This window comes from Zerene cesonia, chromosome 18 (genome assembly GCF_012273895.1).
Source record: "Zerene cesonia ecotype Mississippi chromosome 18, Zerene_cesonia_1.1, whole genome shotgun sequence".
Lineage (NCBI taxonomy): Eukaryota > Metazoa > Arthropoda > Insecta > Lepidoptera > Pieridae > Zerene > Zerene cesonia.
In genome coordinates, this window is record NC_052119.1 from 7,095,867 (window position 1) to 7,167,955 (window position 72,089).

At 31.9% G+C, this 72,089-nt stretch overlaps 1 protein-coding gene across 1 annotated transcript; it reads right to left on the minus strand.

The window, feature by feature from the left end:
- Positions 1-35,019: 35,019 nt before the first annotated feature.
- Positions 35,020-39,983, minus strand: LOC119833907 (toll-like receptor 6). Its single transcript, XM_038358128.1, has one exon. It carries the CDS (start codon positions 39,795-39,797, stop codon positions 35,766-35,768), a length of 4,032 nt encoding a protein of 1,343 aa, XP_038214056.1. The 5' UTR covers positions 39,798-39,983; the 3' UTR covers positions 35,020-35,765.
- Positions 39,984-72,089: the final 32,106 nt, after the last annotated feature.

Genomic DNA, 72,089 nt, shown 5'->3' on the forward strand with positions numbered 1-72,089 from the left:
CATCATCACATGATGTTACTCTTTATTTAATTAAAAAAAGTTTTTAGTGTGTAAAAATAAATTGTCACAACATTCTTGTAGGAAAGTAATAAATATATCGCTGCTATCCTTAAATGCCGTATAATTTGAACCTTACTTTATTTATATTAGATTTCATACATATTCTGCCTGTATATTAAGTAACTGCGGGTACACATTCCATAGTTTTTGTTCAGCACAATTGAAATACAACACAATAACTCTACTAAGAAAGGTTTCTAAGAAGATCGAGTGTCACGAGCTTATGGTAATAATAATTAAAACTTGTTTTGCAAGTGTTGGTTGATTAAACACGTCTTACTAAATAAAACATTAGCTATTAGAATAATAACATTTCCATCGCTAGCATAGTCTCATAACAGTAGTATACGTTGTCTATTTTTATATAAAAAACATGTATTGAAGTGAAATAAGAGCTTTTTTATAACTTTCGCTTATATTATAGGATCAGGTGTCTGCTCCGTTTTGGCTTTTAGGATCACCTAGATATCTAACGGAGAAACAATTTGAAAAATCGGTCCACTTGTTCCTAAGATAGGCGCCTTCAAATAAGCAAACTGTTTAGAGGTATATTATACGTTTTATATGGTGTTATAGTGTATTTTTTCAATGATAATTATACATCAAAATCGAATCACATTATTTACCATCCATTATTATCTAATTCAAAAATAGAATGTCAGATGTTAACAAAATAATAAAATTTAAAAAGAACAATCCACTACAAACAAACGTTACAACATACAAGTGTCCCGTGACACCACTTATAATATAATAGTTCCCTTTTCATCCACACTAGTGGGTGTAATATATTATTTCAAGTCTATCTTGTATACATCGGTGTAAACTTCGAGGCGTCCTCAGCGGTCCATTGAGCCAGCAATTCATTTATTCCTAATGTAAATGTTATAGAAAATATATGTAAATTGAGTTTATTACATTACGTCTTATAGCAATTTACTGCTACATGCATATGGATGCCGCATACTGAGCAGCGCTCACGTGTGAATAGGAGTTTATTTTTCATTATCGTCGAGTTTGGTAATACCATATTAAAAATAATGTTGCCTCTTTTGAAATTTGTATTGGGTGTTTGTCACAATATTTCAGACACATTATGTGATATTAATTTTATCATATTAACGTTGTATGCGTGTCGAATCAATTTACTTTATGGCCGAGCGCTTCTGTGAGTTTGATTAGGAATGCGAGATTTTGGAGAAATCGTTTTGTAAGTTGCATTCAACAAATAAATATTTCTGGGAGATTTATTTCAGCTACTATGTGATAACTTGGACTTTCTTGGCTATGTTTTTTCGTATTTTTGTTTCTTTTTTGCTGTCAGCGTTTTAAAGGTATTCGCATTGAGATTGCGACAATTGATTTTCGAATAAAATCTTTATCAACACTTCGCAAATGGCATAAATAAGTAGTGCTTTTTATCAGTGATCAAGTCTCTCATTATTAAAATATTTTAATTCGAAGATTGAAGATAACCAACTAGAAAACGAATGTTATCTTTATGAATTGAACGAAAATTTTGTGTGTTTAAAAGCTTAAAAAGTCAAACTTGTTTCTATTTGTGCACAATGGATTTTCTAAATATATGTTTAAGTTTTAATCATATAAAAAGGCAGATTTGTTGAAAACATGCTCCATCGCAATACGTGCTCAAGAAGACAGGCTGTCCAATTTTAATCATTGGATGGTTTTACTGATCAGGTGGCAGGTCCAATCCGTGGACTATATCATGAAGAGGCCATTTCAGACCTATTCCTATTCGATAAGCATTGAGCATTTGAATACTAAAACCGCTCCTATACTTAACACTATATGACGATTGACCTTCAAAAATAACTGGTATTTGAATTAAAGAATTGACATATGTCTCCTCTACTTCGTACATTTTAAATTAATCCTTAATTATCCTAAAATAAAATCAAATTTCCATTGATTACAATCATGGTAAATGGATAACATGATAGCAATATAATAATCCTTGTATCTTATACAAATTATGTCATGTTTTTATATAAATTGACACACCGTTCCATACTATTATTTACTGCTTGTATCTCTCTTATACGCAATACTTACACTTGCTAGTCTAACAAGTGAAAGATAATAATTGTTATTACACATCATAAGTAGGCCATGTTGTTAGCTTCTAATTCCAGGAACGATAATGTTGTGATTAAATAGTCTCGAATATTTTATAAACATTGATAGACAAGTGATATTTAAACATTGACTTTGAACCTGCTTAAATTAGTTCAAGATATATTTCCTACCCATTGTTAAACTAAGTCACAAAGGGAATTTTTATTTTACACACAATACAATGAATAAGACCGGTATATTAAATGATTTTACTTTTAGTACTAAAATGCAATATGAAAATTTTACGAGATTATGTATTGTTGTCTTCTTTTAATAAAAGTGCTTGCAATAAGTTTATTGTTAAATTAGCGGTCCTCACCGGCTTAGAATCATCATAAGAACCTTTCTTATGCCTTAACAAAAACATAAAAACAAATAATTTAAAAAAATATGTTTCAATCTAATGTATTAGTCTATATTAGTCGAGATATATTTTTAATTAACAATAAATTTTCGGAAAGCACTTTTTAAAGACTATCGCAAATTTTAATGACTTCTACCCGATTAAAACAATTTCTATGATATCAATGATCACTCTTATGTGTTTCCAAATGAAACCCTTTCAATAATAGAATCATACATGCATTAACGGAGTATCACGTTTACCAATAAATCCAGATGGTCATGGTATACGAATAAATGTACTGATAAACATTAATAAACACTTAGATTCCATCACTATTATTATTACTGATAAATTTTCAATATGATATTAAACACATTGTTACGTACATGAAATACACATCGAAAATATGCCCCAATTTTTGAAAGCTTTATTAAAACTCGTTCAATACTTCATATGTCCATTTTTCAAGCGTTTTCTGGCATTCGATTGACTTGAAATGGACACGAAGCGCTTGAAATAAAGATGAAATGTTGAATAAAATATTTCCTTTTTATCTTGTAGCTATTGTTGACGCTTAAGTTTTAAAAATACTTTTCTTTTTTTATGTATGAGCGTGCAAATGACCTGGTGGTCTTAATGGTAAAGCATCACCACAACCCATGAACATGTGCAGACGCAGGTCCTCTGCTATTAGCAGAAATGCATTAGCATTGCCCACAAGTAAAAGATGGATGACAGTAAAGGAATGAGAAGAGTGAAGAAAAGAAAACGGGCCTCAGGCTTCCCCACCGATCGCACGAAAACAGAAGCACTCGCATGATATTTAATGTCGGTCTTCTGTGAGTGGTTAGTATCAACCCCGTTGCGATCTGACCCAATTCGGCACAACTGCTCTTTTTTATGTATTCGTTGGCAATGGAGCTGGTGGGTCGCCTGAAGGTAAACGCTATCACAACTCATCCCTTTCCTATTTAAATTCGGCTCCAAATTCCATTATAAAAATCCATTTGTTGAGGCGTAAGGCAATTGAATGCAGACCTTGAATCTGTCGTCACAGGTATAAAGGAAAGAACTGGTAAGGGTCAGGAAAAGGATATGGGCCACCGTCTCCCCCGAACGAAACCCAGCAGTATGCTATTTCACGCTGATCTTCTGTGGGGATGAGGTACTGCCCGGTGTGAGCTGAGCAATTCGTGCCGAAGCGTGTTCGACTACCACATACAAGACACTCGTCTCCTCTATTCAAAAAAGTTTTCATAAGATTTCAATCTTACAATTTATAAACAATTCAAAGGTATATATGTTTTCTAACTAAATGTACACTAATACTGTAGTATTTATAGTGTGTAGACTAGTTCTCTCACTAAATATCACATGCATACATAATATATTAGTTTTAAATGCAACCCACACTTTCTCAGAGAGAACTCACACTTTTTCATTAAACTAAATCGAATCTATAATTGTATTTACCACCACTGATCTCATTTAAACGGCCACACAAGAACAGCCAATGCAAATAAAAGGCAAATACTAATCTCATTGGATCTAACAGGGCACAGTAAATTAAAATCAAACAAATCTATTCTATTTATAAAGTAAACCTACCCGTATGCATTGAACGCTTTAATAAAATCCCCCTAAGCATTGTCTCTGATAAAGTAATTTAGTTAATTAGCCACTATACCACATATTGAGATAACCTACAGTTATAAAGATGTTAGTTTTAGCGTTAAGGCCGGCAACACGCCACGAACAAATGCGACAGTGCATAAACTATTCATAAAGTAACATAATACATTTGCTTGAGTGTGTTATATGTGTCTGAAACACATTGATAATATAAACATTTTGAAGATACAATGCGTTACGTAGTTATATTATCGTGTTATAATATATTTAAACATCCTTTGACATCTTTTTCAATCGAATTCAAACAGTCGGCGGTTCCCAATTTGTATCCATTTTTGTGTTTATTACTTCAGAACTATACACTGGATGATTTATAAAGATTTTTATCTTTTATAAATATTAAAAGCTAGTGCCTTCTATGTGCGATTTAAATTTGTTCCGTTTTTCACAATTGGAAGGCGTTTATTTTGTATGTTATAATTTCTTAATTATAGTTTTATAATCATTCGTAATTATCAAAAATAAACTTAATAAATAAATAATTTATCTCATTAATAACAGGAAGGAGGAATATGGGCATAATTTTAAAGGGCCAACAATAAGTCGCTAGTTAGAAATGAACCTAAGGGACAGATGATAGTGATATGAAACGCGATTTTGTAACATTAAGTGGAGATAAAAACTTTATGGTTTTCACTATGTTCACGACTTTAAACCCTATCCGTTTATTATAAAGTCTATTTTAGTGCGTACTTTAATGTTATTAGGTAAGTAAGAATAAATTTGGTTAGTATAAAAGCATAAACAGTAATTTTTGTGGTAATAAAAAGCGCACGACACTGTGATTTTGATAACAATTTATGTTTGGCATAAAATGTGTTTTATTTTAATTGAGTTAAATTTGGATTTATGTCAACTTATATGTTTGTATAACTTATCTATTGGGTTGATTTTTGGGTTAAAATTACTTCCAACCATACTATAAAATACTTATAAGTTTTTATTTCAAAAATTTCTGTATAAGCTGGTTTTATTTTTAGCTACAAAAATACTTCAATCAAACAAATCCACCCTGCTTCATGTATATGGTTTTATAAATCGATAATGACGCATCGCCCTGTTTAAATAATTAATTATTTATAAACGATCGTGGTTTCTATGAAGCCGTGGCAAAACATGAATTTGAATACTCCTGAATGATGTTATTCCAATATTGAGCGTACATCAATAAATTATATTATTTAACATACTTGTATTAAAAGAGACACTTTCATACTAAAGAAGAAGCTGCTTTCATAGAAGTTTTGCCAAAACCCGATTATACGTGGAACACAGATAGAATAAACAAACTCATCCAAAATCATAAACCTCATTATTTCTAGCAATGAACATTTATAATATCACTAATATATAAATACATAGATTTTGTATGTGTGTGTTTTGTTTTGTATGTGGTAGTCGAGCCCGTACGGGGGCAGCTCGCACCAGGGAAGTACCGTACCAAAGAAAACCGACGTGAATTAGTAACATGCTACTGTGTACGGCTCTACGAATGGTCATGGGCGGTGGTGAACGCTTACCATCAGGCGAACCACCAGCTCAGCTGTCCGCTATAACATAAAAAGAATATCAGATTATATGAAAATACTAGCATACCCGGCCACGCGTTGCTGTGGCTGAGAAATGATTAAAAATATTAAGAATATATATTATTGGGATGATTAATCGAAATAAAAAATATCCTATATCTTTAGTTGGTGTAATTTACACATGCCAAATTTCATCAACATCGGTTGAGTTGGTGAAGAGTTAATTTGGAACATACATCATGACACTGGAATTTTATATATGAAGATTATAAAGAAATGCATCAAATATGAGAATCGTAAGAGGTTATCCTTTACATCGCTTCTTTAATCAAATGTAAATAACATACAGCCATTAATCAAGTAATCTAGCATTACGACGAGCGACGGATAAAAACAGTAATTCTATACATTAATCTTTATTTAAAATAGTATGCGTATAGTAATATGCGTTTTTGTTATTACGCAGTTGCTTGCAATCGGTGAGAATAATAAGGAATTTTGTTTACTAATTGCGCAGCCCGTCTTTGCCCGGATATTCGGTGCCCGCTTTCCGCCCGTTTTCGCTCGCATAGTCAAAGGAAAACTCGCATAGTTCCCGTGGAATTTCCAGGAGGACGAGAAAACCTACCCTTATCATTCCTCCGGTCATAAACTATCTCTGCATCAAATTTCGTTTAAATCGGAGCAGTGCTTATGGTCTGAGAAAGGGACAGGCAGAGATAGCTGCTTTTGCATTTATAATGTTAGTAGAAATTTTAATATACTTCAGATATTTTTAAATATATTGTTAACACACGATTTGCCTCCGAAATAGCCAGATATTATTGAGCTTTAAAACATCAAACAAAGGTCTAATGCGATATACATTGATAGAAGTGGTAAGATATACCTATAGGTATCCGTTATTACCTATATGTTGCAATTAAACATGAGATTGCATGATAACAATACGTATTTGTACTTCAGCTTGAATACTCACTATGGTGATGAGGCGTATTGATAGTCTGAAATTAGTTCACGCATATACAAGCATTTGTGTATTATGTAGCATTCTCACCCGTAATTAAATAGAAATAAGGTCTAAATTGCCTATATCATTTGTCTTATAATTTTTTAATGGCACTATATTCACTTAATATTCCAAACCATTATATTTTTTTAGGAGCAATTCCGTATAAAAGTTATAGTTCTAAAAATACTTTTTAGACGAACCTTTACATTATTCATTATATTTAATTCTGCAACTAAGTTACTAAAAATGGGAGGTCTCGAAGACGCTTTATTTGTTGTAGGATCAACATCGCTAATAGTCAATAAAATTTAATCATATGTAATTTAGATGTTGACTGTACCGATTGGCCTATTACGTTGTAAACCGTACTTCGCAAGCAATATAGATCGAGCGCTATATAATTAAGCATAATAAAGGTAAATATATATGCACTGTCAGGTATATCTCTAATGATTAGTACTATGTAAGGTGAATTTAAATATTAAGTTTGTATACCATTAAGGCAAAGAACCCAAGTTAACCAGATTTTACGAAAAGTAGTTTATTTGTGCAGGGTAGAAAATGAAACGTTTTTAAAATAACATAAGAAATCTGTGAACAAGTGGGATTTGAAACCGATGTCTTTAAAATCAAACACTATTGAACTAAAAAGTAAAATAGTGTTGGATTAAATACGTATACAGCTTAGCTTTAGCTCACTTAATAACTACATAATTATTCACAATCTTTCGAGTGACAGATTTATTTAACGAAACGTTACTTTTATATGCTTGCAGTTAGGCCCGCGTATTTAATAGAATAGACCGGTACTCGATTTCTGGGATCAAAACTATCCTATACCATTTCTCGGGGCTCAAACTCTTCCTGTTCCAAATGATCCAAATAGGTTCAGTGGTTTTCGTGTAAACGAGACACAAAGAGTGTCACATCACACATCCCATTTATTATAATGTGGTAGGGATAGATTTATGCAAAGAGAATAAATCTATTTACTATTTGGTAGGAAAATATAGCTCGTAGTTGTATGGGAAAGGAAATAGACTACGTTAGAGGGAAATTGGAGTAAAACTCTTGACGCGGATGTTGGGTACACCTAAATACAATTTACATAATATTTATATTATAAGTCAATATTAAAATGACTGCCTATAGTTGTCAGTTGTTGTGAGCAGGAATATCGGAGTATTGTATAATAAATTCAAGAAAAAAATAAACCGCAAATGAATTTATTATTATTTATTTAATTTTTAAACTGGCCAAGTGCGGGTTGGCAGATATTGAACGTAGTCGTGGATAAAATTTTGATTAAAAATAGATTCATTACATATTTCATAAAAACAAATTTTACAACATGTTACAGTAATAAAAAAGAAATTAAGAAACATTAATTCGGCTTCACAAAATTACACAAACAACAAAATAAGACAATTATGACAATACAATACAACAATTAAAAAAAAACAATGTGTAAATAATAATGCTATTTTAACTATCCTACCTATCTTTTGAAAACTTTTTGCAAACCAATCGGATGGGATAAAAAAGATGCAATAAATGCAATGTTTCAATTAAATAATTATAGTTTTTTAAGACACAATTCTCTCACAGCAATAAACCAACACTTACAGCGCTTACAGCGTTTCACTGCACATTGATTTTAATTGCCATCGTTTATAAAATGACTTCATTCCAGCTTTGGTGAAAGGCTATCGATTTTAATGTCCTATAAAGATTATTGGGATATCCTATCTCAAGTAGGTAGTTTGTGTACTACTTAATTAACTCAGAACTCATGGAAAGTAATCGGTTTGTATGTAGATTAAAGCGGGTTTCATGATTGGTTTTAACTTTTAAGCTAACGGAGTCTGATAATAATCATATTTAAAATTGCTTATTAACTTTCGGATTTTTTGGAAGCCGACAAATTATTATCAATTGTTTTGTTGACTATATATATTTGAATAGTTTCAGTTTAAAAAATACCATGATGATTATATTTTGTTAGTTGGTTTTTCTTTGTATTTAGTTTTTCTTCATTCATTGAAACAAAAAAATAATCGCATATTATTATATAGTGGGCACTAGTTTCCGTGAACACAATAAAATACGTGTACCTAAGTAATATTCGACACGTAATTTTTCAAAAACGCTCAATACAACGTTTTAAAAATAGGAACTATTATCTACGAACGAACCAATTAAGACAGAAAACATCTACTTATACTGTAAACAAATTAGTGACGGTATGTGACCATACAAATATAAATCTACAATACAATTAACAAGAATCGGCTTTCTAAATTTAAACAATAACCTAATTCCTCCGGTGGTCAGGGAGTCATAAATTAAGGGCCACTCAAACAGAAACAGTCCACATGTCAACTGTTAGAAGCGCTTTGATGTAAAATAAACAATATTTTGCTACCGTTTTCAATAATTGAAGGTGAGCAGATGGTAACAATAGAGTCTTAGCTAACCCTATTATGTGCTGAAGAAAACAAATGTTGTAACTAGACGTGCGTACAATAAATTTGCTTGTTACTTCGTCAGCCGAGTGAAATAATGACAAGACTACTGTGGGCTTTTGTTATTTGTGCCCCATGGGCTCTTAAGTAAAATCGATTGCCCGCAGAGATTTTAAACTTCCCGGAATCAAAATAATATGAACAATTTGTGCGAAGCTTTTATGGCCTTTTCGGATACGGAGGAGTTTCGTTGTATTTGTTTTAAGCATTCTCTACGGTTTGTCGAAATGTATTGCGTAGAAAATCTGTTGTTTTAAATAATTGATTAGAAAGAGTACAGGCACACTAAAGTGCGTTAAAGGAGCCAAGTAAATGTTATAAGAAACCTCGCGACTTGAACACGCATATGTCTTTTTTTATTTTTGTTTTTCGTGTATTGTCAGTTTCATTATAACTCGTGAATTTGTAGTGTCGAAATTATCACATATATAAGCAAAATATTATACTTAAAATACGTCACAAGATTATATATATTTTATACATCTTAAAAATGAAACATTTACTGTTTTTAAAACGTAAAACCAGTGATTACTTCACTGGTTTTACGTTTTAAAAATGGCGTTCTCTATAACATATTATGAAGGTTATTTAATGTTTTATCGCATACAGTTACATATTATGTGCAACTAGAAATCATACGGACAGGTGCATTAAAAATCGCAGCGTCTGACGTTTCATATATCTGAGACGCCGCTGTCGTTCTTATGAATTATAAAAAAATATAAGCAAACGTGGGAGCAAAATCAATGTTAAGATTAAAGTGTAACAGAGGTATAAATGTTAAATATTCAAAACTTGATATAAACAAATTAAAGTTGTATGTATGATAAATTAATAAAGTATATTTAGGACTCGGATGTGCTAAATAAAATAAATATAATTCATCTTTAACAGGTCAAACAACAGACTGATTCGACGTCTATTTCCAAACAGCTATTTCACAAATATATATATATACATCTTAAAATAATAAACACGGTTCCTATTTCTTATATTTCCTATGTCTACACTAGTGTGAAACAATATTACGAATAGATGATACTCGTTACATAACACATTGTTCCACTTGCGTCATATTATTTCCACGTCTGTCACGTAATCAGAAACCTAAAACTTTTGTATTCCATAACATTCAAGGAAATAATAGAAAAATACAAGTATATCGAATGTCAATACACGATTTATCTTTTGTGACTGTATCTGTTACTGTTACTGCGACTTAAACGCAATCGAATATTTAATTCTATTGTGTACGCTGGACAAAAAATTGCGCACAATTGGCCGTAACGTGAATACAGATCATTATCGTAGCTTCGAACAAACCTATCTGTGTCACACAGAGACCGATCGCTTCAACCGCTCAGCTGCTTATTTTACTCTCAATTAAATGTAAGGCAAATCGATTGAATCGATTAGGCAAATAGGACTTTTATTGTCGGTATTGGCAATCAAGACAACACTTGTATAGGGACCATAATTACGTCTGTAAGAAGGGGTCTTGTACCTATTGATAATGAGTAGTACTTTTATGATGCATTGTGTAGCTATAAAAGTACATAAGGACTATACAATGTAACTTTATAAAGGCTTCGTTTAATTATTTTTACTTTATTATAAGTTTTCTTGTCGTTTGTTTTTACAATATTCGTTAACCATTATTTTCTATTTCATCTAATCGTCATCAAAATTATACATGGAACGACTTTATAAATAATTGGTTTTTTATATAGATATAAATTAAATTTTATACTATCAGTCCGTTAGTACAAGCAATGTAAATTAATCGAATGAACTTATTATTATGAATAAACCGTCAAAAATAACACATCGTTCTCAAATATTATATTAAATGAAACTCAGGGAACATCAGAATGGCAATCAAAATACTTTAAACTACAAATAAAATGACATTGATTGATAGAGCGCAGATGGTTGCACAATAAAATTGGAATTAGGATTTTTATTAAATGTCGGAAGCTTGAGATCCTAAGAAAATAATTTTGAGCGTTCTTATATCACTCAATTTCAGTGTTAATGAAAACGATTTATGAATCGACTTTTAATGCTACGTTCAGGCATTCGTGAAATTAAATATAAGTATGGCCTTTTTGAATTTATTATGCCAATGGGTGTGATAAATGAAGTGGAACCGTCCAAATTGTAGATCTATTAAAACCTCTTGTGAACGGACCTAATCTATTCAGCAAATATAAGATATCGCCGATAATACAAAGACACTATTGACCGCACATCCAAGAGGTGTGGCCAGCTTTGTTCACGGTGGTTATATTCAAAGGAGATTTAAATGAAATCCGAATAGTTGAAACTAACGGACTTTTTGTCGGTTCGCGTGCAAGTTTTACGGTAGGTTAGAATCGCTGGCTCGGAAACTCGGCAGCTGTCAACGTCTCTCGGACCGCGACAGCCTTTGTTCTCGCATAGATACGACTTCATATAAATGTAGTTTATGTGAATTCTTCAAAAAAGAATACACTCAAGAAAATAATGTCTCACAGAAAAACATTCCCCATTGAGCGCGGTAACAATAGTTCGTCGTATCGTTGGCGCATTAAAAAGTATTCATGCGGTATTCTTGGGTCCATCCATAGTGCATAATCGCAGGGATCTTGACACTTTTATATTTGTCATATTTTTTTTTATGAAAACCTTAAATGTTACCAAAATAATCGGTATGTTACGCTACATTTGTGGCTGCTTCGACTGCTAAGTTTCGTAATTCGAAACGGCTATCTGTGACAAAGGCGTAAAAACAATCGCAGAAACATTAATGAACTCAGCTTTTGAATGGTGGAATTTTCTATAGAAGGTAATGGTTGGTACGGAGGAAATAAAATCATGTAATCGTTTGCTCCGTGACGAGCCATGGCATTGTTTCTATCAAACGGCAATGAGCATTGGGTACGATGACCGCAATCGCTAAATGATGGGGAACTATTTGGATTTATGTGATTGGTTTGCTTATATTTTTTATTTAGAAGGAATTCATGATTTAAAACTTAGTTTACAGTTAAATGTATTGAGAAGATTTTTGCTTAATTAAAAAGTAGAAGATATTTATTAATATTAATTAATGGGAAGTATGTATATCAAATTTGGTAATTTAGGAAATAAGTTGATATTTTATTTATGATTTTTAAATACTCAAGTATCACCTGAAACATACATAATTATGATTCTGCCATAAACAATTATCCCTTATTCACCAAAATGCTTAACAAATAGCAACTACAATTTAAAATGCCAATGAAAGTGCAAAATAATTATTCATTTTGTACGTACATATAGCACTAAAAAAAGAACGAATTCTTCTCCATATCGAATAGGAATGCCACAAAGGAATTTCTGAGAATTGTCATCAGTTTCCTCAGCTCAAAGTTTGCACGTGACAAAACGCTTAAAAGCGTATAGTGTTGGCAGCGTGTTACGAATTTAAATATAGTTTGAGTGACGTATATAGTTGTTATTCTTACGTTTGACCAATTAGTTTTTGGTATTTCAAGTGAAGAAGTCTCTTTGATCAAGAGCAAAGCTAACAAGGCCTATGACAGATTTATTATTGAAGGTGAATTCTCTGAGAACGTATTTTTAGTGCTGTCACGTTTTAAGTCCAAAACTTAGTATTGATTATAAGATACTTTTTGGATTGTTATTTGCCAGGAATTATTTTTTTGTTGTAAATATATATTTTTATACATGTTTGCAGATACTTAAATATGGTTATGACTATCGCAATAATAGACAAATAATTCAATAAGATTTTGCAAGGAATTGAACGTGCATTTACAGCTAGAAATATATTATTTTTCTTTATGTTATTATTCAATTTTATTTGTTTATAAGTGGCTAGACAAACCATTAATAGTATCTTAAATATCATCAATTGATCGCTAAATGTTGCAGAATAAAGATTTATTGCAATATAGTTAAGTCACCATAGAAATTTGATATATTGTGTGAAGGTACTGCTGGGTCACTGTGTAGGTGGGTAAATCTTCAGTCAACTGCGTGCATCAGTTCACATGACTGGCCAATTAAGGCCTCTACTTTGTATGTGAGCGACGAGGGTGAGAAAAGAATTTAGATGTGACTACAGCTCTACATGGAACTGACGTACGTTTGCATTCTCTATGTAGAGCCGTATTAATATGAAATTTTGTATTCTGTATATGTATTGAAATATATGCTTGTTGAAATGTAACTCTACATTTGTATTAAACTCTTATTATGTAGAGATACTTTTAATATATAGATATGTTCTTACACACGTTGTTATTTTACTAATTATTAAGTTAAATGTTTTATTTTATGATGAACAATGGAATCAAAACGTGATAATTACAGAAAATATTACAATATACTGGGTGTGAAAAACAAAAAAACCAATTGCAAATATATTTTATGCAATTCGAGTGTTATCAAATAAATAGTGAATATATTATCATTAAAGGAAATACTACTCATACAAGTAATAAATTTGTGGGACGTAATTAATTACTGCTAAAGTAAATATTATTGAGAACAGTAAAGTATTCATAGTTTTGAGATAAGCAATACAAATGTTTCTTCTATACAATGTGATTCATTCTCTGCTTATTTGATATAGTTTATCTCGTATACTTAATACTGAGATAGTCCGTTATTTATATTACAAACTGGGTTACATGGAAAAATAATATTTCTGGCAATTATGAGCAATGAAACCGACCTTTTATAGGACTATTAGCTGACGGCGATGGCTTCGATCACATGGACATGGTTTTTTTATAATACGTGGTAAAATATAAGGTACTCTTCTCTTTATGCAAAATGCTTAAGCTATACTTTACACTTAATGTGATTTATGTGACAGTAAAAGTCCAGTTATATTAGGTTCAGCAATTTCAGAAGTTTTAGTGGTGGTGCTATGAGTGAAGGTTTTATTTATCTATATATGATCGCAAACAATTAAAAAAAAAAATTATATTATTATTTCTGTCAATTTTTAAAGCATACTTTTATAATCTTTTAAATGATATTTCATGAAAATAAAGATTTACTCTTTTTCTTTCGTGTACAGTTTCTTTCATTTAGCAAGAGAGAATGAAGCAACAGACGGATTGTGAAATGCCGCAAAATTAGGTGGCCAAAGAAATGTCACTAGCGATGCATGGCAGTGTGTTGATAATTATTGCAAAATGCTATTATCTTTGGTTTTTAAATGAGCAGAACATAAACAAGTATTCAGACTTAAGCTGAATAAAGAATGATATTTTTAATGCAACTTTGCACGTCCATTTATATATTTACATAAATAAAATCATTATAATAATATTTTAACCCATACAAAACCTAAGTACCAAAGTTTTTCTTTGAACTCGCCCATAAATAAACAAATTGTCGTTCACATTTGCATAATAATTCAATTAAATAATTTCATGCTAATACGTTTCATAAGAATCGCATTTAATGCATACACTACATTGTCCGAATTGTTAAAGTCGTCGAGATTTATTATTTACATAAAATTAATAGCATTCCGCGATCTTATATAATGTTTACTATATAAGGCGACTTCACACGCGGACCGCAGAAGTAGCATCAGGTCAGTCCACTTGCTTTTTGCCGCCCATAAAAACAAATTACAGTTCATTTATCGATCGGAATGACCGCGTGCACCTAAATGATAAAAACACGACGTATTCTCGCTGATTATATAATAACCGAGGGAATGAATGTTACGTAATAATTGTGCGTTTTTAATTTTATAGGATTCTTTCGTAATTATGATCTGAGTGCGTTTTGTAGCGTGGGACAAATATTTTAAACGCAGACCTTTTTGCTATTACTGGTGCTGGTTACGTGGTGTGGTCAATGTGTAAGTAATGTAAATAAAAGTACCCATCTCTAGATACATATCCTAATTGAACTGTGCAATATGTCGTAGAATTTTAAAATTTGGACATTTCTAGATAAAATAAGACTTACAAAAGATTTCACACTTTATTAAAATAAAAGTTAAATGTTTGACAACATCATGGCAAATATTTCAGGCAAAATATCAGTTCTTGAAATTCAATCAACACAGAATAAATAGAGGAGTCTGTTTTGCCTATTTTCCATTTTAACCTTAACATAGCCTATTTTAGCGACGGTAATATAAAACATTGTATTACTGTTTCATTTAATTGACTTCAACGATAGTTGTTCCCCTATGCGTCAAAATGAAAACTAAGATTATCTAAATCTGATTCTTCATAACGATCAAAGCATTGCCCAGTTAAACCTGCAACTAATCAAACTAAGTCAATCGGTGAATCTTTTCCCCTGCAGCGGACACCGCATCTTTATTTCAACCACGTACGGTCACAATGCAACCTGTCTCATTACTCCCGCTTCTCCACCACCGAGAAGTCCCATGACAGATAATAATTCTGCAAATGTTCCATCATTTACGGTAGCGTGTCGTCGGTCATCGGCTTGCTCCCATTTAAATGTGCATAGCATCGATATGGTACAATGGAACTGGCCTTTAAAAACCAACGGCAATCCAGGTATAAATGTCTCTATGCAGAACATTCGACCGTATCCCTTAGGGAATAAGGATCCGTTTTACTCGCAACTGGATGTTTTAAGCTATGTACGGTACTGGACTATAATAGTGATACGTACTTGAATGCAAAACGGTGTTGTCAGCGATTTACCATAGAAACATTAGGAAGTGTATGCAAATTGTGTCCTTTACTCGGTCTATAAACATGCGATTGAAATAATTATTCTGATGATATAGGTAAATACATTGGTAAAAAAATAAATGCTTACTAATATCATCATTGCGATAGTGTTTGTTTGACATTATTCACTTCTCAATGGAGCGATTTGATTGTTTGATTTGTTTGCCAGGACATAATTAGGTATTTTCTTTAACTACGTGGATGAATCCAAAGCTAAGGGAAGCTAGTTATCTATAATTTGAACAACGCCAAAATTCTAGGAGAACTTAAAACTTCCAGCTGTAAATTGTAAACTGTTTAAAACAATTAACATACACCAATAGTAAAAAGCCACATTTATCCACAAACTAATGTAAAAATTACCCACCAAATTAAACATTACAACGAGAGAGATGTTTTAACAGATAGAGCGTACTTAATTTATGCGTTTTACCCGCATTGTTATTCCGACAAGCTCTCAGACTTCCATTAAAGTAGCTATTAGAGAAACAAACAAGGAACTCCAGCGATAAAATAATTATCGCTTCTATCTGCGCCCGAACCTTTGTGAACCCGACAGCAAACATAATATTAAAGAATTTCACGATCCCCGAAAACGATCTTCACAAAAAATATTAATTTAAAATGAGCTCTAATGACGTAAGCTAAACTCTCAAACAACGGACCCTTTGTAATTTATATAAATGTTACCAAACGGACACCGTAACGAAGGTAAAACAAACTTTGGGGAAAATTGACGATGATCCTAAGAATATCGTTTAAAAATGCCCTTTAACTCCTGTCTGAGGCACCTGCTTTACTGACCCACAAAATGATAATACGTAAACGCTCTCGAAGTGGTTACAAAGAAGAAAAAAACGCGTAATTTATGCAACGTTCGTTGTTGTTTGCAGGTAAGGTATTTTGCAATTAGTAAAGTTTATTTGCGCTTGTAAAAATTATGATGCAGTGAGTTTGTGTGTGTGAGTGTATGAATGTTTACAATAATTGCGCTACATAAACAACAGCTATACCATCAATGAATTCTGTCAATACAGAACTCTAATAAATATATACACAGAAAATGTTCCTTTAATTAACTAGTAATAATAATTAAAAACCTCTTTTTTATCTTACCCTCATTATAATTATTACTAAATATTTATGATAGGAAACATATAGTTTATGGGCTAAATAATTTAGTATAGAGATCATTAAACCAACATAAGTAGCGGACGGTTAATTAAGGCGCATTGAGATCGGATACACCCCGAGGTATCATTTGCTATTGTGATGGACCCTTCGGTTCCTTCGGGGATCGTATTGTATACAATTTTAATAGCAAAAATGATAAATGCCCGAGCATAACAGACAAAACTAAATTTATCTTCAACATTCCGTTTTTTCATCGCGTCCAATCGAAATTGATGTTCGTTAAGATTTTTAAACTTCGAACAAATTCTGTACTGGCCAGTAAATATAGCAGAAAGCCACTAATTAAAGAGTCGAGCAATGAAACAAAACAAAGGTCGAACTATAGAAGGCTTTTAGAACCCCCACGTCGTACGCGAGTAAAACAAGCGATATAAAAAACCCTTACCCACGTAATATCACAACGCCGTGCGATCGGCTTCAAGGCGTTTAAACGTGATTTCACAAAAAGCGCAACCCTTTTAAAGTCATGGTTAAATCGTCTTACACCCGACACACTTTCTATAAACTTAAGTAAGCTCTTAGCGGAGATGATACGGCTACCTCCTCGTTTAATCCTCTTTGGAAACGCCGCAGCACTATTTTGCCGTACAACGGGGTGGAAGTAATCTCCCCTTGGACTTTTATAAACAATTGCCGCAAAGAAATTTGTTTTGTTAGCGCTGTTGAAGACATAATTTGCTTGAAATAACAAAGCCCGGCTTCTGTGTTTAGTTATTGCTCAATGACTGGAAACTTTCTTATATCCATGATACACCCTTGAAATTATGTTCAGTGTTTGCGGGATTCCGTTTTAACTTCTTTGTTTTCTTCCTGAGATACATTCCTCTTATCATAGCCGACGTAGAACATCTTATAAATACTTTTTTGTGATGGTTTTTGTCGTCTGTTACTTGTCAACTATTATACTTGTTTACACCCGACTATTCAACTCACGATCGGTTATTATTTAAATAAAAATAATTATCAAGAATTATTATTTTAGTTCTGCAATAAATTATTTTTGGCGCCCTAATTGTACATTTTTATTTTTAATTTTATATCAATCACTTGAGTAAGACCAATCTATTGACACCACTCACATAAAAATACAACAAAGCGAAAGAAAAATACATACAAACATACATTAGAAAAACATAACCTTCCTTCTATCGAAGTCGGGTAAGAAGTAATAATGAAGCATTTGATTGAAATAAACAATTGAGAATCATATCCAAATATCCTTACAAAAGTTATGCAAATGTCCTTCAGATGCGATCAAGGTTCAATTTTTGTTCTATTTACTTGAATCTACGATAAGGCTAGACAGGAAGGGTTAAAATAGTAATCAGTGCTGTCAATCTTAATGAAATTTATTAAAATGCATTATTGTTCAACCAAAAACTCGATAGATGTACCCTTCCTTTAACATTACACAATGGGTCCGAACTAACACCACATGTCGTTTTTTGTCAAGTGTACAAGATTTGAACGTCCGACAAGGAAAGGGTTGGTTGACTTTTTTAAGTTTATCTTCGAGAAAAATATCAACTCATCAGTATTTATTCAAATTTTTTACGCCACACTAACTCATAATTTCGACATAATAGCACCCGAGAAATCTTTATTAATGTCATGATCCATTCCCAAGCTGTACTCAGTTTAAACACCATAACAAATTTTTAAACCTCACAAATAGCGGCAAAAACCTAACAGTCCCATGCAAAACTGTTTATAATTATGATATTCCCAGCGAATCGGAGTCCATACAGCTTTGAACAAACCGGAGGGATATCACTTTACAAGTTTTTCTGAGTCGCGAGCTAAACGATAGCGATCGTCGTCCACACGAATTATATCAAAAAGCAATCGTTCATTCAGGTATTGAATAGTCGTTATGAGCAATGGCGTGGGCCACAATGGGCCGAGAGCTCGACAATTTCAGATCACTAGCATACGAAAATGCATGTAATATAAATCTTTCCGGTGCGCCACAAACAACGCAGCCACTCCCACTCAATCCAGACTCAAATACGAATATTAAATTTCCTTTCGAAGTCTTTATTTAAATTGGCATGGCCGACAATTTTGACCTATATTGCGAGACGCAATAAGCCCATTTCAGAACCAAGGGTGGACATTACAGAGCCGTCGGCGATCGTTTGAATGGATATTAATTTTTATTACAGGTTCATTGCATCGTGCGCTGCAGATGAATGCGTCTCAGACGTTTTTTCGCGACGACCATCCGTAATATTTCGGACAGTTGAATGTGGGATTGTTTTAACGGCTATTGATCGCTTCAAAATTAAGCATAATCGCAATTGCGGGACACTTTCAATGTGCAATTTATTGACAAGTTGTACTGCAACATTTTGCTTTATTTTATCTTTTTGGTTATGAACGTTCATGCTCAATTATGTGTCTTTAATAGTAACTGATAAGCGTAAGATAATAAAATATAACATAATAATTGTACATTGTTAGACTTTATATAAGATTATAAAATTGAACAATCAACTTCAGTAAGTTTGTAGCTTGAGATAATACATAAAATATTCATTTTGAAAACTATGTTTACATATTACCTAATATCTAGGGAATTATAGGTCACATATACTAAAACTATATACCAAATTCTTTATGTACAATATAACATCGCTCAAACTCCCACTTACACGATGCCCGAGATTTAATTAAATCTCCAATACTTCGATGTGAAAATGATATTGACGGAACGAATCCATTATATGAGTTAATAAGAGTTAACAAAGGATGCGGCGCGTCGCATGTGACGTGTGTCAAATCGCGCTGACATTTAAGTTCAAACAGTATCTTGGTTAACGTGACCTCGGACCTCGAGGTCCATCGAAATAGATCGTGCAAAACGACGCGATTTTCTTAATAAAATTAGTAAAAACTTTCATGTTTTGATAACAACTATACGTGCCTACGTGGTCGTTGTGTTGTCGCTAACGTTCATGGACGATGTCAAAAGAATTACAGGGTACATGTTACTACGGAAAGGATTTCCCACTTTTGTAAAAATAGGATATGTATACACGTTATCAATATAAAAGTTTCATATATAATAATAATATTCGAGACCCCGCTTGTCAACATAGTTTTGCTTTCTATAGTAAAAAGGCAAGTGCTATAATAGTTCCTTATACCGTTCCATTTAACATCCCATTCCATAGCCCAGATTTTAAATGTCCATGCTTGGCAACATCGGCCGAGGACTGCCTAGGGCTGTAACTCTATAGTGCAGCCAGGGGCAGGCTGCGGCTGATGTCACACTACACATTAAAATCTCAAAAGGGCCTCTGCGTGTTGGATCTGTGTCCCCACGTAAGCCTTCCAAAAGACCGGGTGCTTTCCTTCTGGTGGTTCCCGAGTATTATGGAAATGAGAAACATAATAACATTTATTTTGGGCCAAATAGCCAATATAGCGTTCGTTAATTCATATTCTAATGTTATAATAGATCGATTAGACCTATAAATATGTTAAAAAAACAGATTGAAAATAAAATAAATATTGCTCTTCTAATCTCCAATCACTAAATTTACTCTATGGCATATATATTTCTAAGGCACGATCATGGCCCAATACATGTCCACGCTTGCGACTCCCACTGGGTATGAATACTAGTATGTTATATCAAAAACGCACATTGAATTTTAATATCGCATGCAATGATATTGGCATAGATTCCTAGCATATTTTTTTAAAGTATGCATTTACTTTAAAATCTGAAAATCAACCAATACAGTTATAAAAAAACAGAATTTTCACATTTCTTCTACAGAACCTTGAGCCAACTAAAAATTAAACATACACCACATACATTCATTACATATAAACAGCAATAAAATGATTCAGAATTATCAACTTCAACACATACGTGAAAATAATATATTCCCAAAATCCTAAACTCAATAAAACTTGCGGATGTTGAAAATTACTTCGAAAATTGAGAGGGTTGCGTTGAAAGTGAGATAAGTTCTAGCCGTAACTATTAATAACGCCCCATTTGTGTTAAATTGCTTGAGGTTAATTAAAAACTTATCCTTTTCATTACTCTTCATACAGTGGGATGGCTTACGTTTGAGTTTCAGCTCGAGTATTAACTGGTGAATTAGTATTGTTTTGAAGCTATTGTGAAATGCTTAAGAATTAAACAATAAAATGTCCTATTTTAATGATAATATTGTTACATAAAAGCATGTTTATTAGAACGTTCGAAAGATGTAAAAAATATATTATAAAATAGAAGGTGGTCAAAGTAAAGATGTTAACTATTTAATTTATCTAAAAGTATATTTGACATAACAGCCTAGTACTTTAATGGTTCAGAGTTTAATGTATTTCCTATAATAATTATTTCATAAAAAGTAAATGAAATGCACGGTAAAATTTTTAATCTACACTTATATTAACTGAACTCGCAGTGATTTTAACTACATATGATGAAGGCCGAGTTCAATGTACGAACCATAAAGTATAGAAGAGTATGAGTTCGTGACGAGACTCCGATAAGTTTATTACTATTTGTCGAAATCCTTGGTAGGTGCATTAACTTCAAGTGGACAATGTTCTCACGAATTGTTCATGGATTTTATCAAGCTCTTATAGGATCGCTTGAGGTTCCATTATGATATTTAGTTTTATTCTATTGTGGGCAATGGCTAGGTTGTGTGTGTGGTTTCAGTATTGTCGAGGAGTATGGCTATATAAACAATGTATCAGATCATATACATCATATTATTAATGTATGTCTATGTGCCTATCTGTATCTTCTTCACGCCTGAATTGATGAATCGATGTATATTAAAATTGGTGCAGATATTTTGAAACCCGAGGAAAAATATAAGTATTTATACGTTTTTAGCGGAAGCAATCCTACTTAAAAAATAAAAAAATAGGTTGTAGTAAAATAGTTAAAGCTAAAATCTACTTAAAGAAAGAGTAAAAGCCAGTCTTAGCAAGAATTCCGCAACAAACAGACCAGAAAGACCGAATATATCGCTATATTAATCCAAAGAATATACAAGCAATTTAATTACTACTAGGCATATAAAAACTCAAGACGAATGTACTGATTATATACTTACTACAGCGTAGTGTGTGGCCCTGCTTCCTCACTATTTACTTAATCGCTATCCGTAGTCCTGTAATAATAGTCTAATTAAGGATAAAACATTGATTAAACAATAAGTGAAGTTCACTATACATAAACTCACATTGAACTTTATACCATATTGCCATCAAGTATGGTTCATTTTGCTATGGCTCTTAAGGACATTTAAAATGATTTCAGTTCACGCAGGGAGATTGCAACGTGCAAGGCATGGCCCACTTGATTGACAAGTTAAATCCACCCACAGCAGTGTTGGTGGTCGTTTCAACCTTAACTTTAAACTTATCAGACAATAAATATTTTTAAATATTTCTTCTAGTGTTTTGTTTGCTGAAACCTGACCCACTTGAATCAAATAAATAGAATGTATCATCTTCGATAGCATCTCTTTATTTCTTTCTTCGATAATATAAGCATTAAAAAGATTAATGCCAAATATTCCTACTTCATAAAAATCATTAATGTTAAAATCCGCTCTCAAAATACATGGTTCAGTATAACTCCACTCCGCAATAAAAATATTCTTTACATCAGCTATTTCTTTGGACTAATAGGTCGATTATTCGTAAATACTTCGAAAAGGCTCTTTGTCGTAATTCCTTTACCAAATAAGTGCTTACTACGCACATATATGCATGACTTATAACCAATACGATGTAAGTTTAATCGTACTGATAACACATAAAAGGTTTTTAAGCCCTTGAAGAAAAGTAAATAAAAAAATTCTTATGAAATGCACCTCCCACATAGATTACTAAAACAACTCTAATAAAAACCTAGATCAGCCCGTACTTGATAAAGCAAATTTACAAAACAAAATGGTTCAATTCAAACACAAAACAAATACAGTTATTGCACTGCTATTGGTTAAACTGGGCATAAAACGAGATCATTACATCAATGGACGAATTTAGCCGGCGGCTTTCAATGTTGAGTGATATTTGAGTAATTTTTAAAACACCGGCTTGAACCACTTTCCAATCGATTAAATTATCTTGTACCAGAATCTGACGAGGCAATTATCGAATAATTTGAACAGCAAATGCTTTGAAGTATTTGATTAGACATTGGAACAAATATTATAACGCTACATTTGTTATAACACACTCTCTAAATAACTTATCAAAAGATATAAACTATAATCCAAATGTAAGTTTTTATTTGCTACATAAATTAACAATAAGATATTTGTGTTTTAGATTTGGTCACAAGGAGGGATTCTTAGTATTGCGATATATGACTAGTATTTATCACTTCTATAATTTATCTTGCAAAAATAATAGATATACTTTTAATTTTGGGATGCCTGGTACTTAGTTCACATATAGCTAATAAGTTTATCAAATTGTTTTCAATACCGTGTGCAACACAGAATTCTTCATTCGTTTTTTAATAAATAGAACATAAAATAGTTTTTTTATTTCGTAAGTGTACGGTTTAGTAATTTCATTAGATTGTAGAATAAACAAACTGTACGAGATTTCATTGATTTTAAAGAAACTTTTGTATGTGTATTTTTGTAACGTTTTCACGCAAAAACTGCTTGACCGATTTCAAAAAATCTTTCAGCATTGGAAAGCTGCAACTGAGTGACTTAGGCTATATATGTACCACGGGCGAAGCCGGGGCGAAAAGCCTTAGCCTAGTAATGTATCAATATTGATGTAATTTATCGAAACAAAAACTGCACGTAGAGAAATCTTACACTACTATGAAAATACTTTAGTTATTCTAATATTATAAGCCACGTACATAAAATACGAAGTGTCCGGTCGAACCCTTTACGGACTTTATTGGGTGTCCGTTAGTTGACACTACTTGCATTTCAAAGCGCCATAAAAGTAAAAGTATAATATTTGAAGATGCGATGGTTAAGATAAAGCCGATACGATGCCGTTCGATGCCACCTGCACTTATTTGTTGGGGATTGCATCCACGCAATATACAACCTTATTTTCTACATGATAAATCTTCTTATCCAGCAGACGTATGTATCAAAGGGAATTCCTAATGTGGTAATCTGGTATGCCAAAGCCATACCGTTGCTGCCTGCATTACCCCGTGACTATTAAATATAAATATTTTATAAGCAACTTATTATTGATAGTTATCTGTAGTATTAACACCTTGTCTATATCAGCCTGGGACTTTTTTATTAAAAGTTTTTTGATCATCGCAGCATCTGCCCCTTTGATATCATAAACCAATTGTCCTAGTGTGATTGATAGATTTAAATTTTAGATACTTTTTTAGTTAACGAAGCATTGACTTCATAAATAATATACAATAATTTTTTATATGTAGATAAAACATGTGTAAATATATAAATTTACGCGATATTTTAAATTATTTTTAACCGACGTTTCCTAAACCAAAGGTAGTTGTCAATGTACTGATTATTTTATTTTTGGTTTTGAAACTTGATAATTCCGTGGGCCTTTAACTGATTGGCGTGATTATATTTATATTTGATCGGAAATTGTTGCCATTCGGTGCCATTTTAGAATCTGGAGACTTACAATAGATATTATTCTTTTAACTTATTATTTTTCATGAACTCAATAGTTTGTTATGTTTCATAATGGCATATATATTGATATATGCCATTATGAAACATAGAAACAACCTACTTTTTTTAATTATGTTTCAGCACATTCCATTACATATAGCATTTTAATTATAAAAGAGGAAAAATGCTAAACTCCAGATAATACAGATAATACAAGCACTTAAAAGATAACGTCGCTCCAAATTGTGCCAAGTAATACGCTATCAAAGGATGCTGAAATGAGTCGATTTGTTGTATTATATTTGCATCCATTATCACGTCAATATGCAAGTACATTATTGGCTCCATTCTATTTATCGCGAACATCAATAGCATGATCGAGGTACCATCTGATAGCCGCGACCTGCACACAAACATGGGGTCAGGCTGAATCGTGAAATAAGAAAAGTGAATGTTTATTGAACAATAGTTACACGAAAGTGATTCTATTGAGTATGAGTATTATTGGACGTTGGTATCCTGAACTATTTTTGCAGGGTGAGTCTGCTATATTAAATACTATCTTTCCGCCGCGACTTCGTTCTCATAGTTAAAGAAAATACAGACAAGTCTCGAGGTTTATCATACATAGTTCTCGGGTTTGAAACTATCTCTGTACCAAATTTAGTCTAAATCGATTCAGTGGTTTAGGCGTAATGAAGAGACACACAGAGTTAATTTCGCATTTATAATTAGTAGGGTATCTTGTACATGTTAAAACTACATATTATATTATAGGGCCTATTTCATAAGTATGAAGTTGAGATGTGTGTAACTCAAAGTTGTAACAAAAAGTTTTTTACACTGTTAACATTTACTAAAGAATAGTAATGATAGAACATCATTAATACATTTGTCATAACACATAACTTCAAAACGTTCTATGCAATACAAAAACAAAACAACAATCCCTTGAACACCATTGTTTTACCAAAATGATATAAAATGGGCGTAAAATTGCTTGTCATATAAAATTCTATGATAAATCTTCATCTATGACGCACCAGCCCCCGTCATCCTCATCTGTCATTTCGAAATTAAAAGTAAAAAACAGGAACGTTTCAAGAAAAAAAAAAGAAGTGAGCACCCACGAGTTTGATGTGAGTATTATCCCTTTAACAAACAAGATCCGATCTACGTTCGTAAACTTTTTTATCCAAATACCAATGTCGTAAAACCCGAAAAGGAGAACACTTTTGGAGCTATTTTAATAAAATATTTCTGTTATTAGGGACAATTTATAGCCCGTTGTCCATTAGAGGATATTTTATCGTGTGGGTATTGTAACAGTTGGCTAAGCCGATTTATAGTGTAATGAGCATCACGAACGAATTTATTAGTAAGAAATGATGTCCTTTTAAAATTTTATGGGAATACAATGGGGCTGCGATGGATCTTTATTATTCGTGATCGAGTTTTATGTGATACAAATAATCTACACGAAAATTTTCACGGTCTTTTACTCGTGGTTTTTAGTGTAGTGTGTGAAGGAATATAAAGCATACAATTTAAAGAAGATTTAACTTAATCCATTATTGTGAAAAACAAATATTAATAATAACAGTTGGATTTTTTAAATGGGTGTAATGGATACCCAGCTCCTCGGATCCTCATCACACGTCGTAGACATAACGTATAAAACTTCGATTAGTATTAAGTTTATATGGGCTGCAGTTTTAAGTTATTTATTAAGCCCTTTTATCTGTACTACATGTTGATTGAAATAAATGAATAAAATAATAATTATAGATCTCGGCGAATGGATAGTGAGTTCTTCATCATAAAAGACGGCAATATTTTCTGACATTACTTCTCTAATTGATAGTTATTTGTATAAGAATTTACATTACACCACAAACCAAAATAAAAATACCAATTGTGTTATTGCGATGCTCACGACTGCGATTAGTTGAGATTTAAATTAGCAACGGGTCGTAATTATTGTTGGCGGTTTCCTTTAGCGCTTCGAATTACACTTTATTATTGAATGTTAACAAAGGCGATAAGTGCACCTGCATTTATAGCAGCTTTCATGTCGCCGACGTGTTGGTTTATTTTCATATTAGCGGGAATATAACTACAGTTTTTTAATTGCTGCTGCTTTATGAGCTAACAATTAGGACTGGAGCTCGGTGCCTTCGATTGAACTTATTAGGACTTCGTCTAATGATGTAGATTGCATACATTCGTTTGTTTTTTTTTGAACGTGATTTTTGAAATACTCGACGTTTTAATATTGCGTTTTAAGCTTAGAGTCTAGGTAGAGCTACATATGCAAAAAGTTCGAAGATATGAATATAGATGGCGTTCATTTAAATATTAGTATAATTTTTTGTTAATACATTTGATATACTGAAAAATATTTTTTTGTATATAGTACGTTATTGATACGTAAAGTATATGACATTTTTCATAAACATTAAATTTTAATTATTTTAATTAAACTAAAAAATTAGCAATCAATCTCAGTTATTTCTTTTCTCTCAAAAAAAAATCTTAAATTCAATAAGAAAGCAAAGTAAATTAAATACACGACATTGAGATTTGAGCAAGATGAATGATCTTCAAGTTTCCAATTCCTAGCAGTTTTCAACTTTTTAGCTGAAAAGTTGTTTATGTTTCAATTTATCCTGACCTTTTAGATTTCACATAAATCTCTGTTAACGCATAGAAGTTTGATCGAGCCTTTTTGGAAGAAGAACGTAAAAAATAATAGCTATTTATCGTTGGTCATTAAATGCTCATATTTTTTAACCATATTATACTTAAAATTGGACAAGCCTTGCCCCACATTTATTTCTCGCTGTGCGGAACTGCATATGTCCAAATGTTTGGGTTTTATTTGACTAGTAATTTAACTTAAAGCGAAAAGTATTCTAGTAAGGAAACTAGGACTAACTATACTAGGACTCAAAGCAAAAAGTATACTGATGATGATGATGTTGCAATTAATAAATCTCTTTACAATTATTGTTACATGGAAACAATATAGCATATTTATTGTTATTTTTTCCCCACTAAACGCTCAAATCTTGATCCAAATTCTATAATCGCGTAGGTATTTTAAGACTGTTATTATCGATTGAACGATAAACATAATTCATGTGCTTATTGCTACGGTATAGATAAGTTATAATTTTCACGTCATTATAATATATCCATCGATGTTGTTAAACAAAGAAACTGAATAATGGATTACGATCGCAATATTTTAAGCACTAATCATCTAAATTTCTTAGCCATAACGATTTTTCATGTTTAAAAGTATCTAACACTCGTAGTAATATCTATTGTGATAAGTATTTTAAAGATTCTGTGCATATATATTTGCAGCCAATGTGTATGATAGATAAATTTTATTTAAATAAGAAAAGTAAATATTACTAAATATGAAATATAACCATATTGAAGTTTATTCTCTTTACATTGTATGTGGAGCATAAACGCAAGTCACCTTGAGCTGTTTAAAATAAAACTAAGAAATCTCATAGTATTTATTCATAAGCGCACAAAAGAGTTCTGACAGTTGGCAGCAAACAAATTGAGGGTTGAAATGACTCAACGAAATTATAGTTTCGCCTTTTTGGAGTGCCATTGATTCAACGAAACTTGCTAATGGAATTTTATTTTCTTGAGAAACATGACGAATGCTAAAAACCTTAAAAGCCGCCAGCGATTTTATATTCCCGCCCCGTGAAACGGACTGGTTACAAGAGCTCTATAATTATTGATGTAAAAAGTGTCGAGATATGAAGAATCAACTGCATTTTTTGTATGATATTTCCGGTGCAGTCACGCTTCAACGTGGTATAATTTTATGGTAATCACTGTTTTGGAATGCATTAATATGAAGAGCTAATTGTAGCTAGTTTTCTACATTTTTCTTCTATCCCTTTATTGCCCCTTAAAAATGGGCACACATAAAATGCATTGGCAAAATGCAAAAGCGAATGTTCAAACGCGGTGGTGATCGCTTACCATCAGACAGAACACCTGCTCAGCTGTCTACTTTAATATAAAAATAAACAAACTGTATTGCTCATTTTGGTTGAACCTGGGCTGGTGACCAATTAACTGCATTTGTTAACTGTATACAAACTTCTTCATATTTTACGACATCAAAATTAACAAACGATCAGAACTCTTAAATATATTATCATGACTAACTACTAAAGTTTGTTTACAATATTATACATAATACTCGAGTAATAACTAAATCTGATTGCTGAATGTTGCGAAATAAATATCTCGATAATATGATCCTATATTAAATTACTCGAGGTGTCAAGAATGCCATGTGAAATGATAATATTGTGACCATAAAGATTTTTGAGTCTTGTCGCGTTGTCGTACATATGAAATAAAAATAATAAAGCTGTTTAAACACTTAAGTAATGTTACGTTGCTTATAATGGTGAATGTTTTTATAGGCCAGGCTAACAATATATTATTACTAAAGCATATACTTGGTACTTAATGTATGCTACAGTACAGTAAACAGCTCATGTGTCTTAATAATATCGAAAATTATAAAATGCAAAACGGGTTGATTTTGGACACGTCATATTAAAACTTTTGTGAATTTGATAAAATAATGCAGACTTCGGTAAAACGTATATACATAGCTCTCAGAACAAGTAATTTAGATCGTATATTTTTTCTATTATTGTATGCATTATATATGTGTTTTGCAGACGGAACAAACATTATTTTAAAGGGCAATTAAATTAGTAATGTTACCAAAAGCCCCGTTTTTACTTAATAAATGTACTGCCGAATGCTATAAGCTAATATTTAATGCGTAACTAATCTAAACTCCATTTTGTTTTTCACTCGGACAAGCACGATCATTCATCTTACCGATCCCTTTGAATCATTGTATGGGCAATGTTTCCTGTTGCTATATCCCACATTCAAATAAAACCCAATAGACTGAGTTCAGTTCTATCGGAAATATCTCAATATTGTATTCCAATTTAATATCTCAATTGCGTGTGTGTTTAGGTTATATGTTAATTTAGTATAATTTATTATGGTTGATTTATATTATTAAGTATATAATGTTAAGTGTTATTGTTTTATGCTTTTATTTGATTGTATACCCAATAGGATTTTGTTGATAATTTGATGCATGCATTGCGGTATGGCAATTAAGTATACGATAAAAAAATTGGCGATATTTATCCATTACCGTAATATTACTGTGGTAACTATTGACTAATCAGTGCTATTACAAACAGTATCAAATTTGAGTACATACATAGAAACGTAATATATTTCTATTCTTCCAGACGTTGTATAAACACTGCTCCACCATTTTGTAAAGTCCGAAAACCGGTTAAAATTCAATAAAGTCCATTCAAACGGAGTCTCAATAAGTCACAGTGATGAATCACAAAAATATTATAATTCAAAGGAATGTCGAGCTAGTTTTGCGCGGTAAAAACTTTTATTCCAACACTCGGTCATGCTCAATGGACGGGACGGGATAATCAAATCATCCCGGAGTTCTCTCACAATTTTTTTTATAGATTCGTGACAGTATTTTCGATGTGATTTATCCGCTTTCGGTTTCCCATAACCCAATTTATGGTACTTCTATAAAACGATTGGAGTGACTTGTCTATGGTCATTATAGCTGTTCAAATTTTTATTCTGTAATGCTGTTTAATTATTTGGTAGAAATTATTACTGCAATTTATAACAAATGTAACCCAAAGCTCATACTTACATATAAAAAAGATAATAATATTCATCTTTTAATTTTGATTTTTATTTCTTTTTGTGTCATTTTCGGAAATGGAGCTGGTGGGTCGTCTAATGGTAGACGCTACCACCGCCCATGAACATTTGGAGAGGCCGAAGATCGATTGCAGAACTTATATCTCTAAAAATGGATTGCCGACTTCAAATTGGAATGGGATTATGTAAGGATTGGCCAGAATAATACAGGAAAGGATTGGGAAGGGTTTGCAAAAGGATATAACCCCACCCACCGAACGAAGATAGCAGTATGCTTTTTCACGCCGATCTTCTGAGGGGGTGTGGTACTTCCCCATATTGGCATATTTCGTGCCGGAGCGTATTGGACTCCCACATACAAAATGTATGTATTTATATATTTGTTCATTAACATTTGATAGATTATTTGCTACGTAAGTATTAAGTTAGACATATAATTAAAATGCCCTTATAATGAAATATATCTTTCTTTTGGTACACGTGTCAACTACAGGCTAAAATTGGTAAACATACAAACTCGCTAACCTCGAATCCCAATTTCATTTTAGATAAATGATTTTTGTCGGTCTCATTAATAAAATATAATAAGAAATTACATTGAATTCGGCTTATCTTCTTTCGGCTTAGCTTCGGTTTCACAGTAAAACGTGACAATACTACGGAAGCGTTTATAAAGAGTCTTGTTTCTGTCGGAAAACAGATCATGCTTTATATTAAGATAAAAAGGCAGGGCTTTCACGTTGTCGCAGTAAAGTTAATATACGTCATTTAGTTCTAATAGGTAGTTACATGATAGCACACAGTCCTTTAAATGAGTATTATCATTCTGTGAAATGTAAATATTAATTTAAAACCGATAGTGTTTAATAACTAAAATGAATTTTTGTCTATATAAAAAAAAAGTTATAACTTTTTATTTTTTGTGAATTAAAAATGGCCAGTTAAAATTTGCAATATTTCTGACGTTAACTAAGGCATTTTCCCGACATAAAAATTATTAACTGGCGTAAAATTTACGCATACATTTTGTATTTTACTTAACTTGTTCATGAAAATTAAACTGTTCGATGAATAATATTTAAAGTAATATATTGCAAAGAGTGAAATATTACACACTAATCGAATCTTTTTAATAATACTGAGCATGTATCTGTTACCGCAATAAATAAATAGATTATAGCATAGCTCAATGTTCAATTTGTAATCACGTACATAAATGAAAATGACTGATGTTAAACTTACATTGACAGATCATTCTCAACATAAATTGTAAACAAATATTTAACAAAAAGACATGTTTAAACATTATAAACCATCTAAAAGAGAACACAATTACGTATATTCACATTTTAATTATTTTGTTTAAAAAAATTGCGTTTGTTTAAATCTCCCTCACCCTAATAATAAGCAAATAACATCGCAAGCCAATCTAACCAGACCTCGTCTCGTCAAAACAATCTATCTGCGTCAAAACATTGTCTATGTTCATTCTCATGCTCCCATTACCTCACTGCATCGGTATTGCCAAGTCTCACGATAACATCTCTCGGTTGTCACGAACCAATTTCAGTGCACTCCTAGCCAGATTTCGAATGAAACGTAACCTTTGTACCTTGAAGTGTGAACCGTCATGTCTGACCAGCGGGTGGCTTATAAATTTCGATATTGTCGAAAACACGCACCGCGGATACCCGACGTCGGTCAAGTGCCACACAAAAATGTTATCTGATTTGATACGATGCTGTGATCAGTCATCCTTTGTTGTTTGGGCAAACAGGAATCAATCTTGCGTTAGGCCTGGCTCGCGACTTATGGATTGGCCTTTTGATCTTGAAAAAATAGCATTTGAATTGTTGTATGATCATGAGGTTTTGCATTTATAATATTACCTAGGGATTCTTTCTTTGATTTGTACCCAATACGCAAACTTTTTGTGTAACATTGAATAATATTAACTTTCATTGGTTTGAGTATAAATATTTCGTTATTCTATTGTATATTTTTGAAGCTGTATGTAATGTTTAGTTTAGTTATTAAGATTATCTTGATAATAATGCTATAACTTGATTAAAATTATATTAAATATCCATGTGATTGAAATTCTCATCATTAAAAGAATATATAATATACTTTCTAAAGATATTACCTTCCATTGTCCAGCCCATTTATGTTATAAAACCAGAATTGTCATAGTGTGTTGAGAACAGGTATTATTATTAATTACTATAGATAATATTAATGCCTACTTTAATATGTTTTACAATTGTTATTGTATATAATATTACGTCGTTGTCGACTTTTTCGATATATTCGATATAAACATATGAATAAGACTTTTAAAAATTGCATTAGTTTAAACCAACCAATTCAATCACAGATTATTTTATCTTCATCAGGTAGAATGCTCTATTGGTCATACGATATTTAGGCATAGACACATTTTATCTCCAGACCCCAGATTCAAGGGATGACTCAAACGTGCATATAGCCGTGAAATCTATAGATTATAGAACCGGACGTTGATAACAGGTATCGATTAGGATGCTTTTGACAAATCCATTTAGATGACGTAAGAGATAAGGTCCTGATAAGGGAAAAGTCGATAGCATTGAGAGCTTAAGTGTAAATAAATGTTCAATAAATTGGATGACTTACGGCCATTTTTTATGATTGTAATGAGAACCCATTACCCTGCCCATTAATTATTTTAAATGTACTAAACTAGTAAATAATTTATCAAAATCCCTACTGCTTTAAAGCATTTTTATATTCTATTTCATATGAAATTTATTGATTTTATTTATTATATTATAATATGATTTTATTTATTATATTATATCTATAATAGTCGAACAATAAAATAACTGAACACTTTTCGTATTTTTGTTTAGTATGCATTTAAAATAATAATAAATATTAATGTATTTTTTTGTAATAATTTCAATAAATAATTTTGAATTCATTTAAAAATTTATTTTTTTGGAGGGAATTCCTTTGTTCGCTAGATTGATTATTAGGCAGATGTTTGCCGCCGTTTGCTTTGTCATCATAAGTGGAAATTTGTATCATAACATCCACATATTATGTAACTGTATTAGTACTACTTATATAGAAAAGGAAATTATGTTATTTATTTATTCATAAATAATTAGTTTAAGGTCTGTGCCTGACTTCGTATATATTCTCAATGTAAAATCTACTGTTTTACTATCACTACTGTGAATGTCTATGCTTATAATTTATCAAATGTTAATTTGTATTAAGCATAGTGTTGTGTTGTGTTGTCCCATATTGGTAGGCCAGTTTGTGTTTAATTTAATTTTTAGGTAAATATTTAAACATGAATTAATTTATTTTGATATTAATTCAATAATTTGTATTACAATTGTATTATAATTAGCTGTACCCCGCGGTTTCACCCGCGTAAGTACGTTTCCCTTAGGAATATTGTGATAAGAAGTTGCCTATATGTTATTCCAGTTGTTCAGCTATCTACGCACTAAATTTCATTGCAATCGATTCAGTAGTTTTTTCGTGAAAGAGGAACAAACACACACACATCCTTACAAACTTTCGCATTTAAAATATTAGTATGATTATATTACCATTACAATTACATGTTTTTGTAATATGTGAATTATTGTAAAAGATTATGATATTTATCTGTATAAGTATACGAATAATAACCTGTCTGTTTCTTTTGTTTTAATTGATTCATAAAAAATATTCCTTAATCATTGAAGTAACTAAAATATCACGTTAAATTATCACAAAACCAATTTCATATATAAAATCTTTATTGAATCTAAAACCAACACTTTAATTAAAAGTAAACACCAGATGCTGTCCACTGGACTTCACTGAAAAAATGGATGCAGCAGAGCGCAGCGGCCGTTCAAAGTATGTCACACCATATGCTGCACTGACACTTTTATAAGTATGACAAAAAAATCAATAACGACCATTCCTCGGGTCAAACATAACTAGATTCGAATATTCTATTGTAGACGGCTAAGAGAATCCATGACGGATAAATTATGACTTCGGAGCATCTACCTGAGTTGGGACCGTCATTATGAACTAAGATGATTGTCGGCGAGCCGAAATTATTTTTCAATATTTTTTTATAAATCCCCATTTCTCACTACAGACAGCAAAACTAACGGTTATGGATTGGTTTTTATGTTATTAGTTTTTTGTGTTCTTTTGCGGCTTATTTTTGAAATCGGTACACAACCACAGACTGTTGCAAAATAATTAATTGTTTCATTTTAGAATATTGCTATGTATAGAATCTAATCGTGTAGGCAATTAATTATTGTTTATCTCAAGCGAGTGTATTATGCATATTCAGTGGGGTTAAAAATAAAAGAAATGTATTAATTCATAATATTTTTATTTTAAAATTTCACTTGCGAGTTTAACGTTTGACAATTTACACGTAATTTATTGTAAACAATTGACCACATAAGCAATAATACATAAGTCAATATTAAACAAAGTGCTACTATAGTCCTGTACATAAATAACTGATAAAACAAAAGCAATAATTTAACAAGTCGGCTCTGACTACTATTGATTATGTGACCATGAAACGATCTACAGTAATTAGTATCAACATCAACTCCTATCTAATGACTAGTATAACTATACAGACATCAATATTCTTTATACATTAATAATTACAATTATTTACAATATATTTGGTAACAATGAGATATAATATCTATAGCAAAATACTTAAGTCACATTTTATACTGGCAATTCATAACCTATATTACAATACAGATCAGTCTTAAAAGATATCATATAATATAATTTATAACATTGTTTAGTACTATTTAGTTTCACAATCGCAAGTACCTACAGCTAGATAATTATTGGAATATAAGGCGTCGATCTATTAAGATACGTATGCGATACAAATCAACAACAGTCTCTTTAAATATTACATTATAATTTATAAATAATTACAAGGAACGTTACTCATACAATTATTTGGCCGGCAATAATCACGTCTCAATAAGGCATTGCCAGATTACGAGGCAACTTAGTATACACACATGCTTGGAATGTAGCGACCCATTAAGAAATATCTAATAGATAACAAGAGGAGTTTTAAAACATGTTATCTGTGTACGCTCGGATGGGTTTGAGGTAAGCAATCATGTACTGAAGAACGGGGTTGTAAGTAGCCTTGCTCGTCGAGCATGGAGGGCGAGTGATGGTTGGGATGCTTACGTAACGTATTAGGTGGCCTCGGCCGGCCGCCATATGGCTGTTCGTAATTTTGTGTGTCAATGGATATGTAACTGTGGTGTGGATTATCCACATCTTGTATCTGGCTTGTTAATGTCGTATTTGTCAGCATTGAGGTGTCATCCTCAATGCTGATGCCTACGTTAGCTACAGTGGGAGTTTGGGGAGGAAGCGCGTCATACTTGTACCAATGCTCCGGCGCAGTGGGTGACGCTGTGTATCTGGACGGGTGTCGCCTAGCATTTGGACAAACGCCGTGTGCGTAATTGATGTTATCTTTATTCCAGTGCAAATTTGAACCGTCGGGCATTAAAAACCTTACTTTCTCCCAAAACTTTTTCTCACCCCAGAATAATACATTACAGGTTTTTAAATAATTTTGGAATTCCAGATCTAAATTGAGTGCACTAATATCAGTGGTCAAAATAAAAACGACTCTATGTCTCCTAATGGAAGGGTGAATTGAAGTTATTACATGTTTAAGAGCGGCTTTGAATGAAGTCTTTGACCATTCGTTCTGTAAGAAATTAAACGAAATGAAAACTAATATTCTTTTTGATGATTCAGCTGCATTTGTGATTTGATCTAACAAATAATTTTCAGGGGCATTTTGTAAGTCTCTATAGTGAAAGCACATGGTGTATCCACAGTGCTCCAACTCTGGCGCAACTACTTTCGTTACAAAGTCATCATCTAACAAACTATAAACCGCGTAACCATCGTACATCCTGTCCCTATCGAGCTCGCTCTCCTGTATAGATGCACTTTTAAATAACCGAACACCATATTTAGAATGCGCCCATAAACGCACGTTTTGTCTAAATGAGAATGCTAAGGCACCAAACAATAAAATAAGGATTACACTTATAAGGACTACAGCTAAAAGCGGCACAAAGTTTAATTTAATTGTGCTCACTTCATCATACTGAAATGGTTGGTTTTCAGTAGGTATAGTATTGTCCATTACATTAGAGTCACGACACTTGTCCATCACATCAAACACAGTTAGGTTAGCACTGATTTCATTTTCACTTGCACAAAACATATCCGAGGGATCCTCATAGAATTTTTTTAACCAGTTCACTAATGGTAATACATTTTCACACGTACAGGTAAATAAGTTACCTTTTACGCGAACACTTTCTAAATGTACAATATGAGCCAACTTCTTGTCGAGATTCAATATCTTGTTTCCTTGTAAGTTTATGATCCGGAGAGAAGATAAATTTTCAAACGACTTATTCGCCACACTAGTTAAGAGGTTATCGTTTAAGTATAACTCCCTCAAGTGCTTTGTTTGGGAAAACTCGCCGCCGGCTATTTCCGTTATATGATTATTTTCCAGATGTAAAATATTGAGAGAGTGTAGGCCATTAAAAGTGTCGTTATCGATAGAAGCTATATTACTATTATTTAAATATAACTTATGAAGCTTTTTCTTGCCTATAAATAGATGGCTATTCAATGAGCCAAAGTCATTACCATCTAAGTAAAGTTCAGTGGCATCCATAGGTATTTTCTCTGGAATGTCTGTGTAGCCAACGTTAGAACAGTCAATTACATTAGAGTTCCAATTGCTATCATGAAAACAGGAACATCCCTCAGGGCATGTCATTTTGCAGTCGCAGGCTTCAAATTCACAACAAAAACAGCTTGATGAACAATGAGTTTCATAAGAACAAAGGAACTGCGTTTCAGGAACATCCATTAAGTTTGCTTTTCCTCCATATTTATTATTTACAACTTCACATGTAACTGAATCTAAATCTACAAAGCGGGGATACTGTCTCATATGGTTCCATAGGTTGATTTTTTGTAGCCAAATCATATGACAGTTACATACAAATGGATTATTTGCAATGAAAAATTTGGGTAAAAACTTATGCTTTGGGATGTGAGGCAATGTGAATGCAGATAGTTCAACGGTTCTCAATTTATTGTCCGTCATAATAACTTTTTCAAGGTTCCTTTTTTGTAAGAATGTACCTGGCTGTATAGTATGAATTTTGTTGTTATTCAAAAAAAGTACCTCAATAGAATCGGGAACCGATTTCTCATCGACGTCTTCTAAAGAATTAAAACTCACGTCGAGCATTCTAATATTTTGTGGAACGTTTTTCTCATTTTCTAATTTACTTATATTATTCTGATGAATATCTAGCCACTCCAAGGCCTCAGGCATGTAGCTGTAATCGAAATAAATAAGTTTGTTGTCAGATATGTTGAGCCAGCCCAGAGTGCTTAGTTTGTTAAAAACACCTCGTATATCTGTTAGTTTATTTCCGTCGAGACGAATAGCTTTCAACGTTGGATTTGAAAGAAATGCGTCTTGTTCTATAGTTTCAATCTTATTAGATGCCAAATTTAGAACTTGTAATGATGGTAAAGTGCTAAAAGTGTCTTTTGGTATGCTCGTTATATGGTTGTCGACAAGTCGTAAGCCGTATAATTCTTCTAATCCCTCAAAAGATGTGTTTGATATCTTTGTAATGTTGTTCTTACCGATGTCAAGTGATTTCAAAAAGCGTAGCTTTCTAATGCCATCTGGTACATAATTCAAATGATTTCCATTTAACCCTAAATCTTGTAAATATGTAATATTTTCAAATGATCGTTCATGGATAATAGATATTTCATTATTATCTAAGTATAGCTGGCTAAGAACAAATAGATTAGAAAAAATATGTTCGTTTAATGTTTTTATCTTATTGTCCGACATTGACAATTGATGAAGATTCTTAAGTTCAGCAAAAGCACCATTGCTTATCACTTCAATAGCGTTATTATCCAAGTTTAAGACCTGCAAGTTATTAAGGTCCTGAAATGTTTTAGGATCTATTCGCACCAAAGAGTTATATGACAAATTCAATATAACCAATCTTATAAGTCCGGCGAAGGTGTCTCTATTTACCCAATCGTTAGTTAATCGATTTCTAGATAAATCCAATTTCTCAAGTTGATCAAGTCCTTCCAACAAGCCCGGCGCCAGCACGGAAAGTGAATTATTTGCTAATGAGATTTCTTTTATAACGCGTGACGACTGGAATAGTTCCGGAGGAACGGCGACTAACTTGTTTCCGGATAAGTTCAGAATTTTTAATGAATTCAACCCCACGAAAGCTCTGTCGCCGATTTCATTAATCAAGTTGTTCTGAATTTTCAATACTTCCAACGATCTAAGGCTTGAGAGTCCATTATCGGGTAGCCTTAATACATTATTATGTGATAAATCTAACTGTTTCAAACCCGTATTGCATGATTTGCCGGGAGCGATAGGTCCTTTGCCCCAGTCGGAAAACCCGATTTCAGAAATATCTTGTATTTTATTGTTTGTTAAGTTCAAGGACTCTAAACTGAAAAGCGGACAGAATACTTCAGATGGTAACATGTAAATATTATTGTCACCTAAATCAAGTGATCGCAGCTCCATTAATCCCCGAAAACTCTCAGCGTGAAATTCCATTGTCATTGCTGGCCAATCCGTGTTGTATGAGCGTAGAGTGAGGCTAGTTAAGTCACGAAGAGGCGATAATACTGTTGCTGGTACGTAACGTATCTTACAATACTCAATACGCAAGTCTTCAAGTTTGCGTAACTGTCCCAAAAAGCTTCCCGTATTCATATGCAGTGAACTTTCGAAAAACAATAAATCCGTGCAAGTAAGTTTCAATTTATTAATGTTGTATGCTTGCGCCGTCGTTATGTTTTTAAATAACATATCAGCTGATCCGATGGTTTTGATATTACACGTGAGAAAGTTTGATTCACTCAACTTTGCGTCCGAATAGTCCCATTGACAGCCACTAGGGGCGGGCGGCGCGGAACGTGCGCGCGCACCGGCCACCAAAACCAAACACATCCAAACTTTTAACGAAATCATTCCATATAAGTTTTCAGTCATTTTTTCACAGTAAAACAGTTCATTTGAAACTCAATATCACTCAGAAGTATAGTTCTCAACTTCTTATCACTTAAAAGTCAATGTTATAAATCACGTATCGGTGTTTACACTAAGTTTTAGAGCGCATGTAAACAAAGATTGCGCGATCGCGGCAAAACTTTTGACGCAGCCATGCTCCCCTGCGGTCGGGCGGTAACTGACCTACGTAAGTTTGAACGAAAGCCGCGTGGATCTAGGGAGATGCGGGAGGGGGGTGGGGGCCCCAACCGACGGGTGGGACTAGCACTGCAGCTTACAACAGATGGCACGCGTGTTTTGAGACACTCAAAAATATTGGTTATTCAACGTAGAAGACTTAGGTCTGCGTGATTCATTGAACATAACTCCTTAAGTTACATCTTTAAGGAGGTCGTTTTGGGTTTTCAAACAGTAGCTGATAGTAACAACAGTATTGTTTTGTTTTGGGTCTATTAAGTTTTGGAGAAGTCTTATACAAAAGAAGTGGTGGAAATTTTACTATGTTGATCGTATTAAAATACGGCATAATAATATTTTATTTAATAATACTTATTCTGTAATTTATTAATAATACCTAGCTAAAATATTAAATTGCAACATTTGAAATATTTGCGACTCAAAATATGTGACAATGTTTTATTTTATTTTTTAAAATATTTAAATAATTAAAAAAATACATTTTATTTTATTCTTCATAATGCACAAACAATAGTGTACATTTTATTTTACAATAGATCGATTTTATAATGCTGAGAAGGAAATGAGAATATGATTGCCTAGTGGGTGGACATTTTACTATAAGCGAACAATTGTGAATGACAGCTTAATAAATGTATCGAATTTTGTAGTACAAAAAAATTAACCTATTTAAACCAACACAATGAACATTGGACACGTGTGGTTGTGCTGAATTAATAAGAAGTTTTTATATATATTGGATAATACAATATTATTAAATTCATAGAAAATATATTTAGTATTATTTATATATTTCTCATACATTAGTAAGGCATGTGTATACCTACGCAGTATAAATGGCTTCTCTAGTTTAAAGTTTAAAATAGTATATTTATTTATTTAACGAATTGTACCAAATCTTCATCAGAATGTACCATAGAAATTAAAATTTTAAAGGATGCCTAAAGATACTAGACAAAGGCAGAGAATTAGGAAAAGAAGGAAAATAAATGATATGACTATTAATATACTAGCTGTCTAAGGCGGAATCATTCGTGGTACCTGGGTTAAAAGTAGCCTACGTGCTATCCAGACTATCTTTCTCTATACGAAATTTAATACAGGCACAATAAGCTGTTTTTGTGTGAAGAGTAACAACATCCATACATCCATCCGTCTTATACTTACAAACATTCACGTTTATAATATTAGTAGAATTGTTAATAAATGATGTAAAGATTGACAGGAGTTAAACCTTTTAAAAACTATGTAGTTAGTAGATATAGCATCTTTTTTCTTGTAGATGTTGTGAAGAAAAACTAATCCACCTTCGAGTTGTCAACTAGATCAAATTAAAATAAGACCACATAGGAGAAACCAGCTTTCAAATATAAAAATAATCTTAAAAATCGATTCACCCGGTTAAAAGTTATAATCGTATAACTCTTCTATGTTTTCAAGAAATTATAAAGAAAATTTAATCAATTTCATTCGGATACAAAAAAAAATTGACATTATATTTGTATATGCAATATTAACTGCTTCCCAAATAAATTATATGCAATTAGCTCCATTAATTTTATGAAGAGCGTGTTAGTTCTGCGAAATCACAATAAAAACCGCATCTTCTCAGAGTTATGGTTTCCTGTATCAAAATAGAAATGATACCGTGAAATAACGTGGACTTATTTCGTAAATAAAATAATAATTTGGTCGTGTTCTTTCATAGAAATATAATATTTTCGATTTCAGTATATATAACATATTTTATTTCATCGGAAGCCAAGTTACGAATCAATAAATGTAATATCTAAAAAAATTAAGGAATAATTTTAAATGTGGATTAATACAGATTTTCATAATATTTCTTAAAATCGCCGTTTGAAATAAGACAATTTTAATAAACTATTGCGTCCATTTAACTTAATATTACGAACATTACTTTTAATAAAAATCTCTTATTATTAGTCTTCGAATGTATATGTATAGGGTATATCATCATTATCTTTATCAAAAATCAGATAAAGTCAATCCGTTAGCTCTTATATGAAATGTTCACCGATGGCCTACGTTGTTCGTATTTGCTTGTTAACCGAAAAAACACGTCCATTGAGTCACAGAGTCATCAGATGCTATAACACGTGCGTTTCGAATTGAATCTACCGTGGGAGACGCTGGAGCCTACGTTTTACACTCTTATCTTTTGATTCTTAAAACTATGGGATTAGTTTTATTTATTAAACTCTATGCTATAAAATAAGCCATTGTGTATAGAGAACATAACGAAATTAAATGAAGTATAAAAATCACGCCTGGGTATTATACTCGCGGGTTCCCGTAGGATTTCCGGGATAAAACCTTATATATATATATATATATATATATATATATATATATATATATATATATATATATATATATATATATATATATATATATATATATATATATATATATATATATATATATATATATATATATATACATATATATATCTCAGGTCTTAAGCTATCTAGGTAAGAAATTTGATTCAAATCAGTTCAGTGGTTTTGGCGTGAAGAAGCGAGGGACAGAGTTACTAGATAAAATGAATTAATTTACTGCTTACACTTTAAAAATATACAATTTAAATAAATAGCTCAACAGCATACATTTCATATCAATAATCTTCTAAACTCATTTTTATATTACACATTTACATTCAATCTCTGATTATTATGAAATCACTATAAATATTGAATGGGAAATATATTTTATTTAGTACCATGATGACACTCAGTCCATGAACAAGGAAATAATTGGATAGCGGTGTGTCACAAGGTAACATATTGGAGCCCAAACTATTGATATTCTCTGTCAATATTGAAGGTCAACATCTCACGTGCCCATGACGGCCCAATATTGACAAAATACATATACAATATTACCACGTATCTTGTAACTAGTTCTGAAAATATTAACTAGACCCAATGTTCACGAGTCACATGATATAACTGGTGACATTATTAAATATGTCGTACGCCTTTTAAGAATAATAGTAGCTTCTTTATCTCGTTATTTACGACTTAATGCATTATCAATCTCGTCAAAGGACCGTTCATTGGTACACAAGTGGGTATGTTTAAATTGGTAACATAATAGGCGACATCGTAATTGTAACTTAATTCTTAGAGTTTTAGAGTTCAAAATAAAACACACAGTTTTCGTTTTTACTTTTATTCACATTTAAATAATATTTAATTCCAAACACTACGGCCGGTTTCGACACATAAACGTCAGGAAGTCTAAAACTCTAAAATGCAGTTTCTTCAACAATACTTATGTAACTTATATTAATAATGTATAATGTAAATAAATTGTAACATAAATTATATTAATGTACTCTTATTAGCTTGTGATTAAAAGCACATGTGGTTACTTACACTAAAATTTGAAATTTTTAAAATGATTTTTTAACTGTGTCATAAATTAAATTTTGATTGTGACAAACCTGGAATGCTAGTATAATATTAAGATTTAACTAGCTAGAACGAATTGCGGACGCCGGAAGTACGAAATTGAAACATATTCCCGAAAACCTATGAAACAAAACAATACGAAATTGGCAGCCGACTTGAAACCGTAGCGTATTTTGAACAATTGTATTAGTTACCAAAAGATTTTATGACCCATTCAGAGGCTGGATCGTTTCTTTTTAAAAAGAGCAATGAAAAGGTGTCGCCAAACATGAATTGAAAGAATGCTCTTACTGGTTCTACTGGGTCCGCCGCAACGCTTCCAAATGCGTTTGTGAAATCTTAAGCAAGCTGAGGGATTGTAAATATTCTTGAGTCGGATCACTCTCGCCTTTTGTTTTACTTTTTGAGCTACAATTCTAAAGAGCGCCTCGCCGGAATGAAATTATCATTGTGTGGACAGTTTCTTGAATCTGCAATAAATTCTTTAGAAAATTATGGACGGCAATAAAAAAGGGACTCGCCACCTTAAACAAAAGATTTCTACCGCAATTATCATACACTCACCATAAATTTCTAGAAAACAATAGATTTGGCTAGTTTGGTTTCTGGCGATAATAAATTTTAGTTTACGCTTGTCAACAACTCACTAATAATGTTATATAAATGAACGGAATCTTTCTTTGTTTTAAAACTGGTTTATTTTATAGTGACTCATAAAATATTTCTACTACTTCTTTTAATATCCCTTATTCCATAGCAATAACACTATAATTATATTTTCAGATACGAAAATAATTAGTTGGTGATATATATTACATTTTAGAAGGATTTTTATTTCTTCTATATAATAACTCAATGCTAAAATTTTCTTTTTACAAGAAAATAATTTTAAGAAATTGTAAAATACAATCAACACTATCAAAGGTGCATACTTTACGTCATACTAATCCGTTTATTCATTATAAAAAGGTTCTCCCAGCCTGATGGCGTTATCTCCCAAATTGCTCTTAAAGCGTGATACTATTTGTAAACGACTGATCAAGGTACCACGTTAAAGGCATTTAAAGATAGTGAGAGCAAAATATTTCCACCGATAACAAGTACGGAACAGGTTGCATGCTGGTCGTAAAGGAAGGGCCCAAACAGAGAGGCTTTGTGCTAAAAACGTCGACCTCTTATCTTTGATGGGTTAACCATAGACTTAGTAAGGTGAGAGCTTGTCTTTGAAATTGTTTGATCTGAATAAAATTGTATAACTGTTAGCTAAGGTGTTCTATCTTTTAATATATTTCAATGTTCAACGCGAGGTATTATTAGGGTGTGTATACTAATATATGTTAATTCGAAATTTTGATTTTCAGTTTTTATTTATGAATCTTAAATACAACTGTACATATCCATAGGTACTGCAATATTCAAAGAATAGTGGTTTTGGCGTCCATATAATGTTTTTTCTTCTATACAAACGAAAAAAGCTCAATCAGTATAATAATTGCAATAGTATATTTTATTTTCATATAGAGTACTAGCTGGTCGACCGCTTGTGGAGCATGTATAGCCTATGTCACTCAGTGAAGTTGCAGCTAACAAATGGTGAAATAATTTTTGAAATCGGCCCAGCAGTTTTGTAGTGGAAACGTAACAACTTACAAATATACAAAAATTTCCTGTTAATAATAGTAGATAGATATCATAATAGTATTACTGGGACACATACGAAATAGTAGGGCTATTTATTTTTTAAATGTATAATGAGATACATCATCATTGTAGTTTTTATTATATTTATATTTTATTATAGCATTTCTAGCTTATTTTTATATATCTGTTTATTTATCTTTTCTTGAGACAAATAGACATTATTTTGACAAAACAAAAGGATTACTTAATATTATCTTTAAATTAAAAATATACGTTAATTAACCATCACTCTAATTAACCTAAACAGTAGTAATTAAGATATTAGCTACATGCTAAATAATTAATGGACTTATAATCGCCACTAATATGTATGTATGTGTCTCATTTCATAATTATAGCAGGACATGTTTAATAATTATAGTTAATGGGTTATTTGAATGTTTATTAACAAAAACAAACCCGGGTTATTGTATAATAACATAAATTCTTCTTTGGGAAAATCTATATTAAATTGTATGTTGTGTATACCTATTCACTAAAAATATGAGGCACTGATTTATTTACATGTAATTTAGCAATTAAATTTATTCCAGTAAGACAATACATTAACAACTTATACGAAACGAATTTTTACATAGATATTTGCGTATGAACACAATTTCGCTTGCATAAATAAGTATTTGCAAAAGTTCGTTACATTTTTCCGTCCAAATTAAATTTCCATATTCGTGTCGTGTCTTAAGAAATGCATCTATCTCTGTATCCAGCTTCTAGCCTCGCACGAAGTCATCATTCATACGAAGAGATATCATCGTTGCGGCGTGGGCTCGCTTGTTAACAATAAAAACGTTATCCTCGCTATAGAAAATGTATCTGAAAATGTCCAGTTCATTATTGCACTCCTTTTACGATACCTTTTTTTGATGCAGTGCTTAGAGCGCATCGTTGTTTATTTGAAGAATTACGTGTGTCATTCATTCATATGATTAACAGTCATATGCTGGGGTTTTTGTTATGAGAGACTAGTTTTAAATAAGCGAATAATAAAACTACTGAGTTTTATGACATTGTAATAAGATATACTGAATAATCAATTTGTAAACTGTTATCTTTAATTGACTAATTTAGTAATGCTTTTTTTAACATGAATGTGCATGAAGGTTTAGAGCGTAGAGATTTTGGGTTCAATACAATTCAGGGTTTAGTACAGATCAAAAAGGTAACCAATCAAATCGCAGGCCAAGTATAAGACGTTGTTCTTATTTGTGAAACAATAAAACATCGGATGAAAACTTTCTAACTCTAGCAGGTTTTGCTGAAGAGCAATATAGGTGTTCTTACGTCTAAAGAGATCTCTCAAATCTTATTTACTCGCTGCGCCCCGCGGTTCACCCGCGTAAGTCCGTATCACGTAGGATTATCGGCATAAAAAGTTGCCTATATGTTATTCCAGTTGTCCAGCTGTCTACGTACCAAAATTCATTGTAATCGGTTTAGTAGTTTTTGCGTGAAAGAGCAACAACACACACATCCTTACAAACTTTCGTATTTATAATATAAGTAGGAAGGATATCAAATAAATTTAACTCAAAACTTCGAATACTCAGTACTCAGTATTTCTTAGTAGCAATAAATATACCACCACCTCCGCTGAGCCACCTCTCCCACAAAGCTGTATTTCATAATCTAAATTTTAATTGACTTTGAAAGACGCATTTCTCTAACAAAATTTGTTATTATTATAATGATAGCTGAGTTCCTGTTTTCTAACGGTAGTTTATCATCTCTAAACCAAACATCCTGACAACTGGAAAAATATTTGATGACGGAACATTATAAATTATATACCTACATATACATTGAAATATACCAACTTTTACAATAACCACGGCATCCTAATAAACGTAATAGAAAATTGCCTATTAATAAACAATCTTACTTATATTATATACGCGACTGTAACACTGTCGGCTTGCCTCTTCTTATTGCATAAACTGCTAAATTGATTCGAATGAAAATTAGTACAGAGATAGCTTGAAACCTGAGAATGGAAAAAGGACAATTTTATTCCCGGAAAATCAATGGAAACTGCGGGGTTAAACTCCGGGACTGTTTATCTTTTCCTTTTACTACACGGCCGAAGCCACGGGCGCAAAGCTACTTGTAGTTAATATAAAATAATAGCGGTCCGCCCCGGCTACGCCCTTGGTACATATATATCCTATAGCCTCGCTCAATAAATGGGCTATCTAACACTGAAAGAATTTTTCAAATCGGACCAGTAGTTCCTGAGATCAGTGCGTCTAGACCAAAAATGGTTACATGAATAATGTAGAACTAGGCATGCCGGTTAATTATAAAAGTTAAATTATATATTAATAAATATTAAAATAAGTTTGTTTTCAAAAATAATATGTCTTTAGAGTCCCGAATTAGATTTTAATTGAAAAATAAATGCATTGTTAACATTGAAGGATTAAATCAAATATTATTTCTAAAATTCATGAAATATTTATATAGGTACAGATCAGATACAAAATATTTAATAGTTTTTGTTGCTGGCACCTGACCGAGACCAGTCAATCTCTTCAGACTTACTTGTACAATTATTTTAATCTTATTAAAATCGTGCTCCATTGTTGTGGATAATAGAGTGGATATGCCCTTAATTTCATTCTGTGTCATTCACTTATATCAAATGTTGTATTAAGCTTATTATTCTACTAGAAGCGAAATACAATATGTTTTTGATTTAATATGGTTTCAATTTTGAATAAAAATATAATCTATGTGAATCTCTTAAATACAAATCGCCAACAATGAATTCGTATTTGATAGTATGCCTCTTAAATATAGGAACTTTATTAATAGATTAACAAAGTCGCTTCCTGATGTCTGTCCCTATCTTTAGAACTAACCAACGAATTTTTGTAATTCAAGAGGAATCTTTACATGAACAATGTACTATATAACAGAAAAACTCTTTGCATCCATGTGTAGCTGAGGTGGGTAGCGGGTTATATTATAAGCGAAATCATAAATTCCCCCACGCCTTCCAAACCAAGTCGTATCCATACAAAGCCATCCTTAAAAACGCAGATAAAACAGTACATAATATTCAGACACGTCGCTTGTTAGACAAACATACAGAGATCCGACCGATATCTTGGAAGCGTGGGTGCGGGGTTGTGACTAATGCTGACTGTACCAGGACAAATTAGCTGATGCTTGAACAGATTTATGCTAACGAGAAATATTTTTTTACGTCGAGAGCGTATCTTGGATGTATTGTTCTTATTTGTATGGGATTTTAAAATGTATTCAGTTTCTAACAGTCTTATATTATTGAATGTAGACTTATACCTTTGTGATGATGATAATGATATATGCTTTATATTAATACATAAACGTTTAGTCAGAAATTAAGCATTGACAATGTAGTTCGCTTTTCACTACATAGTATAGAAAGTCGCTTTCTCTGTACCTCTATGTCCCTATGAATGCTTAAATCTTTAATACTACGCAACGGATTTTGATGCGGTTTTATTTAAAAGATACAGTGATTCAAGAGGAAGGTTTATATGTATAATATCATCTATTAAACTACTACGAATTTAACGCGTGCGAAGCCTCGGGCAAATGCTATTAAAGTATACACATGTAGATAATTTGTGAAACTAACTTCATAGATATTTGCCTCCTTTAGTACCTCTAATTGGATCTTTTAAAAATATTATAACCTTTATCATCCTTATCAAGGAATCAAATATAATAGATTTATTTAGCTACTATTATCCTACTAATATTATAAATGCGAAAGTTTGTAAGGATGTGTGTGTGTTTGTTGCTCTTTCACGCAAAAACTACTGAACCAATTGCAATGAAATTTGGTACCCAGATAGCTGGACAACTGGACTAACATATAGGCTTTTTATCCCGATATTCTTACGGGGGTGAAACCGCGGGGCGCAGCTAGTAATCAATATTTGTGTAAAGCACATATTTAAAGTTATGTGTGCTTAATGTTGTTGAGCTTAATGATATGAGGCAGATGCATTGAAAATTTGCTAGAATTTCTCTCCTCGCCAGTAAAGGAGAACTCTTTTAAGCGATAACAAAACTATATATACTTTTTTTATAAATAACATTTAAGGCATACGCGCCTACATATCCACGGTGGCCATGAATACACAGGCCATAATAAACAAAACTTGTTTTCTATCTACACTCGTAATTGAAATCTATCAATACATTCCAATCACATATTATAACGGATTTCGTAATAGGGGGGCGGTACCGAAACCAAACGAACATGGAGTTATGAAGTTTATAAGCAAGATAAAAAATTAACTCAACAAATGGTCTTACTAATATAATTTATGTTTGATAGTTTTTTGTTTACATATAGTTTAAATGGTTTAGTCATCTTCGAGTCAAGTCGTTATAGGTTATTGATTGAATGATTTACGAGAATATTGATATAGTAATATGCGAATTCTTTTACTGTATTTATTTGAAGATATCGATATATATATATATGTTTTTTTTAAATCGACTTCAAAACATGAGGAGGTTCTCAATTCGACTGTGTGTTTGTTACTTCATAACTTTTACTGGGCGAATCATTTTTTGTAACTAAATGTGTCTAGTTCTCAGATTTTTAAATGCTCTTTAATAGAAAAACCTACAGCAATAAAGAACACTTTGTTTTTAATACCTTATAATAATAAAATTACTTTACAGCACCTATAAAGCTACGTCTGCACAGAACAACGTATGCTATTTCTTATCTCGAGTTAACTCGGTCAAATCCATAGCAAGCTGGTCAATAAATCCAAATAAAAATCATCAAAAATTCAAAATCGCACTCCATTTTGATTACCTTCATTCAGTCTTTTAACGATGAAAACTTTAACATCTTAAAACGTGGTACGTAAGTTCTTTATTATACTGACAACAATGGTTTAAACACTTGAGAATATCCATGAATGAGGCTTCAAACGATCAATTTTAAATCACTTTCACTTGTTCTTTATAAACTCTCACACGTGAACAAAAAAGTAAATTTTCAAATAGAAAAAAAAATGTAGTAAAAATGTTATAGGTACGATTTTGTGTCTGTCAATCGATCCAGAACAGAGGCAAATTATTCGATCAAAAACACACTGGCAATCAAAGCATCTGCTTAGAAATTAATATATTGGATGCTTAATTTAAACTTGCCGGGTTATTAAGTATGCTTTTATACATAAAACAATAATACGTATGTGATACGCGCGTTGAGCAAATAAAAATCATATAAAATCACGCACAATTTAAAACAATGTGTCGCATTTAATGTTCTGTTAATTTAATAGCATAAATTAATACTTCGAAATATCTTTAAAGCACGTTTAATAACGATCAATATCCCACAATCAAGCGGAATAAAAGTAAGAGCGTAGTAAATTTTTATATACATTAACGACCACGATGGTTTCTATAAAATTTATGTTAATAGCAAATGTTGCGAATGATAAATGCAGCTTTATTTTTATTATGAATAATATCTATCTACTACAAAACTTTTTAAAAGGCAGACTTGGTTCTTGTCATAGACTATGATTATGGACATCACGTCAGACAATCGAGAAAGAGACAATTTGTGTTTTTCCAAATTCAAATTTTCCAAATGCAATTTTTCTTTTTCTGTTTTATTATCTTTACTTTACAAAAAATTACGTTGTTACACAAAAAAAACAATCTTCGTTATAAACTCATATTCCTGCTAGAACGATAATCAGCAGTGAAATTAGATGATTCAAAAGTTTCGATAACATAAACTGAAATATTTAATTTATTTCCACTTAAGTTTAGAATAAACAATTTAAAACCATCATATTTCTAGTTTCAAGAGCAAATCGGTTTAAGGTTCGCCATTAAATAATTAGATCCAGCGCGCTATGAAGCCCTCTATCGAATGTTTGGAATTAGTTGTTAATTATTGCTGTGTGCCGCTAATCATATTGAGATTGCGTACTATTAGCTATGGTTTACAGGTAATTCAATAAGCGAATTGAATAGCTCATATATTGTACCTATAATGTAGCTTGGATTACATTTGTAACATATTAACAAAGTAATATTACAAACGAAACATACCAAACTTTGCTGTTACATGTTAGTTCATTTTGATATTTTTTTTTATTTAAAAATCAGCAATGTTTATTAGTAAATCGAACATAAATATTAATGAATAGTGGTGAGCTAATAATATCTTATAATTGGAGATGCAAAATATTGTATAATTGCATATTAAGACTTTTGAATCATTCTATAAAAGTCATTGATTTGAGCAAAACCAAGAGTACCTAATAAAAGTTTAGCTAATAAAAGTTTGTATAACAAAACACTCATATAAATTTTGGTGCTGTACATTCTATTCTAGACAATGTGTGAAAGAATCGAATGGGCTAACTATTATGTTGCTTTCTTGATTCGAAATGAAATTTTATATCCAAATCGTAAAATGTGCTCAAAACGGAGAATTACTTCGATTCAAATATCATGAGAACCATCTCGATTACTAAAAAAACTCAATAAAACGCGTATCTACAGTCTGTGACGGTTGATTATTCACATGCCTCTGTTAAAGCAGATACGAGAATTTACGACACTAGCTCGGTGCATATAGGCATATGCCACACGTGTTCTGCCTTAATTCAAATAGAGGACTCTCTACTAGGGCTGCGACAAACATAGTTATAGGAATATGTAACTAGCTCTTTTCCCACCACTGTTAAACAGAGGCCTATACTAAGGCACACCATTCAGCTCGATCTTCAGCTAGATTTACTTTCAGCAACCCTGCGTAATGTATGTCGTCACTCCACCTTCACAAACGTCACTACGCTTATGTAGCTTGTAGCTATGCTAAGACCCTAAAATGAGCACTATTTACCTACTTCGACATGACATTTTATTAAATTGTGTAAACGACTGAGTTTGATGGACCTAGAATCCTGGTTTTAAGTAAAGTAGTAAGGATGTGTGTTTGTTGCTCGTTCACGCAAAAACTACTGAACCGGTTGCAATTAAATTTGATACGTTGATAGCTGGACATACGGGATACGGAATTACGTGGGTGAAACCGCGGGGCACAGTTAGTATTATAAATGCGAAAGTTTGTAAGGATGTGTGTGTGTTTGTTGCTCTTTTGCAGCGCAGTTAGTAAGTTATAAGTTTAAAAATAAGTGTTACAATAAACATCATTAATAAATTCGCTTTCTGTTTTTACGGAACAGACAATATCAACAAATTTTAAAACCAATCAAATAACAAACAATTAGTATCGAAACAATGCTGTGACCTTAGCTTTGTTTATAATCGTGTGACATTGACTTTCAATTGGCAAAACCGATTATTATCTAATCGATTTATCAGAGATAATTGCTTTACAATTGCTTAATACTGACCCGAGATATTGGTTTCTTTGTTAATTATATATCGGCTTTCATTAACACACAGAACGTTTAAAACAATGTTCAATTCGATATTGAGCAATCAAAATTATCATAACTATTAATTAATACAGTCAGTTATTAAGTTTCGACTGCAATATTTTGTTTGCTTTTATGTACATTTCTTACAATTAAAATCACTAAATCATTCTACCAAATAAAAAGCAATAACGTAGCTTCTATTAGCGTATTGCTTTTTAAAATCTAACTGGCTTCGAGACTAATTTCGCATAAAAATCTTTCTCTATCATAACATTAGTATACTACCATAGATTAAACCTCTTTGCCAGCCCTAACGGCTTAAAATTCATAAAGCCTGCTAACAAGTCCAGCCCATTGGCGATATTGATATAAATTGATTACGACTCGTCGCGACATACATTAATAAACTTCGACGCAAATACCTTATCGAGTATACATTACAACTAATAATAACTATTAGTGTGTTCATCTGAACCGTATTGCAATGATTTATTGGCAGATTTGCTTTGTGGGAATTTAAGAGCATAATGTAGAAACAATGCTCTGTTTCGTCATAATTAGCTGCAATTAATAATTTTGTATAGAATTTACCATCCATTTAATGATTTCGTACTTAGATGTTAAACAGAATTTCATTCCTATGAATTTTTTTTTATATTTTTCCATGGGGCCGCAAATGTGCTCCTTTAAACGTTTAATAAGCCTTAAATTTTTTAAGAAAACAAGGCAGAGACATACACCACAAAAAATAGAATTGATACTTGAAATAGTAACTTCGTTTTGTGTTTGTGTTATAATTTAAAATGAATTAATTTTATTATATGTAAAACACAATTAAAAAAGTTAATATTAAAGAAAAATTAACGATGACCAATTCTTTAACTTATTGCAGTATATACAATAAATCAAGCATTATATTTCTATACAATTCATTGTTTTTATTTGAAGCTCGAATTAACAAAGCAATACGCACTGGCATCCAATTAATATTTCAATGTGTCATTCGGTACAATAAAATAGTTTCCACTAGACACGCAACTTGGCGTTTAAACACAAACAACAAACACAGAGAGGTACTTTCACAATCCGTCAAGGGCAAGGTTAGACGGTGCTGCCCGCTCTCATCAATTTTATGTAAATAATCTTCTGGTATTCGCGGTGCACAATAAAATATGGCAACATGATGGATTGGTGTACTATCTCAGCTTCATTTTATGCATAATAGAACGAGCGGATGTGGCTTTAAAGTAAAATAAAGGGTTTGTAAGAATGTTATGCAAATAAAGGGATTAGATTCATATTGTATTGAGACTATATTGTATTGAGAAAAAGCACAATCAACTTACATTTAAATTTAATAACACTAGAAAAATAAATCATTTCAAAAAAAAAATCGCCAATAAAACCTTGATAATACGAAAAAAAGCCAACAAGCAGAAACTGGTCCAATTTCTTAGCACAAGTATTCAAAACATATTTCAATGCACAACCGTCTAAAATGTGGATTAAATTGCATAGGTAAATCAAATTTCATAATATATTAAAAATTGCCTTTGAAACGTGTTCTGAACGAAAGGCGAGTGGCCCTTCGCTCAGAGCACGTTCTTAATTGTCTCTTGTGCTAACAATACTACGCAATTACATAACAATGCTACCGATATTAAAAAATCAATGATGGATGTCTAACCTGATCAATCAGTCAGTGACCTCGATTTGTTCCATTCAAATTGTTCGTACACCAATTTGACTTGTGTCAAACGATGATTGGTTGCAACTTTGGCCATGGCTAATTGCCTGAATGAATTTTGCTCGCGTGCCAATGTGGTTTACTATAAGCACGATTTCTGTGTGGATAATTGTTACGACATTCACCCCAAATATGTTATAGCGAGTTAAATTTTTTAATAATATATGGCTAAGGAAATTTACCCATATCAACAATTACTTATTTTAATACAGGCTTCCAAATTTGCAATCGAGATAAGTCTCAAGATAGTACTATCCTAAATGGTACATGTTCCTTTTATTTTTTATAAACACGGTCAATTTAAGATACATCATGGAAACACTAAAACGGAAATCTATTTATCAAAATTATAAAAGATCTTTACTGACGGTTAAATATCTCCAACTCGAATACACAAGATAAAGCGTCTTTAATCCCCTTATGCATCCCCAATTACCCAAACAAACGTTAATTTATAATCACTACCGTGTCGATCTACAGCGCCTAAATTGTCTCACCCACCTCATGAATTATCAAGTGCACGAGTACCTAATAAGTCAAGGTCTAATCGCCCATGCTATCCATACGTCTTCGTAGCTCTAGGTACAGTTGAATAGGCAGTGTGATTGCAACCAACACTTGCTCTTTGTTTCGTATACACGTCGTGGACCCATCGATCACTGCTGTGCCCGCGCACCAATTTGTTAGTTCACAATTTATTCTTGTACACCCTTGTCGTGTACGGAATGCCGGCAAAAAGATTTCCCGACATTGAGACATGTTTGTTATGTCAGCTATTTCGCTTATTTTAATAGTGTTTAGTTAGTGCTGGATATTTTTGGATGTAAGATGTATATAGCAAGAAATGAGTATAGAAGGAGTATTTTAAAACTCATGTTTATTAGACAAGAGGTTTAAACTGTACTTCTTCAAAGATAAAATCACTGTTTTCAACGAAAACTAAGCCTTAAAATAGTCAGAAATTGACCAAATTTAAATGAGTCCATACAAAATGCAGGTTCCAATAAACAAAAACCATCACCATAATTGGTTCACTCAGTCGAAAGTTCTAAGGTAACAAACATAAATAAAAATCAAATTAACTATTTTCCAGTCGGCTGAAAAGTGTAGTATAATTGGCAAAAGCTCAAGAACATAAATTCAACAACGTCGTGGCTAATAAGAACAACCTATTTTAACGTTTAATACAATGATTCCTTCGTGCAAATTGAATTATTTTCAACCGGCTACTTTTCTTTGATCAACTTTTATTTCAACAACCAATAATAATAAAACTTTTATTACGGCATAGGAGCGCTATTCTAGTTTTGAGGTTAGGACGTGTCAGTGATTGCGCTTTAGATTTGATTTATGGCTCCAATGTTAATTGTAAGGTCATGTCCAGCATCACTCATGCTTGTAAACAGGAAAAAGATGTGTCATGCATTTTGTTCCTTGTAGCTTGTATGGTAAAACATATCATAGTTAGAATATCGTATTGAATGACGTACAAATATGCGTTCCATGGTGACTACAAAAAGATTATAAAAGAGATTATTAGTAAGGTATTGGGGTAATGGGCTGGCTATCAATTTATCATAATCTATATTCTATACAGACTAAGGCTGGTAAAAGTCTTGCGTCATATTAGTTAGATATAAGTGAGACTTTTGGGGAAAGAATAAAGGTTATTAAGAAACGAGTATTCATGTTTAACAAATGTGCTCTTACATTTGAAAATATTTACTTTCTCTGCTAATCGTGTTTACATTTCAATACATTATATAAATATCATTAATCTTTAACAATTTCGTCACATTTAACAAGTGCACCATAAAATACTTCATTAAAAAACACATAAAATCTCCATTAGAACTGTTAAGCATCATATTATTAATACAATGCAATCTTAATGAGTTACATATATTATGCGGGGTTGCTCGTAGGTTCTCTACATAATTTATTACCAACTTTGTCGCTACTAGCTGATTAAAGCGCAGCTTCCTTTAGTGGGCGATCTAATTACCGACAAACCGAGAACAATAATATGTAATCTGAATATTTATGAGCTCGCTTATGTTACAATGCATCCGAGAATTTGATATACTTTACTGTTTATCTTGAACGAAAATTGACTGTGTGCAATGAATAATTTATTGTTAGCAACCGGCACTGACGTTAACCATATTTTAATATAAATCCATCTACCATATTGTATGCAAAATTCTCATTGAATACAGTGCAAGGCAGGATCATTATTCCAATATGCGTTGCGATATTCATCACGTTGAGTTGGTTGCGGGATTAAACAAATCATCTTTATACGTTCCTCCAAGCTCAGTATTAATGTTTACGAAATCGATTTTAATATTTTTTTCGCATTCGATACGTTTGCTATTTACGGCGGTGACATTTCGATTGCAAATCGACTCGTTATTGTAATAAGCTTTGGCGAAGGACCAATAGCGAAACAATGCAGTGCAGTGAGGTATTCTTAACTATTGGCTATAAATTATTCAAATATACTTACATAGTGGGGCCTAAGAGTTACTTAACGATTCTCAAACTGTTTGTTTGGAATAACATTATATTCAATACAAACTATTTCACCATCGCTAAATATTCAATATGCACACTATTCGCTCATCTCGAATTATTGTTTTTATCAAAGAAAAATATGTACTATTCTCTATGTTTCGTTTATATCATATTATGTTAGATATTTTTAAGTATTTACTGGTAAGAAAAATTATGATATTTTATACATTTAATTAAATAATTCATCCATTATGTTATTTACACAAATGTATGCTATAAACAATATTTTAGTAATATTCATAAAGTTTGGTGTAAATATTTAAAATAAATACTTTTTATACTAGCTAGAATAGCGAGTCGTAAATTTAATAAAGTCTCAATCGACCGAAATTCTATTTACATCTGAATCCATTCATATGAATATTCTAGTATCCCAGTTAATATAAATATATTCCGAAATCTTGTTTAGTTTACGGGACATCAAAATTAGAGATCATTAGCGTAATGGCTGCCCTAGATACAGCTGTTACAATAAATTTCTTAATTGCCTCGCTTCACCACACTGTAGATTCTTAGACGGTGATGCAAAACTGATTTCTAACTGAGCTTAATGTTTACAAAGCGATAGGAGATAAGATAAGTATTGTCCTATAATGAAACGTGTGTTTAATGTAGGTCAATGTTATATTGCGTGAATTTTGAGCCTTTAGAGTATATGTTAATAAACGTGTATTATTATTTTAGTTAGTACTACTGCAAATATTTATGGACGGTTATACTCACTTACTATTAGACGAATCACCAGCTTGGTTGCCCGCTAAAACCTATTAAGTATGGAGTTGGTTTATTAAAGCGTTTTCATATAATGTTTTAAATTTTAGGGACTATCATTATCACTCATTGTTTATCAAAATCTAATTAATAATGTTCTTAATACAGACAGACCTTTTCACAGATACTGAAAAGATAGATTCTGTGATTCAATAAAAAAAAATTTGCTTGTTATCTTGACTCACTAATCCCAGTAACTACAAGGCCGATTTTAATGAAATTAAATACAAAAATTTATTTGTACAGAGAAAGTGAAATCCAATAAATAACATTCCGAAAAGGGATTGGGCAATGCCACGGGGGTACGAACGTAAAAAATACGAATTAGTAACATAGGTATATAAACCGTACCTAATGAAATTTTAATTATAATTTTATTAACTGTAATATTGCAAGCTTGTTATTTACAATAATGTGTTTACGACAATATATTATTAAATCAAAGGATCAATTTCTTATATCACATAATTAACACAGATAAATTAATCAACCCCTAAAATAGGCCAGAATTCCGTGACATAAACAGAGCACAGCAATATTTAATACATTCCAAGCTAATGCGATTAGATCTGAACACGAAAATAAGAGACATCCCTGAAGAAAGCTTACCAATTCATTAAGAAAATGTATCGTCGGGTAAACAAGTAAATAGAATCGCTTAGCGCTGGTTTCCCGGTAAACAAGATTGCCCTCATGAATACCTTCATATAACGCTTTTCTTAAAGGTAACATGGCTGCAACTGCATGGTTTTAATATAAAAAAATAAATATTTTCTCCTACGTTGATATAAAAATTCTATTGAAAAAAATCGTAAAGCCAATATTATCATACAAAGAAGTAATTACTTTAATAAGAATTTACATTCAATTTACACATCTAGTATATAAATTTCTAGTGCAATAAATTGTATATCCCAATTATAACATAATCAATATTTGTCAATTTAAAAACATCATTGGCCTTACATCTATATCTCATCAGAGCTGAAAATTTTATTTATTTATAGAAGGCTAAGGAAGGATATAGAATCCGTGCAGTTTCAGAGTTCTCACAAAGGTAAATAATATAAATGCTATTTAGTAAGTATATGGTTCCAATAGCACTTAACATTATTCTTACTTTAAAAACTATTACTACTATATATATGACAAATAATATAAAATAATACATGGATGCTTATAATTATTAATTTACATTTTAAATATTTATAACCGACTTCTTCTATTTACCACAGCTAAAAACATCAAGTCGGACAAGTCCCTCGGTTACAAAAAGATGTATTCATATTGTGGTATCAATTTGGGATGGAAGGTTAAATGAAATAATAACAAAATGTCATGACGATGATTAAGACTGACTATATCCTCATTGAATGGTTTTACTTTTAAATATTTTGGACTTATCTCTTGATGACAAGCGAGTTGCCGCACGCGACATAAGATTACAAGAAAATCTTAAATAATATCTTGTCATTATTATAGATTTTATTTAAACAATATTTACGTAAAGTTTCAATCGTATACTTGTAAATATCATTGTTTGAAGACAAAATAAAAGCTGTATTGTTAAATAGAAAAACAAAAGATTCGAAAAAAGATAAAACCAATGGATGAAACAGGAACGTAAAATCCTCATTAGAGTATATGGAGATATTTCATATATGCATTTCTAAATTCGGTTAAATGATATAAACAATGTATCGCGTATAACTCAAATCTTCTTCAATAGTTTACCTAGCGTCTAGACTATCCCCTATTAAGCTTTATATAGTTTAGATTTTATAGCAGCCTTTATCTTTATTGAGATGTTTGTACGTGTATCTGACGAAATTGAAATTTATTTTAATATCAACGAAATATTCATGCATACATTTTTGCACAACAACATAATATACAAGTGAATTTTTTTTCTATACTTATCGTATAAAATTGCTTGCTTTGTTAAGACGCCAAAAAATAAATTGAAACGTTACAAATATATAAATATAATACACACATATTATAATTACATCAATTAGTTTTACTATAAATAATACACCTTAAACATAGTCTAATTAAATAATCTAAATAATATATCTACACCAAAAAACTGACCAATCAATCTATACGCTTTTTAGATTGACGCACGCTTACACGATAAAAAATGTATGCCAATCGCTAATCATTTCTCATTGACTAGCAAGAGGCCAATTATTCCTAACACAGACAAACACATCGATATCCCAGCATAAGAATTAACGAAGGCATCCAATCAAACGCGCCATTGGGTAACCAAACAAAACCGCTACGCAATCAAGAGGAAAGCAAAGGTGTTCGAGCATCAGTCATCAAAAGGCTAGTTGGAGATATGCCAGATTTGTAATAAAGAACGTCTCGTTAAATCTTTGATGGCACTCCTTCTATTAAGCTGTTCGCTGCTTGTAAATTTTTAAAATGCGATTGTGATATATGGTAACAGCTGTGTCAGATTTTTATGATATAATTTCTGGCTACTTTTCAATAACCCCGCTTCAGATTTGTTCGAGCTGTTGCGTATTAGAGATCGAATATGAATGATGTAAATATAAATATACGAGTGCCTATTATAAATTGAGAGGATTATAACATTGTTTTAATGTAATCCTTGTAAATACTGAATTTATTTGGATAAAATAAGCGCTGAGATAGATAACTAAAATCAAAACACGTTTTGGAAGCGTGATGGGAAATGGGTAAAATGGGAAGTCATCAAAATATTACCTTTCCGAAGGATTTATGTATTGTATAATATTTTTAGTTTTATAGCATTGAAATGCACATGAAACCCCTTAGGCACATGAAACCGAAAGAGTAGACGAAATTCGATTAATGTGGCAGGATCACGGGTGGCCGAGAGGCTAGGCGTTGCTACGGTTAGGCAAGAAACGCAGGTTCGAATCCTGCCTCGTGATCGAATTTTTTCTATTCTTTCAAAATTTCTCATATTGTATAATAATTTAATTTTATAGAAGTTTAAAAGAATGACAATACAGTATTATGTTACAATCAAAAAACTTTATAACATTAGAGAGAACATTGTTAAAACTTCTTAAGAATAACGCACATGAATAACATACATATTACCATAAATAAATTCTCGGATCATGATAAAATTAAATCTCCTCGTCTAATATATAAGAGCACTACTAACACAGTTACATATATTTTAGACCTACATTAGCAGAAAATACATTCCGTAATATGAAAGCAAATTCCCGCGAACCCTTAAAATGAGTTGGGAAAAAGCTCACAGTATTTGCAATGCCATCTTTGAAGCGCTAGCTATACATTTTAACAAATTGAGTGTAGCAAAATATTAAATTATTTATTCAGCTTTTTAATTCATATTACAGTATATTTAGTAATAAATTATGTGTATGGATTGTGATTCATCACTCATTTAATGTGAAATGATTATGTGTATAAGTTTTCAATTCTTCATTTTACTGTTTAGGTCACATGTTTAGGTCACATCTAATGTGTCAATGAATTCACAATGTTATTAACGTACCATTAAATAAAGGTAAATAATAAACAAAAAGTGTGTCAAAATTGTTTCAGTAAGAGCGATACTTTCTCCAGTTTAGACGAACCGGAAAGTCGAAAGCCAATCAAACTATTAAAATCCCATACATATTTAGATAATGACGTCAATTAACTGTGGCTATTAATTTCAATTACTTGGCTATCAACCACTTATACCCAATTTAGAAATATTCAGATGTATCATTGCTAAAGATATGTATCCCTTCTTTTGCTGTTTTGAGATGGTCAATTATTTATATAGAATAGAATTATTTTTGAAAAAAATATGAATCCTGAAAGTATTATGATTAATTTGTTACATGTGATAGGAACTTTAAAGTTGGCGTCTATTTTATACAAGTTAATTCAGTTTTTGAAACTGTTTTTTCTTGGAATTGGAATTTCAAGGATCTCTAGTAGTCTTATATAAATATTTGATTTAGCGAACATTACGAAATATATATTTTTCGTCGGAATTTCAAAGGGTTTTCAGAAGGTAGGATAGAAAAATATAAATAAATGTGTAAAAAGAATTAAATTATTTTATATCAAAAACGCGTCTTTTGTTACATCTATGCATTGTGTGTACGTATACACTTAATGTATCCATAAAAAAATATTGAAAGGTATAAGGAAACAGCAACAGACCATGGATAAAAAATATGTCTGCTTATATAATCTTCGGAAATGCTTGAAATTTAATGATATATCTATAAAAGTGAAGTCCCGTGTCCCCTAGTGGGGTATGGGGCAGATGATGTACATCTGTTTCACTGATCGATTTTTCTTTAGGGACAAGTAGGTGATCAGCCAGACCGAGAATTTTTTTTTTGTGCGTCCCCACCGGAAATTGAACCCAGGACCCCACGATTCTACACTCACGCGTTAACCACTGTACCAAGGAGGTGGTCAGATATATCTATAAGCTAGGCTCTAATTTCGGAAATTGGAACCTAAAGCAGAGCCATAATAGACCTGCTAAGCTGAAATAAACCAAAAATGTCGCGTTAATAAAAATTATTCATCTCGGCTTTTCCAGCTGATAGATTATAATTAGAAGATGTGGAGCATATAGTATGGGATTCGAAGAGCTACTTTTGATATACTAACCTATGTTGTTATACTGTTTCAGTTTTATTTGTACTTCTTTTTACCTTTCAGTGTATAGTTATTACTAAATATTTACCGAAAATTGCGAAATTGATGGCGCTAGACGAGCTATATAGCTTTGTCTTTTTCCCGCTTTCGAAGCTGTTACTTTAAATAGAAATGTGTAACATTTTTAAAGTTACTCGTACAATTAAATCATTATATAATTTCACTTGACTTCGATGCGCATCCGCGCGAGTTAACGAAGAATAAAAACAGTATTAAGCTTATGTCCCTCAAGAATAACGTAGCTTTCGCCACCGAGAAAAATATGAAAATCGGTCGTGTTTTTATATTTCTCCACTATCAAACAAAGAAACAATCTTCATAATATTATATTGCATACAACTAGGTAAGGTAAAATACATATATTTTTTTATTCGATGTTAACGTTTAAATTTATACGTCTGCACCAACCAAAAGACATGCTATCCAGACCCCTCACACTACAGCATGACCGCAATGAATGGTCTTGGAGGCTAACGAATCTACCCATATAAGCCAACCCTAACCAAGCCGAACACTGAAAAAACATTGCAACAAATTATTCAAGCACTAATTGATATACTAGTATAATATTTTTTGACATTGAAGCTTTCTTTATTGCAAAATGTTTAGAAAAATATAATTATGGATGATATGAATCTTTTTCGTGATTCAAAGAATACTTAAACATAAATTTTGTTTAGTTTGGAAACCCGTTTCCCTTTCCTTTCTAGTCCATTCCATCATTTCAGTTATCGTACCTTTCCTTATGCCTGCCCCCTTAAACGCGGGCAGCGCATACACAGAGGCACTACCTCTCCGAATATTCATGGGCGATGGTGATCATTTACCATCAGGTATACCACAAGCTGAGTTGCCCGCTCATGGCATAAGAAAATAAATGGATTCTCATCTTCTCAGTGAAAATCAACGTGATTGAGCTAGTGATATATACAGGAAGGTATAAAATTTATTCAAAATTTTTTAAAGGGTAACTTTTAGTAAGAATGAAATAAGGTACTAGAACTAAAATAAATAAGGCATATTTTTTAATAACTTGTCTATAATTCTGCTTCCTTGATTGCAAAAATCGAAATTATAGAAACAGCAGACCCACCAGTACCTAGTTAGCCGTTTAAACCAACAAACAATTTACTTCCATTGCAATTTTAATTGCAGTCGCTTAAGAGACCTATAACGAGTCAAAGTCAATAAATCGCGGGGATATTGCATTTTTCAGTCCCTACACAAACTAGCAAGGTACTGCAGCATCTAGGGAGCGAACAATAAGTCTGTAAATGAGAAAAATTCCACCACAAAACAGCGGAGCGGTTAAAAAAGTATAAATTTCGTTCGAGTCTAGTTTCCCGTTCTTTCATCTGTCTGTCTGTGCTAATATTTACCTTAGCGCATTATTACTGCAGTCCCTTGTACAATGGAGCGAGAATTACCTACGTGGGTCCGTTTTTATTTGCCCCCGATGGTTTCTCGAGTTTCTATTTAATCATACAAACAAATAATTGTCCATGAGGAAAGGGGTAAGGCAGTGTCCCTTTAGAAAACTCAAGTGGTAGATATCGTTATATATATAGTTATAAAGTATGCTGATACATCTAATCGTTATTTAATAGAATAATAAATATATCAATTCGTTTGATCGTTCTGTATATGGGCTAAAAAGTGTGTTTATTTGATTGTTTGGTTATATGAATCATTTTAAAGAATATTAACTAATTAGAAACGGTATATATATATTATATTTATATAACATCTTCCTACCATCAAAACGACTGTCGATTCATTTAAAATATATACGGTCGTATTGAGTAGTCTCCTCCTTTTTCAAGTAGGTTATTTTTCTTCACGTGAGAAAACCGTGTCTTATTCACTCACACGCGAACAAAATCACGAGCACATCTAGTTATAAAACCTTCATATTATCTTCCTTAAAAATGACGATAATACCCTTGCCCCCATAAACCATCCCGAAAAAACAAAACCATAACCCATGTTATTAAAAGTCGTAAAAGCGAAAAACACAGGAGTACTTACAATCTCGCGAGCGGGCAAAGTCAACAGTCATCTCATAACTTGATGCCGAGGTGCATGCATTCTTGATGAGTCGCTTTCTTTACACGATCCCTAGCAAGGATATTTCCAACTCAAATAACGCGTTGCCTGAATGCTTTAACTATGTATAAACTGTCAGAATTTGATTTCATTGCAACGATCCTTTGAAACGCGTTTTTCATTCTACCCACCACACAATAGGAAATATTAAGATGTTAATTAAACGAAAAATAAAGAAAAATAGCTTTTATATTCCCACAATTACAGCATTAATTAGTGAACTAATTTGAAGTGTATTAAAAAATAAACTTGGTTATTTTTTTGTTTGTGAACAAAAGATATTTTAAACACCATTCATTCAAATTCCAAAATTATAACGATATTGTTGTATTCAACCAGGTTTTATTAAAACGCAAATTAATGAAGTCTTACATATGATTGTAAAAGAAATGTTTAATTTTATGATCTAAATCACTTATTGTTATTTGATTCATCAAACAAGACTATCGTAATATTTCTACGAGGTTAAATTAACGCCTCCGTAACAAGAACGCATATCAAATTTAGCACGTTTTGGCAAATGAAAACTACATGAGATTCCTCCAGACGAGTCTCATATACATGTATGTTTCACACGGCAACAGGCCTCAACCTTATTTGTTTTATAATTAACTAGAACATGCTCAGTAGAACCGACTTTACCTTATTAGGGCGATGATAATGACATCGTTACTCCCATTTGAATGTTTAGCATATACGCTTTTTTGCTTTAATTACGTTCAGAATCAATGAAAACTGTTCTTTCCAATTACAGCTGTTCAATAGAATTTCAGTTACATTAATTGCTTGTTTTAATGCATGAAATTTTCTTTATACTGTCAATAACTTTGCTTATTAAATTATGTATATGGTGCTTTGAATGGAGATTCAGATAAATACACTTCGTGCGGTAAAGGTTTATATTTCATGATAATAATCATTTCTGAATGAGATACCAATTAATCTCATTGCATTAAAACCGTTCCAGCCGCGTAGTAATTTATTTTGTCTCTATATGTAAAAAAGTCCAGTATCATTGTAATTTCATCAACGCTTTTTATTCGACAGACTAAAACATTGCGCAAATACGAGTATGTGGATTACACGTGAATATTTTCAGTTGACTGCCTTTTTATTTGCTGTGAACAAGAAATCACGCTTGGAGTTATTACAGATAAACAAAGAATAGGAAGTCTCAAATACTCTTGAATATTTATTTACTATCAAATTTCATTAAACTCATTTAAAATGAATTCAATAGTCTATTTGCAATCCATACGCGATCTCAAGACAATGCCCTTTATCCTTAATGTAAATGCAAGAGTGCTATCCAACCATTCAGGATGAAAACCAATAATGATCACATCCCGACGCAATTGCAAATTAACGTACACCAAGCGCTTTCACATACATAATTATATAGAATGGAATGTAGGTCGTATGTTGATTGCACACTCTCCTCATATTGAATTCTCTTTTTTACGCCAAACGACGCGGATGTTGCGCGAAAAATTTCATATCGCCACGCGCTTTGCAAGTAAAATCAGCTAACTTTTGACACTCCAATTACGCAGTGATGGTCTCTAATTTTTTCGAAGGCGGGAAACATGTCATGTCATGAACACACAAGAACGAAAACTTCAGAACAAAATGGAAGTTTCTCGAATAGAAAAAATCATAATAGGAAGGAGAAATCGAAAAGTTTTCCTCTTTTAATATTGAAGTTATCGCTATCGGTAAATTATGAAGATAGAAAAGTTTTAAAATGTTGTTTTATTTAAGTTCGTAGGAGTTGAACCTTCCAGACTCAGAACCGAACATAAGATCAGATTATCTTCATTGCGCGAAAAAGTTTAGTTTATACCGCTAATTTTAAAATGTTATCTAATTTAAATTAAGTGTTTTATTTATGAGGTTCTGAGGATTTAACATTCAATAATGAAATAACTCAAAAAACCACTTCGACTAATATTCTTTACCTTATCAAAATATGATCGTTTCAGACGAACATTGGCATAAGTTAAACAAAAGCAGAAATTTTATTAGACATTAAAAAACTTTGTTTACTTTCATTAATTAGAAAAAAGCCGACCGTCAAAAGTCGCCCTATTTCAGCCTGAAGCTTGGGACGATAAATAATTCAGATCGTGTTATCTTCAAGAGGTAAAAAGAAAACCGTAATACAGCTACAAAGTTAACACAAATCTTCATTAACAGCTTGACAAAAGACGCTGGCCTCTTTGTAAATAAATAAACTGAACATTGTCTCGGTCTAATTACTCAGGAAGGATATTTATGGACAATCGAAGCTTTCGTTTGTTCCTTCGACTATACTATCGTTGTGTGTGTTTTTTTAATAATGCATTGATCAACTCTAATCTATTCATATAACAACCCTACAAGTAACTATCCTTTTACAATTTTTTTTTCATTTTTATCGGTAAAATCATGTTTTTTTTTTTAAATATGACACACAAAAATGCATCTATTTTTCATTTGTTGTTAATCAAGCTTTTAACTACTTATTAAAATTAGCTATATCGTACATGTTTTAATGTTTTATTACTAATTTCGCACATATGTATTTTCGGAGATATTAGTAATTTTCTAAAGAGTTTTAGATCTCTGATATTTTTCACTACAAGGAAAACCCAAATAAAAATCGATCTACAATAAATTAAAAAATGTAAAAAAAAATAACTGGACCAAAATGGAATTTTTAGCAACATGCAATCAATCCCAGTAAGTCTTTAAAAATGTTAATTGATAAGAATTTTCGTTTGTCTTGGAGCTTTATAAAATTATCTTGAGCAATTTAGAAATACCGATGTTTCGGGTTTCTTAGTGTAATTAGTTCGAACATAAACTGGCGTGTCACTTGAATATTTTATAATTTCTCATATAATTAAACGTAAAAAACGAGCACTTGTTCGTTCAAGAATCTGCAACTTTTTACTGTGAATTATTACAATTCATTAAAACCAGTTAACCATTTTCGGATTGTTTATGATTTGTTAAACATAATTGTTACTATGGACAAACTGATCATTTGTTTTATGTTTCTATACTATAGATATTATATAGATATCTCTTAACTAATTGTTTGTCTACTCTAACTCACTACTCGACCGATTTCAAAGATTCTTTCACAATTAGAAAGCTGCATTTTCACTGAGTGATATAGCCATAATATATGTACCACGGGCGAATCAGCTGATACTCCGATAAAACAGAAAATTAAATATTTGTTTTCACAAATCATCTTTATGAAATTGGCAATATTCCGTCCCGTAAATAAAAAAGCATTCATCAGTGACGACTAAGCGAAGACGTCATTTAAATTCGTTGAAACGACGTAATATATACCGACATATTTATATCACCCTTAATCTGCTCAAGTGAAATATTAATATAGCTGTTAGTCGATTTATCACGTTATCTCGTACACGCTGATTTATCATCATGATTCATCCAACGAATGGACATATTTGAAAACTACAAAGTGTGCGATTTGACAAAACATCATCGGCTAAGAAATAGTATGTAAACACGACGTCAGGCGTCAGGAAGCGATACGATTTTAGAATTGGGCATAAATTTAGAAATAACAAGCGAAATAAACTGTACGCTTTTATGTCGTTTTTATAACTGTGAACGCAAGGAATCACTTCTGAAGTAAGTCGTTAAGAAATATCGGGCGAATAATAGGAATGGTTTAAATTCTACGTTTTATGGTTTACCGTGACGATCGTGAAGTCCTCTTACAGATGTTCCAATAGAATGTAGTTTGTTGTCAGTACTTATTTGAGCAAATCTTTATTGAACAAAGTAGTCGAAAATATAGCTTTCTGTATTTATTGACATTATTTAAAATTTTTTAATTTAATATTTAATTTATTTATTTATTTATTTATTAATTATGAATTTCCAACAAAGGACACAGTTCACATTTACAAAAAAGCCTGCCACATACATAGATTACTGCACCTTCAATTATAGGAAATTACATCATTCTCGTTAACGTCAAGTGTGATAGAACAATAATAATATTAAAGAATTAACAAAACAAAACAAAACAATTATAAATAATATAAAAGTTATTGTAATAACATTAAGCATCTATAATATAGAAGGAATAAAAATAAAGAAATAATAATAAAATCACTTTCTAAATTTTACCAATTGTGTTGCCAGTTCTCATTTAAGTAAATGCTGTATTCTTTTGCATTTGCGGTATATGATAGATATACCAGCAATATATAGAATAACGTTGAATCTACTCAATATCAGCTTACTTTAAATAGATAGGTATAATTCAAACTTAGTACTTATCAATCGGAGATCGGTGACAATAATTTCGTTAGTTGTTAATATCCTAAAAATGATCGCCAAGATTTCATGATTTTCTTATATATAATCTCTTTAAGACATGTTCTTATGCACGCGCGCTTATCGCACGTATTTTTTAGTTTTTTTAAACTATATTTATTATAATTTAGGTAATAGGATCACCTCATATACAAGATAGGAGATGCCTATACATACGAAAATGATCTAACAATTCGTACAAACGTTGAAAGTACAAAGCCAAAACTGTAAGCTAACAATTATTTTCAGTCTTTCAAGTTCGCTATTTGGCCGTCGAGCAAGTTGTAATATTCATCATTCCTTTGGCTTCGCTGACTTTAAACGGTACATATACTCTGTTTTTATTTTCCTCTTTATTTATTCTCGCCTCGATGTTGCCAGACCGAAGCACTCGTAAAACTATCTGACGATATCCTTGTTTTACACTGTTTTCGGTTTTTTTGGTTTGTGCATGTACCTATTGCCTTAATTATAATATTATAGCTTTCGTTATAGCCAGTGATTCAGGTTGAGTTTATATTCTTTTCTCTTAAGAGATATAATAAAAAGGGCATTTAATTATATAATAAGCTTAGTTATTTTTTCTAACTGATATAATAAAATATAAAATTTGTATCTATAAATTACAATTGCATAATACAATATCGTTGCAAATATTTCAAAATCACATTACAAACATAAAGTACATATATACTTTGATAATAATAAATTATAAGATCAATCAGTCATAATAAATAATAATAAGTCATATTCGCTACGAAGAAGAAGTTGACGATCATATTCCTCAAACCAATGAATCTAAACTAAAAGGATTTAAGATTCATACCTATTTTAATAACGTTATGTTTTGCTAACTACAAATGACTGTCTATACAGAGTTCAAATCCAAAATTCAGCAGATCCGCCATAGGAAGAGTAATGAACTCTCGGGCGCGGTTTTATGAACCTTACCATGCACTTAAGGTATTTTAAATTATTGACTAGAACTTCCTTCATCCTTGTTGCTGAATAAGATATTGAGATAGCCCGAACTCCATCGCTTTTCCTTACGTGTAGAAATTGCAAGATTAATTCTAATTCAGTTGAAGACTGATAGAATGCGCTGGTAGATTTTATTGGTATTAATGTAATTTAAAGTTATAAAGTAAGAGGAAAAAATCAATACATTATTTGATTAAATTTAATTAGTACTAAATAATACATTACAATTAAATACTTATTTTGACTTTTAGTATTTATAAAACAGCTTGTTAAAATGTTTGTAATGAACCTATTTATTCTGCGAATCGGAATTTTCGTACTATCTAATTGGAGCAGATTTGTATTTATTTGAAATACAAAGTTATCTTACTAAAATAGATACAGTAAAGCTCAGATTATGCTATGCGTATTTATATAACAATTTAACAAATAAATACATATATTTTTATACGTTTACTATAACTTATTCGTACCACATTTTTACGATATGTATCTTCAATTGATAAACGCGAAAACCGTCCATAATTCATTCGGTATTTAGCTCACATCGCTCTAACAGACGTGCGAGCTTCTTATTCGCCACTAGTAATATTGCACCGTTAAAGATATTGTTATTACACGCAATGTTACCCCCAGGAACAAACACATCACTCTGTGTGGATCGTAATTCTGCCAAATGCATGTTATGACTCGGTTTTGACGCAAAATATTTGGCGTGTATCAATCATGACGCTTTTGTACACGGGTCGTACGATGAAACATCGTTCTATCCTGGTCGTTTTGGGTAAAAATTTATATAATAAAGGTGAGTTTAATATGAATTTTTCTTAGTTTTGAGCGTGTAGGGCAGGAATTAATTTCGTTGTTTTGATGTCAGGGAAATTTTTTCAACTGATATAACTACAATTTATATAGATAGTGTATAAGATAGCGTTTTAATTAATTAAAAACATCTAAGAACTTATTAAAATTTATTTAGCTAAGGATTTCTTAAGGTGGTAAAGTTCACTCTATATAATTCACTAAAAAGTTCCAAATATTAAAAACAATTGCCCCTATGAGTAATGTTTCACATATATATCGCATGCGAGACGACTTGCGTTGCTCTGAACTAAATTACCCACAACTGTATTGTAGTGTTTTATTACTGAGAAATTTTGTCACTACATCGCTTGTGTTGGTATTACTTACAATAACAATTTACTTAATGTTTCCCATAAACATTATGCGTAACTACTTAATTTCGCAATTCAGTGTTTCAGTAATGAAAGATTTTATGATTATTCTACAGATAAACTGTTTTGTTTCTCGCATACATAATATAATCTATATATATATATTTAAATCGAGACGCTTCGCCGCCATTTGGTGATATTTAGGTGTATTTTATTTATTGCTTGTGCGTAGAAACACTGATTGAACGATTGTTTTATCAAATCGAACTAAGTCATTATTAAAAAGCATACTTTACTCCTGTTTTTTTTTTCATTTATTATTCATATGACATTTTACATGATATAATCTATATATATAAAATTCTCGTGTCACAGTTTTCGTTGCCATACTCCTCCGAAACGGCTTGACCGATTCCTCTGAAATTTGGTAAGCATATTGGGTAGGTCTGAGAATCGGCCAACATCTATTTTTTATCCCGATATTCCTACGGGATACGGACTTACGCGGGTGAAACCGCGGGGCGCAGCTAGTAATTAATAAAAATCGAATTTACACAGCACTTAAGCGCATCTTACAAACAGAAGATTGAATATAATATGACTAAAACAGTGTATATTTTAAAGGAACAATTCATAGTAAGTGTTCTTAATTCTACAAATATTATAAAGGCGAAATCCTACTATTCCTACTCATCTTTCCTACTAATAAAAAATATAAATGCGAAAGTTTGTAAGGATGTCTGTGTGTTTATTGCTTTTTCACGCAAAAAATACTGAACCGATTGCAATGAAATTTGGTACGTAGACAGCTGGACAACTGGAATAACATATAGGCAATTTTTTATCCCGATATTCTTACGTGATACGGACTTACGTGGGTAACACCGCGGGGCGCAGCTAGTTCAAGTATAAGTCTAACATACACTTCTTAGAATATGTACAACACGTGCTAGATAACAGTTGTAGGCATTAAACTATTCGAGTAATATTGACGCGCCATTGGTTTTATTTAGACGCGAACATATTTATGTCTCTTTGTAAAAGATTTTTAATGGCGTCTTCCCATACTGGAGTCGTAATGCGTATGTTTGGAGTTTAACAACAATTGTTAT

Coding starts and splice junctions, on each gene's coding strand:
- LOC119833907 (XM_038358128.1), bottom strand. CDS start 39,797: ATGACTGAAAACTTATATGGAATGATTTCGTTAAAAGTTTGGATGTGT.